This window comes from Drosophila obscura, unplaced genomic scaffold, assembly GCF_018151105.1.
Source record: "Drosophila obscura isolate BZ-5 IFL unplaced genomic scaffold, ASM1815110v1 contig_4, whole genome shotgun sequence".
Taxonomy (NCBI): domain Eukaryota; kingdom Metazoa; phylum Arthropoda; class Insecta; order Diptera; family Drosophilidae; genus Drosophila; species Drosophila obscura.
The window spans coordinates 7451513-7522334 of NW_024542828.1; the positions used below are offsets into that span (position 1 = coordinate 7451513).

General features: G+C 39.4%; 6 protein-coding genes across 6 annotated transcripts; 4 read left to right on the plus strand and 2 right to left on the minus strand.

Annotated features, from left to right (window-relative positions):
- The first annotated feature begins 1547 nt into the window (after positions 1-1547).
- Positions 1548-4605, plus strand: LOC111065489 (sodium-independent sulfate anion transporter). Its single transcript, XM_022353703.2, has 5 exons — positions 1548-2071; positions 2704-2924; positions 2998-3319; positions 3659-3820; positions 3885-4605. The coding sequence occupies exons 1-5, from the start codon at positions 1603-1605 to the stop codon at positions 4586-4588; spliced, it is 1878 nt and encodes a 625-aa protein (XP_022209395.2). The 5' UTR covers positions 1548-1602; the 3' UTR covers positions 4589-4605.
- Positions 4606-16126: 11521 nt separating this feature from the next.
- Positions 16127-17156, minus strand: LOC111065496 (tetratricopeptide repeat protein 12). The gene is made up of 4 exons (XM_022353715.2): positions 16988-17156; positions 16682-16921; positions 16493-16615; positions 16127-16434 (listed from the first exon to the last, which is right to left on the minus strand). The coding sequence occupies exons 1-4, from the start codon at positions 17080-17082 to the stop codon at positions 16215-16217; spliced, it is 678 nt and encodes a 225-aa protein (XP_022209407.1). The 5' UTR covers positions 17083-17156; the 3' UTR covers positions 16127-16214.
- A 23997-nt stretch (positions 17157-41153) lies between these two features.
- LOC111065583 (stress-induced-phosphoprotein 1) lies at positions 41154-42188 on the plus strand. Its single transcript, XM_022353822.2, has 3 exons — positions 41154-41415; positions 41477-41830; positions 41889-42188. Exons 1-3 carry the CDS (start codon positions 41249-41251, stop codon positions 42103-42105), a joined length of 738 nt encoding a protein of 245 aa, XP_022209514.1. The 5' UTR covers positions 41154-41248; the 3' UTR covers positions 42106-42188.
- A 1213-nt stretch (positions 42189-43401) lies between these two features.
- Positions 43402-43990, minus strand: LOC111065594. The gene is made up of 2 exons (XM_022353834.2): positions 43629-43990; positions 43402-43563 (listed from the first exon to the last, which is right to left on the minus strand). Exons 1-2 carry the CDS (start codon positions 43946-43948, stop codon positions 43443-43445), a joined length of 441 nt encoding a protein of 146 aa, XP_022209526.2. The 5' UTR covers positions 43949-43990; the 3' UTR covers positions 43402-43442.
- A 9264-nt stretch (positions 43991-53254) lies between these two features.
- LOC111065573 (allergen Tab y 5.0101-like) lies at positions 53255-54584 on the plus strand. The gene is made up of 3 exons (XM_022353811.2): positions 53255-53431; positions 53522-53922; positions 54001-54584. The coding sequence occupies exons 1-3, from the start codon at positions 53288-53290 to the stop codon at positions 54281-54283; spliced, it is 828 nt and encodes a 275-aa protein (XP_022209503.2). The 5' UTR covers positions 53255-53287; the 3' UTR covers positions 54284-54584.
- Positions 54585-55363: 779 nt separating this feature from the next.
- On the plus strand, positions 55364-56759 carry LOC111065556 (mitochondrial import receptor subunit TOM40 homolog 2). Its single transcript, XM_022353787.2, has 4 exons — positions 55364-55777; positions 55855-56180; positions 56240-56464; positions 56534-56759. The coding sequence occupies exons 1-4, from the start codon at positions 55481-55483 to the stop codon at positions 56652-56654; spliced, it is 969 nt and encodes a 322-aa protein (XP_022209479.1). The 5' UTR covers positions 55364-55480; the 3' UTR covers positions 56655-56759.
- Positions 56760-70822: the final 14063 nt, after the last annotated feature.

Sequence of the window (70822 nt, forward strand, 5' to 3'; positions counted from 1 at the left end):
ACGGACAGACAGACATGGCTATATCGACTCGGCTATTGATGCTGATCAAGAATATATATACTTTATGGGGTCGGAAACGTTTCCTTCTCTGCGTTACACACATCCACTTTTACCACAAATCTAATATACCCCTTAACTCTTTTTTGAGTACGGGTATAAAAACCACATTTGATTTTGTTATTGCAATGCCAGGTACCTGCCAGCCTGCCTGCCTGCCTGCCTGCCTGCCTACCTACCCAAGCAATGCCATGCAATGCACCAGCAATGAACCTTTTTTTCGCCTCCTTCTTGTTCTCCCTTTCGTAGACCACTTGGTCGATCGCAGCTTGCCGAAAACCTTGCTTATGCTCGAGAGATAAGCTCGTTCTCTATCTTTCTCTTTCTCTCACACACTGCCATTTTATGTTGTTATTGTAAGGCAAATATGTATATTATTTGAATGCAAGACACACACCACTAACATAGCAGAGGAGAATTCCTCTCTGATGCTCTTCTTTGCCTCTCCCTCCACCAGCACGCCTCCACAATTGTTTTTTGTGCGTACAAAATGTGGAAAGTCAATCGAAACTTTTTAATTTTAATTTACATTAAAATTTTGTTGACATTTTATTAGCTTTTGCCATTTGTTGGGTGTCGCCCTCGCGCTTTTTATAAAATATACATATAAAATTTGCATACAAAATTTCCACACATTTCAGGACACGCTTGCTGCAGTCAAAGTTTGTTTTTTAATTTGAATTTTTTTTTATATATTTGCATAACTCAAAATCTAGACAAACAGCAGCAACGGAGCGGCGGATGGGTGGGTAGGAAGAGAACATTAAAAGGAAAAGGCACGAAAAGCAAATATGAATCATACGCCACGCCACATGTGTGGCGAATGTTCGTGCGAATGGAAAAAATAATCTAGAAATATAATTACATTAAATGGAACCAGCGAGAGACAGGGAAAGATAAAGTTTAATGACTTTTATTTTTGCTGTGAAAGATGGTGAAATAAGGGGAAATTTTATGAACATCTTGGGTAGCGAAAAGAAAAAGTTATCGTTGCAATATTTAACTGAATCTTTCTGGAATAAATATTTCATTAAACATTATCGCATGCCAAGAAGATGATGATATATATCATTTCTCATAGGAAATATTTTGTTGATACAACCGTATTTCTAAAGTCATATTTTACACATGTTTTCAATCATCTACCAGGATATAAATCAATTAACAAAACAAATTAATAAACCAACGATAATTTAGATAGCGTCGCGGATGTGGTTTAGATATAATATATGTATGATTATTGCCAGAGATCCGTCAAACCACAAAGAGAACTCGTAAAGAGAACCCAAAAACGAAACGAAACAAAACGTAGCGAAAGAGAGATAGAGAGAGAGAGAGAGAGAGACAATGCCAATTGAGGCTCTGATATGTAAGGTAAATAAACACAAGAGCAAACATCTCTCCACAAAGATGATCTACAATACAAGCTACGTTTACGATTTATACGGATCATTATCATCTAGTAGATGCGCATGGCCCGCACACACCAGTATCATTCGCCAGTCGCGTTTCGTGGCTGATAGACGTGTGTTGTGATCCAGTGATATGTATCCGCAATTGGAGACGGATGCTCAGGCCCAGGAAAAGGCAACGGCTCAGAGTCTCTTGGCCACGAGACATACACAAACGGAGGACGAGAAACCCGCACCAATATCCAAATGGAAACGTCGCCTGCATCGTCATGTGCCAGCAACCCAATGGCTACCTTTGTACTCTACAGAATGGGGCATCGATGATTTTATAGCGGGCATTACATTGGGCCTAACCATCATACCCGAGAGCATGGCCTGTGCCCTGCTTGCGGGTCTGCCGGCACGCTATGGCCTGTGTTCGGCCTTCATTGGACCGTTGATCTATATGGTGTTTGGTTCCATTGATAAGGTTATCATTGGACCCACCAGTCTGGTGGCGTTGGTCAGTGTACAATTTACGGTGGGGCGACCGATAGAGTTTGCATTTTTGCTTACATTTTTCAGCGGCATTGTACAGATAATTATGGGTGCTCTAAGACTAGGTGAGTGTATCTATCTATTTATCTATCTATTTATCTATTTATCTGTATGTTTTTGTGTGATCTCATTGCTAAATTGATTCAAGTGTTACTGCGGTGTCTGATGTTCGCCTCCCTGAACTTGAGACATAACCGAAACGAAACCAATTGAGTTGTATGTACGTCAATTTATTAAGTTATATGATAATTCATATGCACCTATTTAGCATCAATTAGCACCTTCCTTAGGTGATGATTGCACTGTTTATTCTCATTGAAATCACAATAAATTGGGGTCTACAGACTCTCATATGATATGATTCATTTAAGATTAAGTTCCATTGTGATTATTTTCTATATATTTAATAGATTTGATGATAAATTTGTTTATTTATTTGGTCTTTTTTTTATCTTGATTTTTAATTAATTTGATTTTAAGCTTTAAGACTAAATTTTATCTTTAAAATTAATAGTTTTGTAACATAAATTCTATTTTATTATTCATTTATTTGTTGCTGGTTTAATTTGTAATACCCCAAAGCGTGAATGATTTATTCGTTATTTTAGTATATGAATAATTTTTTTGTTTTTCTTCTTTGTACATTTAGTTAATTTTTTTTGTCACCTAACTTCATATTTTAATTTTATTTTTACAGGTTTCATCTTTGAGTTCATCTCAATGCCTGTGATCAAGGCCTTTTCCTCAGCCACTGCCATTTTGGTGATCGAATCACAGCTGAAAGTGTTGCTGGGCATTAAGTACTTAGTGGCGGGTCTTTTAAGCTCTGTCTCTACCCTAAGTTCTCGGATCGATGAATCGAATATGGCTGATCTCACTATGGGCATTTGTGCTATAGCTTTTCTGCTTTTACTTGAGGTTTGTGTCCATAAACTAGCCCATCCCACATATACCCTAAGCATTTCTCTCTCTCTCTCTCTCTATTTTGTAGCTACTCGAACGCGTGGCTAGCAATGAAAATTATGGAAAAGTTACACGGATCTGCTGTCGCTATTTATCCACCTCTAGGAATACTCTCATCGTTCTTATCGGGGGCATTGTCACCTACGTTTGGCTGCAACAAGCGGGCCACGTACCTTATGCTCTTAGCCAGAACGCCTTGGCCACTTTGCCCAACTTTACGATTCCGAGTCTGCAGATTGAAACGCCCCAGCGGAACTACAGTTTCTGGGATATCTTAAAGGAGCTCAATATGGGGATTATTGTCATACCAATTGTGGGCATACTCACGAATATATCGATTGGAAAGTTGAGTGAGTAATTCGCATGTCTAGACGTAGCGGGTAGCACTCGATTCTTAAGGTCTTAAAGTGTATTTGTGGTGACATATTGTCAATGTAAACAAAGATTGTGTCGAAAGAAACCTTTGAGTAATTGGGAGATACATAAAAAAAGTATGATACATATATACAAAATCAATAGTAGTACCCCAGAAATCTATTGAACTTGCTTCTAATACTATTCAGCCTTTCCCCATAAACTTATTACACTGAAGAAACCCTGAAGAACAATTTGAATCTATAAAATTATCCATCCATTACAACTTTTAACTAATATCTCTCTCTCTCTCTCTCTAAAATCCCTTTTGTCAGCTCCCAAGGGGCTGGTGGACACAAATCAAGAGCTCCTCACCGTGGGACTGTGCAATATGTTTGGCTCTTGTGTCCAGGCCATGCCCTCGTCGGGTGCCTTTACCCGCTATGCCATAAGCACGGCCTGTGGCCTCAAGACACCCATGGCAAATCTTTATTTGGGTAAGCCATAAAAAAAGTGACATAATTGCAGAAGAAACAATAATATTTAACTGTCTACGCTTAGGTATCATTGTGTTGCTGGCTTTGAGCTATCTCAGTCCGTACTTCAATTTCATACCGGAAGCCACACTGGCGGCCATTCTGATATGCTCGATAATCACGCTGCTGGACTTTAAGCTGCCGCTGCGTTTGTGGCGTGACTCCAAGCGTGACTTTGCCACCTGGCTGCTGTGCTTCTGTGTGTGCGTGCTGTTCGGTGTGGAAGTGGGTCTGTTTGTTAGCATTGTGGTGACGGCTTTGCATCTGCTATTCCTGTGGGCACGTCCCGAGGTTCGTGTGAAGATTGAGGAGCTGGATGAGATGCAGTATATCCGCGTGACGCCCGGCAATGGCATCTACTTTCCGGCCATCAATTACCTGCGGGAACGTGTCCTCAAGGCCTGCACACAGGCGAATTTCAGCATAACCGTTGTCATCGATGGCCAGAGCATTACGGGTCTCGATTACACCGCCGCCCAGGGTATATCGAAGCTATCGAGCGATCTGTGCCGTCAAGCGGATGCTGCCAGTTCCACTCTGTTAATTCTGTATAGATTCCAGGAGCCGCTCAAGCGTTTGATCGATCACACGGAAAATCTAGTCTTTTGTGAGACTGAGGACAGGGTCAGGGAGTTCTTGACCCAGGAATCACTGCGTAATGGTTATATCAATCTCAAGGAGCACATACGGGCATCCATAGATTTGGGCTATAAAATAGACATCGATTAGGGCATGGCAACGCCACCCCCCCCTGCTGTGATGCTGCTCTCCTCTTTAGCTGGTCGTTTGTATTATTTATTTAAGTTTAGTTTGAGTCGGAGAAATTGTCGCCGGGCAAATGGAAATAAAAAGTGAAAAGAAAAGTGGAACAAATGCCTTGATGGGGCAGCAATTTATAAAATCCTATCCCCCCCTTGCAGCTAGCTCTGCGCGACCTCTGCCACTCATTTGCACTCAAAGAGAGAGAGAGAGAGAGAGAGAGTGAGAGCGAGAGCGAGAGAAGTGTGAAAGAGATGGAGGAGTGTATGTAAGAGAGAGAGAGAGAGGGAGAGAGAGAGACAGTTAGATAGATGCGGTGCCGCTGGCGACGCCGTCAATGATTGCCCAGCTAATGGATTTCTGTTTACTTTTTCACTTAGTTCCGGACGCCAAAAGAGGAAAGAGAAAAAGAGGGGGCATAAGGAGAGGAAAAAACGCTGTGAAAAATAACGCATAAGAAATTAGAGAGAAAAAAGCGAAAGCTTCAGAGCCAACTATTCAGCTTCCCTTGCCTTGCCCATTCCCTCAACCCAACCATCGCATCCAAAAGGTAGAGAAAACAAAACTATAGAAAACTGCAAGAAATTAAACTAAAATCCTAGCCGTAAAGTGGATCAAACGCAGTGAAAACAAAGTGAAGGAATAATTGAAATTTCCTTAGGCGAAAATCGAATAATAAATACTCTTTATGGCAAAAGAAAACGTGTAACTAATTTTGTACAGAATTAAACATAATTTTGTAAAGTAGTTTTTGAAATTCGACGATTTGTTTCTAATTTAATGTATTTTTTGGTAAAAAAAAAAAATTTGTACTAATTAATTTTTTAATTTTATTTGTTTTATTTTTTATCTCATTTTAACCTTATTTTAGAATTACTTTATTGATTTTAGCCCAAAGTTGTAATACAAAATATAATTTCTATATAAGCACTAAAATTTAATTGATTGAAATTAAATAAATAAGTCGAATATGAACATAAAAGGTAAATATTTCTTGCCATAGGCATCCCCATGTCCTCTCGATAGCACTATATTCCCATACACACAAAAAGAATTTTTTTTATAAGCTGTAACTGTACAATACCTAGAAGAACGTTTCCTTTAGCTTATTTACCCTTTTTTAAGGAAGAGTATTTAAAAGAAATCAAGAAAAACCAGACCCAAAGCGAGTTAATTACGTAAGGTTAAGAAGAGAGTGGGAAAGAAAGGGGGAGAGTGAAAGAATAGTTAGAGATGGGGCAAAGGGAGAACCTACTGCCCGTAGGATCTAAGTAGATTTCAAGCACTTTGAGGCGTTGTAAATGAAATGCGGCGGTAGGTGCTACCCTTAAACTTCTCCTAAACCTCGAAGCGCCTATCCTGCCGCTCCTTTCATTCCACCCCCCCGTTGCCGCGGCCGTGGCTGTTGCTGCTGTTGTTGATTGCATTGGCAAACGAAGTGAGCAGATTTAATGAAATTTAAAACGCTGTCCAGCACTTGTCCAACGGATAAGCGCCACAGACAGCGAGACAGCCAGAGAGAGAGAGAGAGAGGGAGAGAGTGAGTGAGACAGCGAATGAAAGAGATGCCAAAGGATAATGCGGTCAGCCGAATGCAGATTGGACTTCAGATGCAAATTGCCCCCGCCCCCACTGGTAATTATTTCAATGGACTCTATTTGCGTAGCTTTTCAACTGCTCGCCTGTCGATTTTCCGCATTGTTAAGCTAATGAGGATTTTCAGGCTAAAGGAAAATCCTCGCCAAAGAAAAAGGTACAGGAGTAAAATCTATAATTAATATGCTAATATATCGATGAGGGGAAATCACTTTATGTCCACAAAACCACAAAAAAAAAAAAAACCAATATCATTGCCCATATCACATGTCCCGTGGACCACAAAAACCAAATATCATTCAAATTGCGGTTCATGCAATCAAATTTTCACACACAAAATAAAAAAAAATGCCACACACACAGGCACAGACAAAATGATCAAACGTGTACGAGTATGTGGCACATTTATTTTGCGGCCAGACGGATCAAACAAAAACTTGTTGACACACAAAAGCCAATGAAAAGCCCCCACAAACCCCACCCAAAAACATGCCAAAACCGCACTTTACTCGCCCAATATATTCACTTCCTCTCTCTCTCTCTGTTTATTGCTAAATATGCAATAATTTTTGTACTTTTTTTCTATTTCCTGCCATTTTCCGGCATACCGAATAAAATGGTGGCTGGATGTGCCATAGTTAGTGGTATTATTTGTAGTTTATTTTCAACCTAATAGCATTTATTTTCACATGCGGTTAGCGGGCTAACAAAAAACCCTTTGGCTCTTTTGTCCTCCATTGACTATATTTTTTTTCTTCCAACATTTGATTTGAGGCAAAAACTATCTTCTTTGTTAAAATTCCTGAATCGCATACATGTCTGATCTTTGGTCTGGCTAACAAATTGATTCTTTGTTAGATTTTATTACATACGATTAGAGGCAAAATAATAGCAGTAATATAAGCTGCTAATCAATTATATTAGAAATATACTGAAATAATTTTTTTATTTTATTTTTCTTTAAATTCAAGCAAGATAATAGCAGTAAAAATAGCGGCTTATCAGCTATTATTACATACGGTTAGAGGCAAAATAATAGCAGTAATATTAGCTGCTTATCAATTTTATTAGCAATATAAAGAAATAATTTTTTTTTTTTTTTAATTCGTTGAGCGGTTGCTCATAAGTATTTGATCCAGCTTTTAGGCCTGAAAATTTATTATCTTAATTCGAAAAAAAGACAAAATTGTTATAAAAATTCATAAAATATTTTTTCTGTATAGCGAGTCAAAGATCTAGTTTTTAGAACTCTTTAAAATTGTATTAGATTTAGCCTTAAATACTTAAGTTAATTTTGTAAATCAAAAAGATTTATTTTGTTTTTTTTTTTTAGAGTAAAACTGCACTATAATTTTAACCAATTCTGTATATATTTCAATATATATCTTTTTTGTGCTCAATTCCCATGCAGTCGAAGCCAAAGAAAAACAGAAACACATACCACATAGTACAACCTACAGAAAAATAATACAAATTAAATTTTCATATGAATTATATTGCTGGTCACGTAGGCTGAATAAGGAAGGGGAGTGGGGCGGCGAGGAGCGACAGGAGTGGGTTTGGGCAAATGTGAGGGGTGTGTATGGTCTCACAGGAGAGGGAGCTGGTGGCTGGTGTGTGGTGTGTGGGTAGAGTGTCAAAAGGGAATTGACCATTGATAGGTATTATGTGACTGGCTGACCAAAAGGACAGGCTCTGACCAACATTTAATTTCCTTTTGCTGAATGCCACCCACAACTGCCTGGCTCCAACATCTCTTCCTCTGCGCCCCTTAGAGCAGCACTTTTCCTGCTTTTCCCCGCTGCCTTCAAACCAGCAGCAACTTAATTGCTTCGCCCACGTCAATGCGACAAAACGGCAAAAGACATAATTAATAGCAGCCAGAATTGTGGCTGAGCGGGAGGAGCAGGCGAAGGAGGTCTCATTTATCGATTTTCAGCTTCCAAAAAGGAAGACCCCCAGCCGAAAGGCAAGGGGCTCCACAGCTCCTAAATTCCATTTTACCCGGCAATGTCAATTGGCCTTCGGCCATAAAGCGTTTTAATATGCGCTAAAGTAGTCAAAGTACAGCGGCAGACAGACAGACAGACAGAGAGAGCCGCGTGTTTGCTTGTTTAAATTGTTTAAAATGTCAACTTGATTGCCGCCTAATTAAATGCCAGAAATCCTTAAAGACAACAACAGCAACAGCAAGACCTGGGCAGAAAGAGGACTAATGCTGAGGGAGGAGTTCAAAAACTGTGGATAGACCTGGACGAAGAGTTCTCTCTCTCCAAGCGAAATAAACAGAAAACTTTCGCGAAATTAAGCCTAATTTCGGAGGCTGAAGCTAAGAAATACCCTGCAATATCGATGGAGTTTTTAGATTTCAGTGAAAATAATTATTTTGCACTAGTGCAAACCTCTGAGATTTATCATCTACATTATTTATTTATTATTATTATTTATTTATTATTTATCTACATTTTTAAATAAAAGAAATATTATATTTATTATGGAGCCACAAACTAAATCCCAGTTTTCATATTACACTCATCTGGAAGAGTAGTAATTAACAATTGGCTCCTCCAAAAAGCCCAATTGAAAGCAATGTCATTGAGACACAGACACAAACAACAAAGAGAGAGCTAGGGGGGGCAAAGACATTTAGGGGGCACAACAGTTCAGGGGCAAAGCTGTTTATAGTAAATAACACAGGAGTATTCACAGGATTTTGTCCCGTCTGTCTGTCTTTGGTTAGTGCCAAAAAACATGGCTTAAAGGGTTTCGTTGCCGTCTGTGGACAAGCAACCAATCAAGTGTGCCTGTGGCCAGGGACAGGGAAAAACATTTAATTTCAATTACAAATCAATTTATTTGCAAGACAAATCAAGGCATACACTTTTGATTGATTCGAAATGTACGATTGGGGAGGGAAAAGCAAGGGGAATGGTGGCTTTTCAGATGATTGTTTTTATTCTTAAGGGTTGGTGCTGATTGTGCAAGATTGTAGCGACAATTCAGACTTGAAAGAGGTCTACAAGGCGCCACTGAAACATCTGAAAGGTCATTCTAACATACAGCCAGAGAAAAAAATCACTTCAGATACTTATTCTTGTAAAGGTAGACTCTTTCCTTTATTTACTATAGACGGACGCCCAGCCATCAATCCTAACAATAGCCTGCCCCGAAAACAATTCAAAATTCAATTAATCCGATTTACAACTGAAACAACCCCAAACAAATCCCCTCAATTTGTTTGGGTAACAAGCAAAAACACAACATATTTTTGCCCCCTATTGATAAGGCACTTAATTAAATGCAAACACAGTTATTTTCAGCTTTTTTTTTTTGTTGTTTTCTGCCTCTGCTCCGCAAAAGCCAATAAATTTTTGCAATTTTATTTGAGCTTGCACTTCAATTAGAAGTGAGCAGAGGGCGCACACTCCCACCCACACACTCAATCATCAATCAAAGAGAGGGAGAGAGAGAGAGAGAAGGAGAAGCAATCAAAATCTTTGGCACACGGCCTAACAACATCTGGACACATAATGCGGCAAAAGATATGGCAGCAACAAAATGCAAAATGCACCAGCAACAGCTTGAAATGATTGCACTCGAGTTTAAGTTTCTGTTTAGAGAGAATTCACTCGAAACAGGAGTGTGGCAATCAAAATATGGCCTACAAAAAAATAAAAAGTTAAGGCCTGGCCTTTATGTACACATAAAGGGCACACACTTTTGTGTGTATCTTAAAGATACGACGACTGCTGCAAGAGACACTACGTGTGGCATACGCAATGTGTTTGTGTGCGGTTTAATGGTACCCAGCTGTGGCCGAGAGGCTTTACGACTGCTGGCTGCAACATCTGTCATAAATTGTTTTTTTTTTTTTCTTTTCTTTTGTGGGTTTTTGCCAGCTTAAAGCCCGGATAGAGCCAAAAGTTAAACGTACATCAAAAGCCAACTAATTTGGCTGTAAAAATAACATTAAATCACATTCAAGAGCGCACACATTCAGGCAGTAGATACGTATCTGTATCTATAGATAGTTGGAAAATCAAATACCCATACGATGCGATGCGATGCTCGTGCGAGTATTTGGGGTTGCACTGAAGGTAACCTCAGCGCGCTGAGGTGGCAGGGCGACTAGCTCCCCCTCCATCACGATCTGGTCTTTAAGCTTATGTTGCACTTGACTGAGTTTTATGCTTTGATGCTCAATGATTTTATTATTAAAAGCAACTTGTCCCGGGCCAGGGATTCGCCCATGCCCATGCCCACGCCCCCACGTTTCTCACTGAGGATTTTTCTCTCTCGTCCTTTTGGGTTCGTTTTTTGATGCCAGGTATTCCGAAGGGTGTGAGGGTATATTGTGTTCTGGTATTCCTTGGACCACAATGACTCTGGTTACGTTAATTTGAAAGATATAATGATCTAGCAACCTCTCAAAAAAATATTTAAATCAAATAATTTTAAAACTAAAATATAAAAATAATAAAAAAATAAACTAAATGATTTAAAATTAAATATATAAAAGTAATACACAATAGATATTACCAAAATGCATCACGATTGATTTCAAATAAAAAACAAAATAAATAAAAAACTAAAAGTTAAAAATTTAAAATAAGAATAAAAAATAAAAATAAGATTATAAAATTCAAAATACATTTAAAATAAGAATGAAAAATAAAAATAAGGCTAACAAATTAAAAATACATATTCAGCCGTGTACCAATTTTAATAGCATTCCTTTGGTTAGTGCCCTACTACTGGGTATCTTTTATTCTAAACTTTGATTACTTTCCATTGTTACTTATTTCCACTCTCTTTTTTTGGGGGGTGTTGCCCACAGCCACCCTCTCTCGTGTGGAATGAAACTGCTGCCTCTATGGTCTAGAGTCTAGACGCTGCAAAATTGCCAATGGCTTCTGGCTTTGGTCCCCTGACTGCTGCCACTGCTCCTGGTGCTGCTGCTACTTTCAGCTTCACCTTGGGAGTCGCTTAGCTGTCTAAATATGTCACTTGAATTTGATGACGGCCACTTGGAAGGAAAGAAAAGCCCTCCCCCCCCATCTACCCACACACATGCGATTAAGTTTCTCCCCTCTTTTTTGTGTGTCCTGTGTCCTGTGTGTCCTCCCCGTGTTTTCTTAAAATATTAGTTCCCTTTTTCTCCCTTTTCTATTTTTTCTTGTTTTTTTTTGTTTTGTTGTACTATGGGGAAATTGTTTTGCTGCTTTTTATTGTCATCTTTGTTATTTGTTATGGCTCGCCCCCACCACACCATGCCACACACGCCACGTGTGTGCCCCGTTTCCGTATCTGTATCTGTTATTTGCTTTCGACTTCAGCTACAGTGCGAGCAGTACCTTAGGCCAAGAGCAAAAGTTGTCATGAATAATGAAAAAGCAACGTGAATATATTTCCTTAGGTAGTGCAGGGGGTGGCTGGGCTAGCGGAAGCAATAGATTGCAGAATACACAGAGCAAAGATGTTCTCGTACGGAGTGTGTTGTGATACGTATTGGAAGAACTGTAATTAAAAAAAAGAATTCTTAATGCTTAAAAAACGAAAGGGAGTGAAAGAAAGGGTTCTGGAGGAGTACAACAATTATTGATATTACTAAATAAATATTAAATAAATAAAATAAATAATAAATAAATAAACAAATAATTAAAATAAAAAAAATATTTATAAATGGAATATTCCATTCAATAAGTTTGAATTTGTAGCGCTGGGAAATAGCATGAATTAAAAAAAAATATTATTATTATTTATTTATTTTTTATTTTATTTATTTTTTTATTATTTATTTATTATTATATTATTCTTTTTTAAGTAACCAAATCATTTTTTCGAATCGAAACTTCTTTCTCCAAGCTCTTAACTCTCACAGTATTCACATATTTCTGACTTGGGCTACCAGAAATATATCGAGTTCTTCTCTGAAGGAATTCCCCTTCGATTGCTGAAATCCAGCTGACAATTTCTGTCAGTGTTTCAGTCTTCTACCCAGTCTGAGCCTCAGCAGGTTGCCAATTGCTAATTCACTCAACAGAGACTCTCAACACTAGAGGAGCAGTCTCCCCGGCATCCACCCCCTTCCACTCACAGAGACCAAAAGTCTAGTGTCTCCCCCGTGCCTTTGTCTGATGCCAAGTCATCTGCAGCCCATCCCCCACCCCCCCAGAGAGTTTTCTTCTCCTTTGCCTTCCTTTTTTTGTATCATTTTTTTTTTATATCTTATGTAGAGTCACGTCAACACCAAGTCGCTTCTAGGGTTCGACTGTTTGCTTTGGAAATTCCTTTGCCCAGTCGTTGAGAAAATCGAAATCAAGCAAAGCAGCAAATAAACATTCAATAAGGCAGCAACAGCAACAGCAGCAGCAGCTGCAGCAGCAGCAGCAGAAGCCAAAAAAAATAAGTGTCAATCCGGCAGATGGAAACTCGGAATAGATAGAAACTCAAAATGCTAATTAAACGGGGTTGGGTATACCAGGATAAACTTTAAATGAACTGCCAGCCAACAGGGCCAAACAGAATGACAGCCAGTGTCAGCGATGGATGCAAAACAAAAACAAAACAAACAAAAAACAAAAACAAAAAAATATTCAAATATTTTCCGCCGTTTAATGAAAAACTTGGGCGGCAAATGTCAGGCAAAAATGGCAACAAAAACAAAGCGCCGCAAAACTGAAAAGTTTTGGGCCATATCAGTGGCAGGGTGGGTGGGGAAGGCTGGGGTGAAGGAAGGATTGCAATTTACCCTCAAACCAGAAACCAAAGAAAACTCAAACCCAAAATGAGTCCCCGGATGTGGTAGAACAAAGATGCTGCTAAACCAACAAAATATTACCCAACAGCAACAGCAAAAGCAAAAGCAAAACGATGTTGCCGCCTGTTGGCCCTCTCGGCTCGACTCGACTCTGCTCTACTCTGTGTTTAAACCGCAATACAGATAAAGGCCAAATTACTTTCTGGCCAAGAAGCAGCCCATAACCACAAAGACCGCAACTTGAAAACCATCGGACAAACAACAAACTTCAGGCTTCAGCCACCCACTAAAGGGGCGAGAAGACGAAGTTGTAGTTTTTGAATGCCTTCGTCCGAGATCCTTCGGGGAAAACTTCTACAGCAGATGGAAGCCTGCCCCTGGGATCACCCCTGGGAAATAAATGGGGAGGCTGATTGGTGATTGGCTCTCTGGCTGGCTGATGGTGTTGTGTGGTGTGTGATTTATAAAGATCTACTGGACTCCAAAGTGTAAGACAGACAGAGGGTTATACCTGCCACTTAACTACGGACCGGGGCAGCAGGAAAGTACTGTGAAACTGTCTATAACAGATCCCCAAAGGTTTGCAGAGTTTACATGGCTCTCTTTTTCGACAGGTGTCCGAGACATATAAGAGAATATCAGAATGAATAAAGTGAAGGCAATGAAATTTATTCCAACTGCTTTTAAGCTTAAAACAAGGGCTATTTTGGTGTATATAATATGGAAAATATATGTGAAATAGTTACAAACGAAGAAGGAGGTGCAGTAGAGAGTACCTGTGCACATGAAACTACGATTTTAGATCTTTGTTCTACACATAACATGCGAAAAGTGCAGAACAGAATCCCCGAGAATGCAGCTGGTGATCGTTCTCGGGCCCCAGAACCCAAGAAAAAACTACACACAATTATTATTATTATTGGCGTTAGACCAGCGAGAATTAAGACCGAGAATCGGTTCCAAAAACAACATATATTGCCTGTGCGTGACGAGGCAAGTAACCACAAAAAAAAAAAAAACTATTTCCTATTTTCAAAAACACTTAAAGCCCGCCAAAATTGTCATAAATCTTTCACAAATTCCACCAAAAAAAACTGGAAAGCCCTATTTCTAATTACTCGGTGAAGCTGTGGCCAATTCTCGTTGGAAAACTTTTCCCTTTAAGCCGGGCGTAAAAAACATTACCTGTTTTTCCAATAATCATTTGCCTGCTGGGTCCATATAAAGGACAGCATTAAGGGCGCACCTTTTACGAGTCGAAATCCTCTCTGGCCGAATTGTGACCACAAAAACTGTGGCACACACACTCACACACAGGAAAATCCTCTGCAGCAAAAAGCAGTTACCGAGAACGACAGCCAAAAACTTTGCTCTCTCTCTCTCTCTCAGTCTCGTGTATTTTTTGAGGGGGGGTACAAATTGTAGTTTGGATCTGTGTTTGGTGACAACCACAAAAATAAGTGTTTACAGCATTGATTACAAGCAATGGGCGTTGGCTAGAGAGTGCCAGAGTGGCACAGTGGCTGAGGCAGTGTTGATTAGAGCCGCAGCAAGCCGCAAACATTTTTGCATTTCTCAAGGCACAGCACATAGCAGCAGCAGCAGCAGCAGCATCCAGACAGCCAGAGACAGGGAGAGGGCCAGAAAGTTGGCAGTCAGTTAGCGTGTCAGTAGTGCCAAGGGATTGTTTGGCCCAGGCAGAGGGATTGACAGAGGACCGGGGCTTTGGCTTGGGGTTGGGGCTTTGCGGGAATTGGTTTAGGTGTCGACTCTGCGGCCAGCGTCGCCGTTGCTGCTGCTGCACACAAACACACAATTGACAAACAGTGAAACCCTTTTTGTGGCACTTCCGTTGCGTTTTGTTTGCTAGTTTACAACCAACAGCAATGCCCTGACTGGTTGCAAGCCTGTTGTGGCAAAAGTTTATACCCCAAGCATTTGAACTGCATTTCATTATGGGGGGGAAACGACTACGACGACTGCGACGACGACGACTGCTTCTGGACTTGCAGCAAGAGGCTGGGCGGCAGCAGACAGCAGGAGGCAGTCAGTAGCAAGCGCTTGGGTGCAGATTGGCGGCCGAGGGGCAAATGCAAATGGTGTTGGCGCCATATTGAAAGCTCCCACACACAAAATTCTCATTCCCTATAGAACGAACCTCCTCCCTCCCCTCCCCACTCAGTCTTCAGTTCTGCAATTTCCATTTGCCCCGCATTTGCAGCCGCAGTGTCAGTCTTTTGTGGTCGATGAGAGGGGCGGGTGCTGGTGCTGGTGCTGGTGCCGGTGCTGGTGCCGGTGCCGGTTCTGCTGCAGCTCCGCCAACGAAGCGTATAAGTGGCCCTCACGCTTGGAAGTTGGAGTGGAGCGTCGAGTAGATGCTACACTCCAACTTCCTTCGCTGCTGTAGCTCTGGCCTGTATATTGTATTGGCAAATATTCTCATGACAATAGGAATTTTTATTGAATTTATGCAAAACAAGAAAAGGATGCGCGCTCACCACAGGTCAGCAGTCGATGGTTTTGATACACTTTTTCCTGTTTTTGCCACGGCGCGAACTTTTGACTATAGCCCTATGATACATATTTATGTATAAATTATGCAATTTTATTTTATTTAGATTTAAATAATAATAAATAAATAAGAAGATTAATAAGTTAAATCAAAGAATACTTTTTTTTTTTGGAAGAATAGTGCTACGATATACAGGTGCCCCCATACGACTACAAATCGAATAAGTAATTGCATTGAAGCTGAATTTTGCAGCAGGTCATTATATTATTTTTTTATATTTATTTTAATTATATTAATTTTTATTATATTTATTTATTACATTTTAAAGATTTGATAATAATTTCAGGCACTTTTGCCTACACAGAAATTTATGAATAAAGCAATAGATGATCCACAAACCTCTCATGGTAGCCCCATTTAACCTACTCGTAGTGTATAAAAAAATGGAAAATTTCATCAACAAGAGGCAAAAAGCGAGCGGAAAAAAAGCCAAAACATTTTTCATATATTTTTTTTGCATATTTTTAATGATTTTTTTTTATCGAACTAAATTTGTATGTTTATGAAACTTTGCAGCAGCAGAGTTTTTGTGTGGACTGCAACTGACACCACGAGTAAATGAAACGATTTCGATTGGCATTTGATTGAATTTCTGTTTTTATAACAGAGAATTTCTCCTAATAAAATACAAATTAAAAGAAAAAAAACTAAACAAAGAAATAAATTGTTTAAAATTCGCGCATTTTTTCCACAAACATTTGAATGTAGCGCTGATCCTTGGGATTTCTGTTGAAGATAAACGCATTGCGTATGGCCACCTGAGACTCGGGCTCATTGTTGATGCGCGCTAGGGCACCAGCCCTATAAAGCCAGCCCCGCATATTACCAGGATCCAGTTTAAATACCACCATATCCAGATCTATGAGGGCTAATTTGAATTCCCTTTTCCTACAAAGTAAATGCATAAATTTTTGCCTTGATTTTTTGGGTTTCAAAATAAACCTACTTAATCCTTGCCAAGGCCCGATTGCAATATAGTACAGGCGTATCGGTCACATATTGCAGACCCTTGGTGTAAAAGTATATGGCCTTGTCGTAGATGCCGTTACGGAACTCTTCGTTGCCCAATCTGGTGGGATAAGGTATCACTTAGTATCACTCTGATGATCTCTTAGGGGAGTGCCATGCCGCATACCTGCGAAAATTCTCAGCTGCCACATGGCGTTCCCTACGCGCTTTGAGGCGCGCCTCGTGTGTCACATCGATCTGTTGCATGAATGGCATTAAATTGACTCTTCCCGACTTTATAAACTTTTTGGGTGTGTAACGAGCACTGGACTTTTGTGTGCGCTCCACGCGAGAAATCACCAAGTAGTTGCCCTCTGTCACACCCGCTGTAATATCCACTTCCTGCGTCTTAGTATCTTTGCCTCTTCTGGTGGGGAAGTTATTTAGAGCTTAGTTCAAAACATATTTAGTGCATTTTTTGTCTTGGATTTACTCTGCTGCTTTATGGGCATTGGCCATGTCATCCAAGTGCTTTAACGTTTCGACAACAAGATTTCGTTGAGTTAGAAATGCTTCCTCGGGATCCATTTTTTTTTTAAATTTATTTTATATATTTTTTGTATTTTTGATCTGTTGCTGGGAGTTTCCTTTTTGGAAATCAACTTTTCCTGTCTTTTTTTTCTGTTTTTTTTTTGTGTGCAGCCAACTTTGGTTAATCTTTTTAACTCAAAGCAATTATCATTAGGTACAGTCTAATGCCTTTTGACTGCACTGCCCCACCGTGCAACATGTGTGTCCCACTTGCAGAGCAGCCCCACAGCTGACATCTCTGGCTCGTTAGCCAGGCAAAAAGAGTTGCAGCAGCAGCATGTGGTTTTTAGGATTAGCTCAATTAAAAATTTTGTGGCATTAAAAGTGTCTTCCCAGACAGCAGTCGCATGAATCCTTGCCACAAGTAGTATGTATAAAATTGTTGGCATAAAAATAGACATAAGCCACAAGACAAGACCCAAAAAAAAACTCTGTTCGTTTTCATTTAATTTTTTTTTTTTTTAGCCCAGAAAATTATTTAATTGAGTTTGTTTGGAAAATTTCTTTTAAATTAAGAAAGTTTTTGTGCACGTGACGTTAAGGTTTTACTCTCTTTTTTTTTTTTTTTGCGTGTTGGTGATTCATTCACAACTTTATTTGTCGCCTTTGGCAGGGTGGCAGGGAAGGGAAAAGAGCAAGGCATCGCTTTGGGGCAGGCGGCAGGCACAGCACGTGCTGCACACACAGTTGCCAAAGTTTTGCTTGGTTTGGTTTTTACTGGGTTTTTTTTTTTGTTTTTTTACATTTCTAGGGGTAATCCAAACGACAATAATCATATTAAATCACGCATATGATTAGGGGAAGAGAAGGACAGAGAGGCAGGGCAACTCTAGATAGATAATTATAATTACTTAAGACTATTTTTTTTTTTTAGACCCACCTTTCAGTTGAAACATTTTGGCAAAACCTAAAAGTTTGCAGCTACAAAAGTTTAAAAAAGGGAAAAAACTTTTTTATACAGCATAAGCTTTAACGTAAATATTTCTAAAAGAGCAAAAACTGGGTCAAGTGGCAGCCATCCACTGGACTTTAATTAATGGATGTGCCACCTTTTTAAGCAAGTTCCGTGATGGCCTCTGAGATGGGCATTTAAAGGCATTCTCTCAGCATTAAATGTGGGATTTCCAAAGGGCTTTCGAAAGGTATTTTCGAAGTGTATTTAATAAAGTTCCATGCCTTTAGCAAACCGAGAAATATCAATTATAAAATAGTTAAAATATTCTGTGCACTACCCAAGACTGCTAGCAATAATAGTTGCCCCTGTTGCACCTCCCACTTGGCATCTTTTTGGGGTCATAAGGTTGCAAGATTGTTTCATCATTTTTTATGGAACGCATATTATTTTCAATTTGCCGATGAACACAGAAAATGCTCATTAATATTGGTTAGGAGTCGCTCTCTCTTGCCCTCGTCCATCGTCCTTCTGTACCATTTATGATGGTCACTGGCACAGTGACCTACACACACACACACACACACACACACACACTGTGTGTGTGGCATGCAACACGTCTGGGGGGGGGGGGTGGCAACTAAATGTGCGAACATTGCAAAAGCTTGGCATAGTTACAGGCGCTGCGATGCCTGTGATGCTGTCACGGCCGACATTGATGACTGCGTTGACAAGTAGCTTGCTCCTCCGGTGGCAGCTGGACTACTCGCAACAGGAGGCACGTGCGGGCGGTACGGGATGGGGCATTCGGTCGTCTCTCTGGAGAAATGTGTCAAGCGTGGCGACTTGAGTTGCATAAGCAAGCAGGGGCGGCAGCACAGGAACATGACACAGAGAGCAAAGGGGAAAAGGAGTGAAGGGTGGGGTGGGGGGATGGCATGCCATTCTTGGGCTTTAAACTTTTGCTCACAGCGCCCAACAGTATCTGCCGATTCTGGAAACTATGCTAAAGTTCAGGTTAAAAAATAGTTGACAGGCTAAAGCGAAGGTTAACAAATGGTTGAGGGGGCCTTGCCTAAACTTATTTTGTTCCAAAAGAAGCGGAACTCTGCCTTAAAGTCTTGTGTAAGTCTCTGATGCTGATGCGAAACGCTGACCTCCCCGCCTCAAGCTGTGTGACTTTTCAGCTCGCCTTTTCCACCTTTCAACCGACAAAAGAATGTTGTATACACCAGCAGTAAAATTGCCAGTGGCAAAAAAGAGTAGACAATTTTCAGTGGGAAATATATATGTATGTATTTTGTGTATACTCTACCCAAAGTATTGGTATACGGAGTATGAGAGCCAAAATAATTTCTAAAGGTTTCTGTGTGCGCTAGATAATTTTTGCTAGACTAGATAATTTTTTACCAATTTTACCAACAATTCCAACCACTTTAGCAGTCTTTTATTGGATTAAAAATAATATTCCTATAGTTCCGATAATTTCTATTGCCTTTCCAGCACATTTTGGCACTACTTTCCTGTCCTGTTCTTTATGCTACGCGATCTCTTCAACCAGGACCTTCTCTCTGGTTCCCAGGCCCTGTTACCTCTTTTTTTTTTGTTGTTGTGTGGCGAAGGGCATGGCTGACTGTCAAGAGTTCAACTTCAGCGGCAGCCTCGCTGCGTCTCTTCCTCTCTCAAAAGACAAGCAAAAGATTATACATTGCCCAGCCGCGGGGCATGCTTTGTAACCGAGCAGCAGAACACAGAACACAACACACGAAAAAAGGCGCAACATAAGAAAGGAGCAACAAGAGACAGAAAAATCTGGAGAGAGAGAGAGAGAGAGAGAGAGGTAGGGAGTGAGAGAGAGAGAGGTAGAGAGTGAGAGATACAGTGGCGCGAAGAAGAACATGGAAGAAATAAATTGCATAAACGTTGAGGCGCGAGTGGGGCACAAAAAACCAAAAGGCAAACATGTTTAAAATGTTGTTATTCACACACAGAAAACACACACAGAACGTAGTACACCCCGCCGAAAAACCCGTGGCTAAAATCCCCACTGTAGCCCCTCTTTTACTCCCTCCTGTAGCCTCTTCTGTAGCCTTTCCTGTTTGTGGCACCCCCATTTTATGCAAAGATTTGCATGCGCCCCTCTACCTTTTGCCACATTGTTTGTGGGCCTTATTTCTTGATTTTTACATGCTTTCTTTTTGTATCCTTTGGTATCCTTTGTTAACTTCTGTTACCTCCTCACTCTCTCTCTCTCTCTTTTTGCTACCTTTTTGGCCGTGTTTTATTTACCTTGTTAACCTTTTCATGTTGACAAACTGCGCGAAAATGTCTGTGTAAAAGCGATATGGAAAAACGGGAAAATCTGTGGAAATTACTTACAAGGAAAGGGCTGAGGCTGAGGTTTTCACTGAGGCCTGGAACTTCTGAAAAGATAAATATAACAAAATAGGGGAAAATATTAATAAACGAACGAACATTTGCGATAGAAAATAATAAATATAAAATTTTATAATTAGAGGATTTAAAAACGGTATTTCAAATGCAATTAAAAACGGTATTCCAAAAATTTGCACAGCTAACAATTTTACTATATATCTCTTAAACCACAGAAATTTCTTTAATTTTATTTTCCGAATAAACTTAATTTCATTCAATTTCCCCACAGAAAATGTGAAACGCACAAAAGCGCCGCAAAAGCCGCGAAAAAATGAAATAAAATTTGAATATATAGGAATGTACCTCAAAATTTAATATGCAAAAAACAATAACCAAAAAAAATAACCAAAGAAAATTGGCATACATTTTGTTCACATATAAATTTATATTTTAATAAGTTTAACTGAGAAAATTTGGGGGGGGAGGAGGGATGCTGCACGCGAGCGAGTCAGTCTGCGTATTAATATCAAGTATACGCCATGTGTTGCCCCGCAGAAAAGGCAGCAGGCAGGGCAGGCTCGGCTGCTCCTTTTGCAAGAAAACCAAATTAAATCCTAAATTAAAAAATAAGATCAAAAGGATTTGTTTTTTTTTTTTTGAATGCGTAGTCGGCACAGCAGAATTGACTGGAACAGGGAGCGAGGTGGGTGGGGAGAGGGCTATAGCATTTTTCATTTCGGTTTCGGTTTCTGTTTCTCTTCTGTAAATTTTAATATTGCGCCATACTAGAATTTGCATTTCATATTTGCATGTCGAGTGTGTGCAGAAGGAGAGAGGAAAGTCCCTTTGCCAGGACAGAATAAGCGTATTAATATGCAAGGCATATTAAGGATAACTGCTGCAGCATGGGCACAGGATCACAATGGGACCATCCAAAAGCCAGGACAAAACCAATAATGCGCATATTAGACTTGATGATGATGCTGCTGCTGCTGCGGCAACGCTCCTCAAACGATTTCTACTCTAAAGGTACATCGAAGATACCTTTTACCCACGCAGCAGGCTGTTTTAATACCCTTCCAAAGGGCAAATCATAGCACAAAGAAATATCTAGATGTAGTTGTAGATCGTTGCGTTACTCTGCCACGATTGGATGGCTAAAACCTACATATTTCTGACTGCCATAGTCTGATCTGTCGCAAGGGTATCATCCTGTAAGGGCATCCAAAAGCTACATTCCCTAAAGATTACCCTTCTTTTATTGTTACCTTTGGAACTTTTCTTTTGGTTCCCTCTCAGTGCGGGCTGTTTGAGGGGTGGGTGCTATTGTTTCTTTCGAATTGACCGCAGTGAGCTCTCCGTCGGTTGCATTCTGTTTGTATCTCTGTGTGCCTGAGCTGCATTCTGATGTCCCACACACACACACACAGAGAGAGAGGGAGAGAGGAGTTGCAGGAAGAGTATGCAATTTCAGGATGGGGCAGCACTTGCTGGATTGGTGCAACAGTTATAGGATTGGGAATAGGAGGCAGCACTTGCTGGACAGCGACTGGATGGAAATACGTTGCAGGCGGCCGGCCGGCCGTATGGCCCTTTCGTCTAAGCCAAAAACGTGCACAGTCTCTGGCAATCAACTTTAATAACATCACAGAATGTCAATAAATCCACAAAATGGTTCAGAACCATCTCCTGCAGCATCAGCAGCAGCAGCTCACCGCTTCCCTCTTATAATGTTTATTTGGGGGAGCACATCCTTTGCTGGTTGATGATGATGATGGGGATGATGGGGATGATGGGAATGATGCTCCTGTTGGGACATTTGCTGATGTCCAACAAGAGTATCATTAACAAAAGGAACTGCGTGCTGCAGCCTGACCTAAAAGTGAGGCCACAATGCCTGGTCCAGCCCTGGGTCCTTCCCATTCTACAGCTCCTATCCAGCCTTCAGCCTCCATCCGGCACATCCGTTTGCTCTTCCCTGAGCTGCTTATTGGATAGACCTCGCCGCCGCCGCCTCTGTGCTCTTCACTCTGGTCTTCTCTTTGCTCCCCACCCTGCTCTCTTCTTTCTGCTCTCTTATGACCAAGCAATTCGTGTGCATCAAACTTTAAAACGTTCTTACACCCGAATTATGGCTAACAACAGAAGCTGAAACCATTTTTGGGGCTTAAAATTGTGTGTTGAGTTTTGTTCTTTACGGATTATGGTTCAAGGGAATGCAGAATTTGATGGATTATCGACTTCTGTCGATTTCTAGCCATTCAGTGATAAGTAGTACTACTAAAATGTAGAATACCACATTACTTAAAACTTAAATATAAGCCACGTAATTCCCTAAAAATTTCCTTCTTTTTCGCATTGATTTGACAAAGTTAAATTTACAATTAAATAATTTAATTGTAAACTCAACCCATACCAACCTCCCTCGTATGTGTACCTTACGTAAATGTTTGTGTGTGTGTGCACACGCTTCTGACCATAATATATGGTTTAATCTGTGTTTTATTTATCCGCAAACACACAATTGACACTCGGCGTGAACCCTAAGCACATTTATCATCACACAATAATCCCCCCCAATAGGGTCACCACCATCCACCCACCCATCGACATAAAGCGACAAAATTGTTTATGATTATCATTTACCAAGAATTTATGGACAACAAAAACAACAACAAAAGTATACAAAAAAAAAAAAGACTGCTCGAATAAATGAATAAATATCATTGATTATTTACTTTAACTGCTGTTCATTCGATAACAGCACACAACAGAAGAAGAATGGGAAACATCATTCAAGGCCCATGGAACAGTAGTGTTGGCAAACGACAACCCCTGTGCAAAATTTTGTGAAAAGAAAAGTGTTATTAAAGGTCCCAATATTTCCGTATACATATGGGCAGTTCCTATCTGGCGTTACGTTACATTCGTACGACAAAATGTTGAAAAAGATGGTAAAAAAACTGAAATTTGGAAAAAAGATTATCCTCGGTGAATAAAATTTGGTTAGACCTATATTCACCAGAAAAATGGCAATAATCGAGCGTACGGTTTTAAAGATATAAGCCAAAGTATGAACTAAAAGTGCGTTACATAAAACAGAAGTGGTTTTCGAGGTTGGGGTACAAAATGGCAAAACTCTGCGAATTGGATAGGGCTATCTGTATAACATTTTTTGTGCTAATAAATGAAGTATTGAGAGTTCATTTTCAAACTTATTACATGTAAAAACTTTTCCTGTTTTTTTGTTAAAAATCCGCGTAGGCATCTGGCGAACGTTACTGGCGTTACGTTACCAAATTCCGCGATTATAAAAGCCTAAAAATATACTGTTAGCCAAGGTTCGACCAACGTTCTGATAATGGTTTTAGGTAGTTTAATATATTAGAAAGACTTTAAGGAGAAACTTTTATCAAGAATCATCTTCTTCCTAGGAGATAATAGTAAAAGAAAACATGTCTATAAAAATACCAGAAAATACCAAAAACGTGAACTTTTGCTTATTTTCATAGGTTTTAGGATGAAAGTTAATGAAATTATATGTGAATAAAGTAAATTAGTTACCTTTCAATAAATTTAGAAAAAAATATCCGGAAAAAATTATATAGAAATCGGTTTTTATTGACTTTTTATGATTTGTGGTCTGGTGGACCTTTTGTCGGAACTGCCCATATGTACATGAAAAAGCAGGCTATGCTTTCTTTCAACATATGAAAAGAATTTTCATTAATTCAATTCAGATTTTGTTCGTTCATTGTCAGATGTCGTGTGTGTCGGAGCAGTGGAAAATTTTGGGAAATTGTGGTCAGTAAATTTCAATATAAATCAGAATCTTTTTAACATTTGAAACGCAGTTAATGATGGTTTAATTTGTGGCTAAAATTATGGAGATCTATTTTCTGAATAGTAATTAAAAAACTAATGCAAAAAAATCCACAATTTACGTTTGTAAATGTGTGAGCGAGTGCAGGTGTTTTTTTTTTTTTAAGGAATTCAAGGGGAATTGCGTGGGTGCTCAGGCTAATGCTGTCTTCTGCTCTACGGTTTACGTTCTTTCTCTTTTCTCTCTCTCTCTCTCTCTCTCTTTAAATTGTTGTTGTTGCATGTTTGTTCACGTCTGTTCAGAGATAACAAAGCGAAGATATGATTGGGCAATATATTTTTTTTTTTGCGAATATTTTGCGAGTGATTTTTGTTTTGCTCAGTTTATGATCGTATTCAGAGTCTGATCTTTAGACAAAGCATCGCGCCTGCTGTAAATAATACTATACTAAAATATCTACATCTCTAATTTGGTCCCCACTTTATTCATGTATCTTTTATTTTATTTTTTATATATTTTATTTTATATACTTTATATGTTTTATTTTAAATACATATTTTATTTTATAATATATTATATATTTAATTTTATTTATTATATTTTATTTTAGTTTGTGACCAACAAATTCAATTGCCCTATTTACTTTTATGTGGAACTGATTAGCGAACGCTCCAGACGCACAGATAACCAATTACCGACTGTGTACTCGTTTATCAGCTTTTTCGTCAACCGATTTTTGCAGTCTGGCTATAAGGGTGTTCGTCGTTACACAAAGAAAGTTGATTTATTTAGTTATGACTATATTCTAATACCGGTAAATGGGCACAATGTGCATTGGGGCACAGCAATGATCAATTTAAAAGATAAAACATACGCTACTACGACTCTTTGGGCAGCAGGCACAATCACCCGCTGCGTGCCCACACAAAGTACGTTGAAGTGGAGTCAATGGACAAGCGCCAAGTGCCATACGACACATCGGAATTTTAGATCGAAAATGCAAAGAATATGCCACGGCAGGTAAACGGTTCTGATTGCGGTGTATGATTGATTGCGGTGCATGGCGGCAGAATTCGTGACACGCTGCCAGCCTTTGACCTTCTCGCAAAAGGACATGCCGTATATGCGTTCCAAAATGATTCTGGAGATCTTCAAGGGAACACTTTTGCAGGAAACAGAATAAAAATGTGTCCCTCATTTATTGTAACATGCATCAATAAAACGTTACATACATATATCGCATTTGTATTTATATATTTATGATTCTTAGGCTCCTAGAGGCTCTCCCTTACCCCACTCGAAAATCTCCTTGCAATCACAGAGCATACCCATAAATTCCTCTCAGATATTGGCTTTTGTTTTGAATAAACCTCAGCCCCTCCCCGATGGCCAAAGAAAATGCCTGAAATGTCTGGGAAATATTTGCGCAATGCATGAATGCAACAAATTGCTGAATAGACCTCTGACCCCTAAACCAGTGACCGCACCTTGATTCTCACCTGATTGTCCAGTCCTGGAGCAAGGTGTGTAATTTATCATTCGACCAGAGCCATTTTACATTGCAGATTGCCATTTTGGGGGCGGCTGGGAAAGGAGCGACAGACTACCAGATTTTGGAGCACTGAGGGAAGCAGTATAGCTAAGGGTAGGAGGTGAGCATAGCTACCGAATTATATGGTAAGCTTAGGGAAGGGTAAACCATACGTAAGTGTAACGAGATGCAGCTAATGGAAGAGTTATATTTAAGGGCAGATGATCAGCTAATCAGGGAATATAGCTGGGCGTACACACACTCATATATTCGATAGATGAATTTGTAAATTATATACTAGTAAAAATATCCAAGCAGAGAATATACCTAAAGGAAGAGTATACCTAACAGTAAAAGTATATCCAATGGAAAAGAATACCTGAAAAGTATAGTAAAAAGTACAGAATATATCTATGGAGAGACAATTATCTTTGGGCTGAAAAGTCACTCAAAAATCAGAAAGGGTCAGGAGCAGGCAAAGCTTTCTCTCTCTGGCACTAAATAAAATTTTAATCTTGCTGCAATTACAATTGAAAATTTGCAAAATTTATCATACGCACGCACCGTATGCCCAAACATTTATTTACTGCTCTTAACGCAATATTTAAACTGTAAAATGCAAAATGCAGCCACCTCTCGATTTTTGTTCAATGAATGTACTGAGAGAACTCTCTCTCTCTCTCTCTCTGTCTCCCCCCAGAAATGTGGCGATAATAAATTTATGGAAATGGCACTAAATATTTTATTATTGCTAAATATGCAACAATGCAAATATCGGCTGCTGCTGCTGCTGTGTGCGTGATTGCGTCTGCATCTGTAGCTGTAGCTGTAGCTGTGTTTTGCCTCCTGTGTCCTGTGTCCTGCGTCCTGTGTGCAAACGCATAAAACAATCGCCTGAATGCCTGTGTAAGGGGCAGGAGAACAGCATGAGAGATGGCCAATGGCCAACCTGCGCGCTCGCTGACAATGCATATAAATTATAAATACACAGATACACCTCACAGATACGCAATATACACGCCAATGCCAACAAATGCATTGCAGTGTGAGTCATTCGATAAAATGGAATGAAGTCCCAGTGGCAGGAGAGAAGTAGCAGCAGCGGGTGGGGGGAAAAACGTGGCTGGGCACAAATTTAATTTCTGTTGAAATAAACATGGAATGCGCGGGTTAACTCAATATGGAAATGATTGGTTGGTTTATATTCGTATGAAATTATGGCTTGCATGGGTTTGAGTTCGCTTTATAAACCGATATTTTGAATGGGGATTTTTTTAATTTGAACGTCTTTACTCCGAATATACGCGAAGAGAGCGGCGCACCTATCTCCATTTACCATTTCTTCGTTTCATTAGAATACATATTTATTTTCTCTCCCAGTGTGGCTTAGCGAATTTCTTCAGCCATTCTCTTCCATTCTCTCTGCCTATATATTTTTCACATTTCCTCTAATATTTTCCATCAATTAATTATGTTTTTAGATTGCCTAAGCGCTCAATCATCTTTGCGTTTTATTCAAACAAAAGCCAAATGTTATTTGTCAGTGCATTAAATGAGAAATAAATGTTCTCGTTTATGGAAAATTGAGCCAAAAACAATATTTATTAAACATGGATCATATACAGCGTAGGGATCCCTCAATCTCCTCCTCAGTTGTGGCAGGCAGGGTGGGCATGGGAGACGGGCCATTAATTTGGCCAAAGCCGCGTAAATATTGATACACAAATTGCATATGTCTGGGGCTGTGGGACTGAAACTGGGAGTGGGCTTCGTGCGTTTGCTCATTTGTGGAAGTCAACAAGAGATTTCCATAATGCCCGGGAGGCGCAACGGAACGGGACTGCAGGGGAATGGAAACACCTTCTGCACAAGAGGCACCAGCTGAGGCAGGCATTTCTCTGGGGATTGGGCTTGGGCATGGGCTACGGATTGGATTGGATTGGATTGGGGCGGGCATGTGGTCATAGTCTCCGGGAGTCGCCAATTTGCCCGTCAGGGTATTTGTATGTTTGTTGATTTATGCAGCAAAACGGCTTCTTCTTAGAGCGGGCCCGCCGACTTCCACCTGCAGTGACAGTGGACCCCGTAGCGAGAGAGAGAGAGAGGTAGTGGGAGAGTTATGCCTCCGGCGTTGCAGTTGCATTATTCAAAATTGGAAAATCTCCTCATGCTGCATGGTCGCATTCCCCTGCTGCTTCTTTGTCCACACTGTCTCTCTCTCTCTCTCTCTCTCACTCTCTGAGTGATTTAGCGTGTGCCTTGCCCGTTAACCGCAATGCAATTGTAATTACCACGAATGGCTTCCGCACCCCAAATTTCCACCCACTGTTCATCCTCGTTCCACTTCCAACGGCATTTTTATACCCGGTATTCGTGGAGTCCGAAGGGTATATTCGGTTTGTGCGGAAGATGAAATCTCTGAGATACGCTGTCAGGTTCTTCGGATTAGTATACCCTAATCTGCGCCTAAGTACTGTGTTTAATTTTTTGTTGAATTCTTGGTACCAAATGTGCTCTCTTTGGCTCTCTTCCTGAGTGTATTTTTTCTCGATAGAAGGAATCTTTTAGTCGTGATATCGACAGTACGTGAATTCTTGCCACTTCTACTGCCCCTCTGCTTTACGCTTCTGCGCTGTGCTTATTGGTCGGTCCACGCTGCAATTAGTTCCAAATCATAAACGCCACTTCCGCTTGGACAATCGATCCTCTAGCCGCTCCCCCACTTTTATCTGCCAACCATTCATTTTCCTACTGCATTTTCACTGCTGAATTGCGTGTAAATTTTAAATTTTAATCGCTTTTCTATGCACACGCACACAAAACGCAAGCCGCAGCCAAAACACTGGCGGCCCTGCAACAATAGCAATGAAAATTGTATGCAATTTCAGAGCGGTGTAGATATCCATACAGAGAGGATTCCCCACACTTGAATTTAAAGGGACTTATCTATGTACAGGGTGACACCGTTAAAGCTGCTTTCTTTAAGGGGGGAAGAGATAAAATGGGATTTATCTTTATAGCATTTTCGATGGGGAACAAATACAACAAAGTCCTGAGCTCGAAGTTCTTAGTAAATTTGTTTATGGAAGACTTACTCATACAAAATTTGGTGCAAAGGTGCCAAAAATGTTTCACCATGTTCACTTTCATGATAGGATTTCCTTAGAGAAAATATGGAAATATTTTCTGTATAAAAAAAAATATGTATTTCTGGAAGAGAATAATCTCAAATTACCTTGCTTGACGGGCCAGCAATTGCCGGATTATTCGTCGGAATTAGACAGATAACACTACTCGACAAAATCGAACTTTTTTTTCCTCAAGGATCCAAACCGACTTTTTCTGATAGATATGGGGATTTAAAATTTTTTAAAGAATTATGGTTTTTTTTCTATGGCAGAACTTTTTTTTGTAGATTTTTTGAAGTCTGGTATTTTTTTTTTAAGCTTTTTTTAGAGGTAGCGCTTGTTTTTTTCACATAGCTCTAGTATCTTACGTCTGGTTGTAAAGAACTTTGCTATTTTGAAAAGATAATTAAAACAGCTAGAAGTTAAGCCCAAACACTTTGTGATTACAGCTTACCGTCTGGGAAATATAAAGCATTGAAATGCAAAAATGATGATTTTTGTGCGGTATTTTTTACGAAATTTTGACTTTAAAAACTCAGGAAAAGTCGAAAAAAAATTATATTTTGTGTCCTCTATTTTTTTGTGTATAGGTGCGTTAATTTGGCGTCGTTTAAGGTATCGCTAATTAAAATCTATGGAGAGACTTTGGAGCTAAAATTCGTTAACCAAACCTAAAATATGGAAAAAAAAATGAACAAAAAATACCTTTTGGAAATTTGCGAGCCCAACTGGGAACAAAGGAACGCGATCAGGTGAAGTTGCTGCAAATAGAGCAATGGGTATATTTTACTAGTAAGTATCCCCCAATAGTATTTTGCTGGCTGATTGTCTATCGAAAATCGATCTTTTAATTTCAGTTGCCAACAGCCAGCTTTTTTTGCGGAATGTGAAACTACTGGAGTGGACACGACCATAGATTTTCCTCAATGTTGCTGGGTATGCGTCAAAGAGAAGGAATGTGATAAGGTCTAAAATTAACTCTAAGGGCGAAAAAAAATATATATTTTAATTGTAACGTATTTTTGATGAAATTTCATATCGAAGACTTTCTCTCCCTCTCTCTCTCTCTGTCGCGCTACTACACTCAAATAAGCGTTACTCAGTAATGACAACTACTTCGAGTGTCGAATTTCGAATTTCAATCAGATCGGGAATTTAAATGCCAGGGAGTTTGTGTACCCAGGAACCGAAACACATGTGTATAATTTACACAGAAGAACTCAGAGAGACTCAAAAGTCATTATCAGCAGATTACTGTCCGAAGAGAGGTAGGAGCAGTCGGAGGTGGCTGCCACACACACAAGAGAGCACTCTTGCCATGTGCTTGCAACTGCATCTCGGAGAGTCATTAGCAATGTGACCCAGAAATAGGATGAACCTCCTAACCACATAAAATTGTATGCTGTTTGCCATAATAAATTTAATTAAAAAATCAAATGGACTGAGAGAAGGAGAGAGAGAGATCAGGAAAAGAGGCAGCAAAAGTGGGGAAAAGCACTGGAGTCAACAGAACATTAGCCACAGTCGCAGTCCTAGTCCTTGTCCAACTTTTGTTGCCTACGAAATGTGCAGCTGCCGCTCCAGTAATATTTGGGTCAACTTCTGACCGACATTTGATCCACTTAATGGCCAGTAGAATGTAGAATGGCAGAAGGCACAGGCACAAGTCAAATGGAATTATCAGACTTTATAAAATTGCCTTCCTTAGATTTTTAAGAGCAGTTTTTGGACAGAAAAATATCCACCTCAGAGTCAAGTTAAAACATTTGTTCAATGGCCTTCCTTCTCTTCACATCCTTTTTTATCAATTTGTTAAGGATTTTTCTTAGTTTGGCAGCTGGCAGATAATTACGTGCGAAGAAAATGAGTGAAAGAAAATGCCCGGCTAATCAACTGGAAAGTTGTTGAAACGTTATCGCCCCGAAAGGTGTTGGCTTTCCCCAATACAAAATCGGAAATGAGCAAAATTCAGAGAAAAAACTGAGTTTTTTCCACTGATTGGCACCATAATGAAAGATGAGATGAAAAAAAAAATAGAGTCCCAAAGGAGTAACAGGCACTTTTAGCACTTTTTACTGCTAAGCCACACTGAAATGGGGAGAGGGAATTAACGAAAATCTTCCTGTACTAGGCAAATTTGAATAAAATTCCTATAAAAAGATTCTGTAACAACGTAAAAAAAATAGATAAATAAAAAAGGGGAAAAAAATTAAATTAAAAAAAATCAAAATGCAACGCAACAAATTTTTACACCTCAAAGCCGATTCTCTTCAATTTTACGCATATTTTGTCGACAATTATTTTTGGTCTGATTATAAAATAATTAACTCTAAACAAATGTTTCATTCAGCTTAAAAAAATAACAACAGACGCCACCATGTAATATATTTACAAATCAACAAAAAAGGGATAGAAATAATAGCAAGTAGCTAGGGAAAACTACATACTAACGATTTAGTATAAATAATTGAATGCACACACAATGCATTTTTATATTAAATTATGCAGGAAAATATAATTAATAAAACATGCGAATTGGAGGCATTTCACATCACTTCACCTCACGGCACTCGTTGAACAAATTAAATAATTAAATGAGATAAAAACTTTGTGCCTGCTTAAACAAATGGTTAAAAAGGGACTAGCGATAGAGAAACGAAAATCGAATTAACAAATTGCGCACTCAATCAAAGCGAGTTTGCGGCCTTGCATCTTATCCCCACTCCCCGCCGTGTCTGCCGCGGGAAATTCAATCAAAACTCTACAAACTGCATTTTGCGGATATACGAAAAAAACAAAAACAAAATATAACTTAATGAAAAGTGTCTGTCTGATGCTTTATTAAATGAATTTAAAATACACGACGAAATTCCCCGAGGGGTTGGAGGTGCGTCCAGTACTTTGGGCGATGCTTCAGGTAATGATTTCACTAGGAAAAGGCCCTGGTTAAGCTTTCAAAAATTATTTATTCTATTTTCAAAAACTGCTTTAACTTTCATCTAAATTCCCAATTTGACTCCATTCTTTGTGATTATCTTTGCTGTTGAAAGCGATTTTGCTGCTCCATTGAAATGGTATTGAATGGTATTTTCCTGCGGGTCCTGCGTATTCCAAAACAGACACAATACAACAAAAAGATTTCACAGATTTGTTGTTTCAACAGATTTTCCAGCTTTACCTCTGCCCCGTCTCTCGCTATATCTCTGATCTCATATGCATATATGTATACTCGTAGATTTTTCTTTAATTTTATTGTTTTGTCGCTGCTGCCCAGACGGTCAAATCCAAACACAGACAGCCACAGACAGACGGGGGGACAGACCCATTCGCATAGACAAATAAACAAATCTCGTCAAGTGCTGCACCACACACGCACACACAGATACAGATACTTGTCGTATCTGGCGGATGGTATGGCAAATGTGTTTGCGTTTGTCACTTTTGTGGGTCTCTGCGGTTCTTTTGGGGGTGGCGGGGTTCTATGGCTTAGCAAAGCGTCAACATTTTGGTAACACACTCTCCCTGTTTCCCTGTCTCTCTAACTCTTTTTTTGGCCACTCGATCCACGCAATTAATTTCTGTATCAGAGAGCAGTTGAAGTGCTTTAGCGATGTGGCATAGGGGCCTCTGTTTCTGGTTCTGGTTCTGGTTTTGGCTGTTTCAGGTGTGAGTTAAAAATTCCACACAAGGGTTGCCGGCACGCGGCATCAGGGAGTAGTACGAGTATTAAAAATGAAACCAGAACAAACACCAAACATCAAAAGCTGCCGTCCAGAGTGGCCGTCGCGACAAAAGGCAGCTGCTGGGCAATATCCGGAGGACCATGCTCCGCTCCGGTCCGCTCTCCACCCACCCAGTCAGCACATGTGTGCGGGAGGCCATGGTCTGTCTGATTTTTAAGCTGTTCTCTCGGTTTCCGGTTAAGTATATGACAGTTGCAAGGTCCGTTTCATGGTGGGTTGCTGCACTCCGCTTCGTAGTCCTAGTCTATGAGTGGAAAAAGAGCTTAAAAGGTCTGCTAAAGAGAGAGAAAGTGAAGAAAACGAGCTTAAAGGACTACTGCGGAAGGAGAGAAAGTGGGGAATAAGCTTAACAACAACAACAAAAACAGCAACAAAAATTGAGAAAAGTGAGGGAAAGAAGAGTAAAAAGTAGCCAAAATTGGATTGCGGCAAGTGTTAAAACTTCAAAAGAGATTTGTTCAAGTATCCCATGAATAGAAAAATGATACTGTGTTACAGGAGCAACAGAAGAAGAAGAAGAAGCATTGGAAACATAAGTAGTACACCCATAGAACAAAAAGACGTGATTTAAAAATGTATAGGTACAAAATGTAAAGGTAAACTGTAAAAATACAATTTTAAACTAATGTATGTATAATTTGACATTTATTATGAAAATATTTAGTTTAAATATATTTTGTATTTAAAATTAATAGATATATTTTACATATTAAAATTAAAGATTTTAAATATTTAAGTTTATTATATTTCCTACAAATTTAATATATTATATTTATTTTTTTTTATTTGTTATATTAATTTTAACGTGTTTTACATTTGGGTTAAATATGGTTCGTATCAAAAAGTGAAGTTTACTGTGAATGTCTCTTTAAGCCACCTAAAAGTATTTTAATTTTAAATCAGAAATGTTCTCTAGGGAGTATCGCCATGGGTTTTATGAATACCATAATCCTACTTTAATCCTTTGAATATATACTTTCTTACTTTCTTTCAAATCAAAAATAAAATTTTGCCATAGCCTAATCAACTCTGGTGCCCCCAATGCCATACCCTAGAACGAAGTATTCTGTTAATTCTACTTAGTCCGAGTGTGCTCCGTCTGTGACTAGGATTTGCAGCTGCAAGGCTTTAAAGGCTGCATTAATATATGTGTGTGTGTGTGTGTTGCATGAGCTGTATGTTGGAGAACCACCAAGGCAGACACGCGACCGCGAAACGCAGACCGCCAACCGCTGCCATAAGCCCAAGGGGCCCCCACTCTCCTACATAGTACCCCTCTAGCTCTACCAGTTAGCGCTACTCTTTTTCAGCCCTCCAGCTACCCCCTTTCAGACTTCGGGGCAACAACGAAAACTGATGTTTTTCACGCGCGAGATTTACGAGCGTCGTGCATTTTGGGGCTACAACGTAAACGCACTTGATGCGCTCACTCTTCCCTCTATAGCCCTCTTTCTGTCTCTCTCTCTCTCTTTCACACCCTCTGTGTCTGTGTGTGTGTGTGTGTGTGTGTGTGTGTGTGTGGTTATGTGTTCTCTCTGTTTGAGTATGTTTATCTTGGACTGTGGGTCTGTGTACGGCGGGCGGCGACGGGCTCTTGTGACGCGGATAGGCCTTTTCTGCCCTAAGAGGAAACAACAAAAATGCGGGCTGCCGCTTGTACAAAACTTTTTTCACAAAAAAAAGTGAACAAATGGGAAAGTCTAACGGTAAAGAGATATCCTGTAATAAAAATGGTGAGCGTAAATATTTTAAAAAGTAGCCAAAAAGCGAAAAAAAAAACGAATCATTCAATCCTTGCAATACTTGTAAGACAATAACCATACATACATAATAACCATGTACATTGTACATGCATAAATATATGCATGTATATTTAGCAGTGGCAGCCAGCCATAGAAGTATCTTTGCAAAATTGAATAGAAACTAAAAATATTCCTCTTATGTGTAAAAAATATTAAATTACAATTAATTTGGATTAATATGTAGACAATATCCTTTATACATAAATATACATATAATCCTGCTGAAAGCAACAAATCTCAACATTATGGCTATTTTCCATTTCCCTTCCCCTCATTAAAGCCTGCTGTTTCCCAGAGACAACATACCCACTGTAACCCCGTCGAATACCTCGCATAAACATCGAAATGCGCTTTTGTGTGCTACATTCTGTGGAAGGAGTTGCGTTTTTAAAGCATTGAAATTCTCATTCTCATTCGTTTATTCGTTCAAGTATTTTGCGCAGTTTTTGCAGCTTGAAAGCATTTAATTTTAAGCGAAAACAATGCCCAAAAGAGAGAGAGAAAGAGAGCTCTGCTCACGAACTTTCGGCCAATGGGCAACATTAAAAACTTCCGTTTCCGTTGGCAAACCGAAAACCCAGACGCACACACAAAGAAATGCAACGGAAATGCCACAAAGTTCAAACAAGCAAAAGAGGAAAACCAAGACACAGACCAAGACAACACAGACACAAACAGGAAAACCGCCAGGGCAAACACTAACAACATTAAGGTCCCTGGCCCAGGTCCTGCTGCCGCTTGCAACACTCATTATCAAAATTGCAATAAATTTTTGGTGCACTGCAAATTATTTGAAGTGCCCCCCGCCGCCATACACACATAAAAACGTCCATTTTGAAATTTACGAGAGTGTCCAAGAAGAATGCGCTAAACTTTTATACGTTCAAAGAAGCGGAGACACGGACACAGAACGCTCAAGGACAGACAGAGAGAGAGAGAGAGAGAGAGCTAGATACAGGGAAACGTTACTTGTAGTGTCAAGTGTTGTGTGGGCCCCCCCCACCCCCTACCCACCAAGAAAATCCCGAAAAAAGGAAAACGTTTTAATTGCTTTTTGTTTGGTGGGGCAGCGCGCAGAAGCTTCTTTTCTATACACAGAACCGAACAGCCAAAGCCAAAGCCAAAGCCAACTGTCGTGATCGATGAGTTATGGGGGCGTGGCAGCGGCCACGCTCACCGAAAATTGAATTTTTTGCCACTGAAAATTGTTTGAAGAGTGCTCTCTGTATGTCTGTCTGTAGGTTTGGTTTTAAGCAACTTTTAGAGATATAAGAAGAAATAAATATTAAAATAACGAAAAGGGTTATTTGATACATTCAAAGATTTAATTCCAGGTACTAAACATAAGGAACTGTGCGAAGAGCTGGCCTTAAAGTTATATTTAGAATTCGGATTTTACAACAAAAGAAGTCTCTCGTCAACACTCGTCACTGAAAAAGTTCAATAACTTATCGATACTTGCTCTGTAGCTGTTTGGATTACATTTTCTATGAATAATAAATATTTATTATTTATTATTATTATCTTTATATATTGATTATAATCAATCGATTATTCTCGATATAATGTTAACATTAACTTACACTTTTCAATGGCAACTATGCCCTCTCCTCTCCACTCCCATGATCTTCCTATTACCAAACAACTGTTTCAACTGGCTCTCTCATAAATATTTCCTTAATCAAAAGAGACAAAAATCAAAAGTCAATTGTTTGAGCCGGCATTTATCTGTGCACAAAAGTGGCACCGTATTTCCATCATTTGTCTGCTGCTAAAAAGCTTTCATTCCATTCTGTCATTCTTGGCGCAAAAGTTTTTAAATAATACTGAGAGCAGAGAAAATGTTAATTGCACTACTCAGTGGGGGGAATACAAAAAGGATTGCAATGCCCGACACATAGCACACCAACCGTCAATGGTTTTCAATGAGCAGAGGGAGAAGCACAAAACCCCAAACCATATTGCTACACTTTGAGCCGAATGAATGCCCATGGCATTCAATTTATTCATACATTTCACATACACTTTTTGTTGGTGTTGGTGTTTTTGTGTCGCTGTTGTTGTTGTTGTTGTTGCATTCGCAATGATTTATTAATGATGCTTATTATTATTGCTTAATTGCGGATATTTGCATTTACACACTGATGCACCGCCCCACCGCCCCACTGTCCACTGACAGAACCCACCCCTCCAACCCTTTACGTTTTCGTGTATCCTTTGTATCTGTGTCCGTGTGTTACATCTGTGAATTTAATTGGTGCAAAGTGAAAACATTAAACGCGTTTTGCGCTGGTTGCGATTACCGTAACCGATTTCCATAGCTGAACTCTGATTATTTTCTATAATGAAATTTAAATAAATTTGCATTTAATGATGCATACAGATGTACAGATGTACATTGTACACACCGACATACACGTACACACCGTTGAATTCCTTTACCTAGATGCATTTTTGATATGCGGTTGGCTTTTGTGCGCGCTCAACTTGAAATTGTTGCAGTCTTTTTGCGTGGACTTTTCCACGATTTTGGCATTTCCTCTGCTCTGCTTGTTGTTATGAAAATTTAATTAATTCGATTAAGTAGCCGATTTTCCACTAACAAAATGCATACGTAATGCAACAATGGTTTAATCAGCGGCCAAATGCCAATGGTAGTGGGGGAATATGAGTGAAAGAAAGTCGCGCAGTGCGTGCTGATGTGTGGGGGCCAGTAATCGTATAATTTATATTTAATTGCCATTTGTGTGGCACAAAACTATATATTCATTCACATGGGAACGGTGTTTTTTATTCGTTATCGATTGTTTTTAGATAAAGTGATAAAGGCAAAACATATCGTTATATAATAATTATTTTGAGATGAAGTATTCCATCAAATATTAATGCAAGGAACCAAATTTTGTATCTTAATGATCGATTAAATGTCGATAAATGTTTGATAACTAATCCATACAATTTCTATATCTTTTCAATACATGTTTGGTAACTTAATTATTAAATATCGATTAATATTTTAAAACTAATCAATACTAATCTATATATTTTCGATAAATCATTAATAAATTTCCATTGCGTCTCGATAACTGTTTAATAATTAACCAACTTTTTTTTAAATGAATCAAATATTAAGATTATAAATTTAAAATATATTAAAATATTCTTTATTTTTTCCCCATTTTTCTTTTTACCATTATATTGTGAATGACTTGGTCTGAAAAGGCTTGCATATTTCCCCACACTCTCCCAATCACTCTCTCTGTTTCTCTCTGCGACTCTTCTGTTGTCATCATGAAACGCACATAAAATTGCAAGCGATTTTTAAACGATTTTCGCGTTAAAGAACATTTAATTAGTGCATTCAAATGAGGCAAGGCTTAAAAATATAACCAAAATATATATATAAAAAAAAAAAGAAAAGTGCATAAATGCAACGAACAGAGAAACATTTTCATGCACTCATTTGCATAGGCTGATAAATACCATAATCAGTTGGGCGGCAGATCAAAAGCGTGGCGAGTGGGCGGATTGGGAATGGTGGAGCACGGGACTGGACACTCGTTAATCAACAGAATCGAGAGCCGACTTTATGGGCATTGTCTCTGTCGCTTGATTATGCTGCTCCCCATACGATTCATGCCCCAGCAGAACGCATCTGATTCTTATGCAGGTTTTTTACGCGTGCTGCATGCCGCGACATGCAGACACATAAATTTAACAGGGAAAACCCAAACTCCAGCCTCAGCCAGCCCCAGCATCAACAACTGAAGCCAAAAAAAAACCCCCCACCAACACCTCTGGCCATTCTTTTGGCGAGTGACTGGCAGGCACTGCGAGGGAACAATGACTGGGAGATTGTTGCTGTGGCAAAAAAAAAAAAAATCAAAATAGGTGGAATGTTAAAGACTAAAAAATACCCTAACTAAATAATCGTTCTTCTTAAAGTTGACAGTAGCACATTACAGAATAATTTTAAAATGCTAACTAGAAGTTTATTTTCTTAATTCTGACAATTATATTCAACAGATCGCAAAACCAACAAACAAACAAAACACAAAAACCAAACTAATACTCTTCCATACTCTTTTACTACCAACAAGTATCCCCCCGTTTGACTCACATATTCTATCAATATTTGTATGGTAATTTGCGTCTGGAGAGGCAAAGACCTTTAAGGTTATGCCACACAAAAAATAAGAACAAATAACAGAGCATAAAACGTAAATGCGAAACTGAAACTGAAACCAAAAACGAAGTGTGTTAACCAACCCCAATAATTTAAGCAGAATTTATGGCATTAAGCGGCGGCGGCGTCGGGCACATCCCAACAAAAGATACGCATAATGGGTCCTTGGTCAATGGTCCAGGCAAATGTTGGTCTCTTATGGGGCAGCCGCTGTTATTCTTTTTTCTGTCTCTCATCTCTAATCCTTAAAGGACACACCACACGCACCATAGGGTGGGGCAGGGCAGGGCAGGGCTGGACGATGAGGGACATAAATCAAATGGCAATGTTTTCTGTCTGTTGTGTGTGTGTGTATGTGTGTGTGTGTGTGTGTGGTTGGGTGTTAATTAGTATTTAATCTATGAACCATAAATAAATCCCTTCTGCAAGGACACTCAATTTCCGTTTGCTTGAGTTCTGAAGTGCTGGGGTAAGGAAATTGTATGGACTGTGGGGTGTGCAGGGGAATGAAAAAGAAAAAAAAAAATGCTGCCTTTGTGTGCTGCCCAATAAATTGCCAATTGTGTGTCATAGAAGTTAAGTCAACTAATTGCACAGTTTACTTTCTTTTCTTCAACATAGCTGCTACTCAAGCCATTATATAGGGTATGTCAATAAGGCATATGGATTTCAGGGCAATATACGGTGCGGTATTTAACCAAATTAAACATATCAGGGGTGACATTTTTTTTGAGCTGAATTTCTTTGATTTGCAAAGGAATCTAATGATAAACAAAATTAAGCATACTTTTTGGGGCTTACCTAAAATTGCATGTTGTCGGGAGAAAAGTTATAGGCGGAAATCTGAAATATAAATGTATTAAGAATATCTTAAAATATGAATGTAAAATAAACATCCATATTTATGTTTATTTATTCTGTTTATAAATAAAAATTAAATTAAATTTAAATTATTAAATTTTCTGAGCTTGACTTTTTCCCATTAAAATTCTTTTGTCCGAGTCGCCTAACCTTTGGCTGATTGCCTTTTCTTTCAGTGTAACCAAATGTCGTTATCTTTCTCATGGGTTAGATAATTTCTACTGGTTTTACCCACCCCATTTTCCGCTTCCGTTTGCTTTTCTTTAGCTTCTTTATGTACTTCATATATCCAATGTCTGTCTGTGCCTCAAGTGTGCCTGTGTGTGTGTGTATCAATGCCTTAAGTGTGTGTCTGGCGTTGTATGTATCTGTGTGTCAAGAAAAAGTGTCAATAAAACAGTTTAATTGATTGTGCGCTAAGCTGTTGCCAAACATTGCCAATCTTTACCATCCACCCCCACCCAGGAGGGGTTCTATAAAAGTATTTTCATTTAACGCGGTGGCGTCACCATCTGTTGACAGTCTCTGGTGGTCTTGGTAGTGGTTGTGGTGGTGGGGACGGGTGTGAAGTGGTGTTTTGTTACTAAATTAATGCCTCGACATTTGCATTGAAAAAGCGCGACTATTACAGCTCACACGCACAGGGTGTACTCCCCTGCCAACTCCCCTGCCCCTCCCCTGACAACTCCTCAAGCCACAATCTCCTTTCAATCTACCTAAATCCGACAATTTTCCATTCGAAAAATCTCTGTTTTTCCCCATACTTTCGTATGTACAGACTATGACCTGTGTGTTTTTTCTGATCAAAGGGTACATACATACATACATTACATACGCCCTAGCGTTAGGAAATTTTTCTGCTGTGCGTATGTTGTCAATCCGAGCACATTCTCGTAAACTGACATTAGTTTGATTTGCATTCAGTTGATTTAATTCTCAATGCTTTTCGCTATACTCTCAAGCTAATTCTTTTGCTTTTCGCAGCACCCTCTCTCGGCAGCTTTTTTTTGCGCAATTTACATTCACAATTGCTCATTGATTTTTGCATTTGAATTCGGGATTTTCCACCATGGATTTTTTAAATGCATTTTCGCCTGGCAATTTCCTGGACTTGCCGTTTGCTGCTTTTAATTGTGTGTGCATTAAAATCGCAAAAGCAATGATGCATTTTTAATTGAAATTAAAAATCGCCAGTGGCGCATGCAAATTTTATGCAAAAATCAGGCACCAAATCATAAAGAAATTTTCCATTGGTTTAGAGTCAAAAGAGGAATGTGATGAGGGGTAGTGGGGTGGGGGGGGTTCGGGTTTCCGGGTTTCTGTGGTGAAGCGTAAAAGATTTTTGGGATTGCGACAATTTCATTTGCTGATGCAAAAAGTCGATTAATTTAAGAAGAATATTTAATTACGAGATGGTAGGCAAAGGTTGAAACAGAGAAAAGGGAGGAGAAAGGCAGCGAGGTGGGGAGACAGAGTGGTAAATCTGGAAAGGCAGCGAGTGAAAGGAAAATATGCAAAATAAGGAAGAGATAAAGATTGGAAAAAGTCGAATATAAAGGCCCACCACTTTAACTAAACATAAATATTTCACAATAATAAAAGTAAATATATATATACATATATAAAATAAAATATTAAATAAAAAAATATATATTAAAAATAACTATGCTCTTTCTTTTGTCTGTTTAAAACCGAATATAATATTAAATCATGACTGCCATTGGTTTTTCAGTCAATTTCAAAATATTGTACACATTTACCAGCTGCTCACACGGTTAGAACAAAATAGAGATCGTAGATTATAACCGCCAAACATCAAAAATGACACACACAAAGAGAAGTTCAGATAAAAAACCCGATCCAGAGAATAAAACAGTATATATCATATATCAGCAACCCCAAACGGATGAAGAATTCATACACGGCCAATCAACGGTCGATGATGTGCTACAATTTATGGAAGCCATTGGCGATGCCAACAAAGCAGAGTAGGTATCCTTATTCAACTTTCGTATTCCCCATAAAATATATAAACCGGATTTCCTTAAGTGCCGGCGCCGCTTCCAAGGAAAAGAAAAACTACAGTGAAAAACTAACAGAAGACAACTATATGGTCACCAGTCGATCGGTTTATGGCAGCAGCTATAAGCGTAGCAGGTCAAAGACCAAGGTCACGGCCAACACAAATCAGTTTACATTCATGCGTCAGATCGATCAGGATCTGAAGAGCCGCCAACTGGTGCGAATTGAGCGGGAGCGCGTGGCCGAAAACTTTCGCCGTTTGGGCAATCATGAGTATCGCAAGGAGAACTACGAAGTGGCCGCACAGCAGTACACCAAAGGTCTGGCCACCATCAATGATACCCCTGTACTCTATGTAAATCGTGCGCTATGCTATCTCAAGTAGGTTTTATCGTTGATTTCTATAGAGATGTGTATCTGTAAGTACGTTCTTTTGTAGACGACGTGAATTCAAGCGTGCCATCATGGATTGTGATTATATTTTAACCTATTTGGATCCGAAATATCTACGTGCCTGGCTGTACAAGGCAGCCGCCCATAAACGTTTGAATGATGAGACTCATTACCAGTTGAGTGTCTATATGGCCAGGCGTTCGAATCACACAGAAGATGAATTTATTGACAACTTTTTGGATAAGATGCGATCGCACCTTTGAGCGAGAATCATAAAAATATTCAGTAAATTATAAAAAAAAAATTAAGTTTAGCTTTAGTAAATTCATTAAATAACAACAAAAATTAAAGTTTAGGTTTAGTGTCGATTTCAGAAATTTTTATTGAGAAAAATCAAAGTAATTTATACAGAAAGCGGTAACTCCAGGACAACTCTTAAAAAATATCTTTCGTTTTTTATACTCATAGGTCAGAGTAATTCTTCTCTTAATAAATCGCCACGTAAGTATTCATCCCACACCTTTTCATTTCTTGCTCTTTTTCTTCATCTCATCTTTCATTATGGTGCCAATCAGTGGAAAAAACTCAGTTTTTTCTCTGAATTTTGCTCATTTCCGATTTTGTATTGGGGAAAGCCAACACCTTTCGGGGCGATAACGTTTCAACAACTTTCCAGTTGATTAGCCGGGCATTTTCTTTCACTCATTTTCTTCGCACGTAATTATCTGCCAGCTGCCAAACTAAGAAAAATCCTTAACAAATTGATAAAAAAGGATGTGAAGAGAAGGAAGGCCATTGAACAAATGTTTTAACTTGACTCTGAGGTGGATATTTTTCTGTCCAAAAACTGCTCTTAAAAATCTAAGGAAGGCAATTTTATAAAGTCTGATAATTCCATTTGACTTGTGCCTGTGCCTTCTGCCATTCTACATTCTACTGGCCATTAAGTGGATCAAATGTCGGTCAGAAGTTGACCCAAATATTACTGGAGCGGCAGCTGCACATTTCGTAGGCAACAAAAGTTGGACAAGGACTAGGACTGCGACTGTGGCTAATGTTCTGTTGACTCCAGTGCTTTTCCCCACTTTTGCTGCCTCTTTTCCTGATCTCTCTCTCTCTCCTTCTCTCAGTCCATTTGATTTTTTAATTAAATTTATTATGGCAAACAGCATACAATTTTATGTGGTTAGGAGGTTCATCCTATTTCTGGGTCACATTGCTAATGACTCTCCGAGATGCAGTTGCAAGCACATGGCAAGAGTGCTCTCTTGTGTGTGTGGCAGCCACCTCCGACTGCTCCTCCCTCTCTTCGGACAGTAATCTGCTGATAATGACTTTTGAGTCTCTCTGAGTTCTTCTGTGTAAATTATACACATGTGTTTCGGTTCCTGGGTACACAAACTCCCTGGCCTTTAAATTCCCGATCTGATTGAAATTCGAAATTCGAAATTCGACACTCGAAGTAGTTGTCATTACTGAGTAACGCTTATTTGAGTGTAGTAGCGCGACAGAGAGAGAGAGAGGGAGAGAAAGTCTTCGATATGAAATTTCATCAAAAATACGTTACAATTAAAATGCATATTTTATTTCGCCCTTAGAGTTAATTTTCGACCTTATCACATTCCTTCTCTTTGACGCATACCCAGCAACATTGAGGAAAATCTATGGTCGTGTCCACTCCAGTAGTTTCACATTCCGCAAAAAAAGCTGGCTGTTGGCAACTGAAATTAAAAGATCGATTTTCGATAGACAATCAGCCAGCAAAATACTATTGGGGGATACTTACTAGTAAAATATACCAAATGCTTTAGGCCCAACAGTTTCACAGCCATACAGTCCACAACTCATTGTGCTCTGCGCAATATACCCGTCTGGTACAGTTTTGTTATCTTTTTCCACAATAAGAGTGCATTCCGTTTTGCTATCTTTCCAGTATCCAGGCTCCGTATATGTTCTAGTTTCATTGCGATAATATCCCTGATTGTATCTTGTTTTTACTTCGGGAGGCACCCAAATTCTTCTTGATTCATTTATCACATATATAGCAAAAGAATACACGCTGGAGACGACCACCATCAAAATGAAGATGTACTTCAGGATAATCATGATTACAGACAGGCAATAGACAGGACAGATCAAACCTCTCTAACTCAATGAACGAGCCTAGAGCTGCGACTCCCTTATATACCGTACATACTGAAAAAAATGTAGTCTGTAATTGGGAGAGCACTTGCGATTCCTATGAATACTATCGCTTAGACGAGTTCCACCCAAGCGGATGCCGTTCTTATGGCAGTTACACATATTATATGTCTAATTTCGACGAATACTCCGGCAATTGCTGGCCCGCCAAGCAAGGTAATTTGAGATTATTCTCTTCCAGAAATACATATTTTTTTTTATACAGAAAATATTTCCATATTTTCTCTAAGGAAATCCTATCATGAAAGTGAACATGGTGAAACATTTTTTTGGTTTTGTGGTTCTTGAAATTCAATTTGGAAATGATCCATAATGCTGATAGCACTGATACCCGACAAAATTGAACTTTTTATAACAACCAGATGTAACATACTGAGGCTATGTAAAAAAAAATAAGTGCTGCCTCTGAAAAACGCATTAAAACAAAAAAAAATTTTAAATGTGTTAAGACCTTAAAGCAAAAGCCTAGACATTTGCGAGTTGAGTTGTAAATTCAATCCTAAATTTTATTCTCAAAATCAGAGCCTTATATGAGTTTTTCAAAACCATTTATGTGGTAAATTGATCTGCTATTTTTATCGCTAGACAAATGGAACGGCTACATTTACCATTAATGTTTAGCTCTACATTCGATAAGTGGGATCTCCACTTATGTGTTGCCACACATCTTTGTCCTTTCTTTCAAACGGTCGTAAATTATCTAATTTATGTACTACTTCATTTAAATTTAGAAATACATAGATTTGTGTACAGAATCTTTTCTTAACCTACTCGTACATCGACATGTTCATGCTTGAACAAAATGTGTTTTGATGTTTCTTATATTTTCTATATTTTATTAAGGATTTTTTGGCTGAAACTAGTCTTGGTTTTATTCTTTTATTTCCTTTCCTGTATGTTCTTTAATCGAAATTACGCCCCCCAATTTGCGGCAGCACACACCTGAGCCGAAAGTAGTTTCTCCCTTTGGATGGACATAAAATAAAAACGAAATTTAATTGAGGGCCAGAGTCGACTCTTCCATTCTCTGTAGAAGACTGTAGGCACCAGACCCCTCGTGATCCTATCTGGCATGGACCAGGCCTAAATCCTAAATGTTTATGTTCTGGTCGTATCTTTAAAAAAGAAATATGGGTATTGCCGAAGAGCCACGCGCACCATTTACGAGTTTGTGGCTAAGAGAGCACACACAGTGCGTATACAAAACATTTGCAGCAGTTGCTTATAGGCCTCGTGCACGAAACAAAGCGAAGACAGTACGTATACGTATACGCAACATTCAGGCAACATAAACATTCCAATAATAAAATTGTGTTTAATTGCAGTAAGGAATAAAGTGAGGAATAAATAAAAGTAAATGAGAGAGATAAAAATACAAGCTAAAACAAGAAAAGAAAGCCACTTGCGGTGGACGAAACATGAGATACCCTTGAGCATACAGAGTTCTCATGAAAGCTGGCAATTTAGAATCGAAAAAATCCCTCCGTTTTGTTGTAGCTTCAGCATTTGAGTCGATTAGCATCTGTAGTCTCACTTCAAAGAATATATATATATATGTACATATATTCAATAAGGCTTTTACTGCTGCTCTGTAATCTGTTGAATGTACTCGTAATACCCTCTTCAAAAAACAAAAAAAAAAACAAAAAAAAAAAACTTAACTAAAGCTGGTAGACGACAAAAGCTGACAGCTGGAAAGACACTCCATGCAGCAGTGAAAGTTTTCACAGTCCAACATTGTTAGTTCAATCGCATGGAATAATTTATTAATTAACTACAATTGGAATGAATGAATGAACGATTACGAATGGCACAAGGAGCAGCAGAAGGATGCCTGCCGAACCGAACCCTATAATGGGGAGTTGGGGAGTTCCAATTCGCCATCGCACGTAACAGGGGCAAAATCAATTAAAAGCGCTTTATGTGCGCGACAGTCTACGACTTGGAACGTCGCCTTCGATTCGATTCGCTTCGGTTTTGGTTCGGCTGGGTCCTGGAGACCTTACGGGAAACTTCTCCTTGTACAAGTTTAGTGCCTGGCACGTGGAACTTTGTTAGTTAGTAATTAATTGTTACAGTTCCAGAGACGAAAACTGAAAGACGAAAATCGACTGCAGCAGCAGCTGCCAGACCTTTAGCATTTCCTGCTGCTCCCTTTCGGGTTTTACTCCTGCTCGTGCTCCAGCTCTCTTCCCTTTCCTGCCAATTTTAGCATCCTTCGGTTATTTATGTCAAATGCTCAACATTATTTATGTTGCATATTTTCGCGGCATTGTAGTAAATTAACCACCATAACGCCAATTCCCAAAGGATTCGGAGTCGGAGTCTGAGTCTGAGACACAGCTGGCATTTTGCCCCCGCGTTTATTGGAAATGTCACAATAACTTTTCAGTTATGACAATTTTATGACCAGAAAGATGTTTGCCTGAACGCTGATTCCATAGCCGATTTCGCTTGGATAATTGAAATTCCTTTGGCGGATAATGATTTTGTAGCAGGGTGAGAGCTAATCAATGTTTTTTGAAGAGAACTTCTTTATTAATTTTAAATTTATGTGATTTATGTTTCTTCAATATTTGGTGGCCCCGAACTTGCCCTAACGGTACATTCTGTATCAACCCTATTACTATTACCCTTAATTCAATTCCTTTTTCGATATAATCTTTCCATAATTTCAATCTTTTTCACATCTCTCTCCGCCTATTTTTAATCTTTCATTCGCTTTTCTGCCATTCACTTATACCCCCTAGAGTACATTTTCGATAATTACCCGTAAAATGTCGTGCTAAACATTCAGTATCCATCCGACAACCATAACCATGAAGCTGCCGCTGGCTTCTCCATATCCTGTGCCGCTGTCAATGGTATCTCAATACTAACAATACTAGGCGCCAAAGTGAAGTCGTGAAATAGAAAAGAAATCTCTGTGTGGAGCAACAAAAGAAAATAAGAAAATAAACGCCAACGGAAACGGCTTAACAGCTGCGCTCAACCGGACACTGCGAGATGATGATGAGGAAGGGACAAAGAGAGTGGAACGGCGGGCAGTGTCCTGCTGGACACTCTCTCTCTCTCACTCTTTCTTTCTCTTCCTCTCTCTCTCTCTCTGTCTCTGGTAACCCGTAAGCGCATAATCATGAAAATTGTCAGTACATAATGGCTCAAAAAAAAAAAAGGCCGATGGCAAAAGCCGAAAAGACGGAAAAGGTTTTTACTCGCAACTTTACTTTTACTTACTTTTACACGCTTGACTTTGAGGACGGGTTCAACCACCGATTGGTCCCGTTGAACGCTGCTGCCACACACACACACACACACACACACAGTGGTATCAGCAGGGAAAATTTAAGAAATTAAAATACAAAAATTAAAGTGGTTCGCAATGAAAAAAAAAAAACACTCAACGAATGTACAAGAAAATATTAATACAAGGAAACAGTTGGAATGTTCCATTCAAAAAATATATTAAAATATTCGTAGGAATATCATAAGATATATTTTGTATTTTGTAATTTTAATTTTGTCTGTTCTCGCCCCACTGTGGTCGCCCTTTGCAGAACATTTTTTAGAGCGGAAAGTAATTTTCTTGCGCTTTTTATTTGCTCTCGTTTTTTTATGGGTCGATTTTCCCCAACTCTGAATTCTGCCCACTCCACTCTCCACACTCTTTCCTGGATGGTCGTCCTGTACGTTGTCCTCGTATTAGCTTCCCATACCAGGAAAACTTTACTTTCACATGCTCCGGCCAGGTCGCACTTTGATTTTTTGTTGTCTGTTTTTATACCCGTACTCAAAAAAGAGTTAAGGGGTATATTAGATTTGTGGTAAAAGTGGATGTGTGTAACGCAGAGAAGGAAACGTTTCCGACCCCATAAAGTATATATATTCTTGATCAGCATCAATAGCCGAGTCGATATAGCCATGTCTGTCTGTCCGTCTGTCCGTCTGTCCGTCTGTCCGTCTGTCCGTCTGTCTGTCTTGTTGAGCGCCTAGATCTCAGAGACTATAAAAGCTAGGGGAACCAAATTTTGTTTCCAGACTCATGTGATATCACACTGCTACAAGTGTATTTCAAAATTTCGCCCCGCCCCCTTCCGCCTCCACAAAGGACGAAAATCTGTGGCAGGCACATTTTTAAAGATACGATAAAACTAAAAACGCAGTGTCGTAGAGAATGCCCATATCTACCAGACTGCCGAATCTGAATCAGATCGGATCATAATTAAAGCCAGAATGAAGAAATTAATTTTCAGTTGCTTCCCCTTCCCCCTCCTGACGCATTCAAGCAAGTCATTTTCCTTCTCGCTCGCACATTCTGCCGCGTTCAGTGCGCGAGCAACCCCTAGCGGAGGAGATGTAGAATATGAATGAAACATGTACAATCTACATATTAGATGTATAATAGACATTTTATATGTAGATGTAGATAGCATATGTAGCAAAAAAATGTAAAATGTAAAATTTTTTTTTTTTTTTCTAAAATTCTAAAAAATCATAAGCTCAAAAGTGTATGTATATACTGACTGAGTACGGGTATAAGTAGAGTCGTGTCCCCAGAAACGACTCACACGTTCCTTCTCGTTTTTTTTTTATTTGTTATTTTTATTTTTATTTTCCCTTCGATTCCATTTGTTGAGCAGTACAGCAGGATGAGGACGAGAGAACTCTCGCCTCTGAGTAGACGTGGGGGATTCTTTGGCTTTTGCTGCTGGCGTTGGCAAAAATCAACTTTTGCACGTTTCGATTGTGTAAAGTTTTTATGGCTTTTTGATTTTTTGCACTTATTGCCATCGCTAGAGGGGGGGGGGGTTTTTTGAAGGATGTGTTGATGCTGGCGATGGCGATGGCGATGGCGATGGGCGGTGTTTCTGGACACAGGTCTTTGGCTCCCTGTCATCATCAATAAGGTGCCTCATTGAAGGCACTTAAATAATTACAAGATAATGGGCATGCCAATGGCCAAAGTCGACACTTTTTAGCCACTTCGATGGTAGAACATTCTGTGCAGGCAAAAGACTTAATGCAAATAATGAGCAAGTTCCACCCCCCCCCCCCCCCACAACTCTTTCACGTCAAGTCAAAGGGAAATAGTCTCTCCAGAGACACAGTGGGGGCAGTGGAATGGTATGCAAATATTTGGTAAAGCGAAAATCAGTAAAAGTAAAAGCCTCTCTTATTCTCTCTCTCTCTCTGTTTGTTGTCACTTTGATTTATTTGCCTCATTGTAAATATTTAATGGACCAGAAATAAGTGCAAAAGAGTTGTCATTGAAAGAAGAACGTTTCCCAGACAGAGGAAGAAGAGCTGGCTGCCAAGAAGCAGTCGTTTGTGTCGAGGAACACATGACTTGACACTAAGATACCCCAATAACCAAAACTTCAATAATTCCTTGACTATTGCAAGTGATATTTATAGTAGGCCCTGGACGCCACGTTCATTAGTTTAACCTTTAATCACATATGTGCATACATTTTAGTTCCGTTCACATCGAAACAACTTTTAAATTCTCAAGTGTAATTTTAAAATAAAATTATTTTTTTTAAGCCGATAGACTGCACAGCCAGATGTTCTGCAAAGACAAGTCGTCGCCGTACATCTATAGCATGTACAGCAACTACAGCAAGCGGAGTGACAAGCTGCAGCGTCTCCGTGAGCAATACGCGCGCATGCAGAGGATGAGTGACCGCCTCATGGATATGAAGGTGCGACAAGTGAGGCTAAATCGACTCTTTCGCGAGATTGAGGACATCAGGGAGGAGATGCCCACCAATGGCGTTGTTGGAGGGCCAGCGCCCGTTGTGATACGTCGCCGACTGCTGCCGCCGTTGGAGACGCCAATAGAATCAGAATCAGAATCAGTGACCGATTATTTGCCGGTGCGCCTGGACGAGCCTCTAAACAAGCTGCCACCCAAGCCCACCAAGAAACAAGGCAAGGAGCTATCGCATCGCAAGAGTACAGATAGCTCGCCCACCGTCTACAATTTGTGCTACTTTTAAGTTCTATGGGACCCACTTTAAAGATATTGGCTCATCCGTGAATGCTACTTTACAAAAAAAAAAAAATAAAATATTTTTAATAAGCTTTTGAATAAGTTCCTTGTTTTGTATTTGAAAAGTAAATCGTTTTATTATTTATTTTGGTTTGCTTTTTTGCTATATACATAAGTCTTCTAAAACATTTCACCTGATCCTCGGCAATGCGCAGCACAAGTAAGCGCGCGCTGGTATCAGCATCTCGGCATGAACCGTGGACAAGCTTTTAAAAGCATCTATAATGGGCCTCTGCCGTGGCGCGCAGCAGCAGAGCGGACCCACAGCACAAAGCGTAAATGAGAAGAATGCGCGCGGTACCTGAATTAAGGCAAGCGTCAAAAACTTACACTCACACACTCAGACTGGAAACTCAGCCGACTACGCTGTGAGAGTTTAAAATAATTAAGATAAGAAGGAATTGCGTGGGAGTGTGCATAGAAAAAATAACAACCAAATACAACCAAAAACCAACCCGTCTTCTCTCATACCCAGCACAATTTTCAACTAATAAATGCACAAAATTCCCTGACAAAAACAAATATTTGCTTTGCATTTGCTCCCCCATCAAATACTTTTTAGTAAAAACAAAGCGATAATTGAATTTATTAAATATTAGTGAATCCATACTCTATTAAATTTAGTGATTTTTGTGCATTGCGTATATGTACCCACATATGTAAATATTTGTTTATGAAAAGAGTAGGTACGCCATTTATTGCATAGTACATATATTTTTTTCTTCGTATGAAAATTGAATTTTCATTTTGGCCGGAAGCTGATCAACGCCCTCTCAAACACACACACTCAATTCTATAGAAAACACAAATAACTTTTATTGATAACGAATTTGCAAGAGTGCCCCCCACATATCCTTCAAACAACACACAAAAATAAAAAAAACAACAACAACAAAAAGAAATAGTTGAAATATTTAAAATTTATTGCGAGCTTCAACTCCTCCTTTTTGTTGTTCGTGTGGGTTCTTTTTTTTTTTGTCGTAAGGCCGTAATAAATAAAATTAAATTATATGCAAAGGCACACACAAAAACTGGTGAGCAATTAAAAAAATAAACACGTTTGTAAGCATTTTTATACACAAGGAAAAAACTTTATAAAAGAGGAGATAAATAAATACATTTTTGTGGATGGAAATGCGATTGAATCTTTTTGATATACCCTGTGAGGGGTACGAGTATATGGGGTTTAAAGATACATATACGATTATGTACGGAATAATGGAAACTCTTTTCGACTGTGAAAGCAAGTAGCAGCTTTAGCTTCATATGTATGTCAATGTATAAGCATTTAATGGGTATGCAAAGCATCGTTTCATTAATGTAAGCCAATCTTTCATTTTTTGTTTGTTTCTCTTCGATGTTTTACAATTTCCACAATGGCCAGAAACAGGACAGTAAATATTTTAAATGTTGGCAAGTTTTTTTCTCTCTGAATTTTATGTTGCCTTTTATTTTCCTTGCCTTGTTTTCCATTTGTATCGTATCATTTATATTTCAATTTTAATTTATATTCATTTGAATATTTTCATTGCGGCGGTGGGGACTTTTTCGGTTGGCAAAAAAGCTCATAAGTTAATGGAGAGGAGAGGTCTGCAATTGGCTTTAACATTGAAATGCACTTCAAAACTCAGTTTTTGTGTGTGTGTGTTATTTATTACATACTTTGTAATGTTGATCCGATTTAAAACCATTTTTAGAACTGGGTCAAAATTGTTTACCTTTTGATGGACATCCATCCCGTGCAACAGTTTGTTGTGGGATTTCCGCATAAATATTGATTGGTTTTTACAGTGATTGATTGGTCGGTCTCTATTTTCAATTGGGATATTATGTTAGTGGGAAATCTGCTGTACGAGCTTCTCTTTCATCCCACCTATTAGCCTTCAACAAGTTCTTTTCGTATTAGTTTTCTTTGTTTACTTATGATTAGCATGTTAAATCTTCCATTTCCACCAACCATTGTAAATCCCCCCCCCCCCCCTCCCCACCCCATTTGTTTTCCCTTTGAGCTTTATGCGGTTTTTCGGCAAAAGTTTTGTGGTCGCATCGCGAAGCTTTGATTTGCGAATACGAATGCGGGTGGGTGTTCGTTGGTTCGTGTTCCCTTTCCCACCCCCACCCCTTGTATTTTAGCATATTAAATTAAAGCAAATGCTGCTGCTGCTGCTGTTGCTGCTGCTGGTTGGGTGATAACTCTAAGTGCTGCCGTCTAAATAAGTGATGTTTGAGGCTGGCAATGCGAAAGAGAATGCTGATTTCTGTGTGGCTCGGAACAAGAGAGATAGAAAGAGACTACGGTGGACTTAGAATTTTCGAAGAGTACTCGCACCAACACAAAAGACCAAAGCCTGCGGACTGAGCTGCTGAATAAACAAATTTTTGCATTTGCTTTCTCCTGAAAACTCCACAACGGCGGAAATCGGCTTAGACATCTGGCAAAACGTCATTGCCATTTGTCATTTATGCTCTTTCCCAAAACAGAGTATATACGTTTTTTCAATCATTGCTTAAAAACAACAACAAAAAATATATGAATCTTTATCGAGGAATACAAATTTAAGTAGAAAATTATTGGTGGAGTTGTAGTTACCCTTTGCAATAGGCTTAAATTATAATTATATACATTAATAAAATAAAAAATAATTCATAAAAATGCATTTTCGTTTAATTTCATTCCAAAACAATTTGCAGAGTTTTCCAATTATTTTTAAAACAAATTTCCCAAAAATATCATATCATATGATCGTAAATAGCGCTTGAAAATTAATAGAATCACTATTACGAAATCATATCGATATTCTACTCTTTCGACAGGCTTGCTGGTTTTTATGGGGGTTCAACAGAACAGCTTTCCAACCAGCTGTAAATTTTAAATGAAATTCTAAAGCAAATCAACATACAAATTTAATTTTAAACTACCAAACTTTATCGTGAAACAAAGAATGAGCATTCATTCCCCTAAGCGATCCACACATACATATGCACATACATATGCACATACATACATACATACATGTACATATGTATGTTGAAGTACCTGCCATTAGATATCAAGTCCCAACAGCTGTTTTTGCGGTGCACTAATACACAAGTGTTAGAAAGCTGTTCCAGTTTTTAGTTCAGAAAATGTCTATAAATTGCTTCTACATCGAGTGTACGCTTCATAGTCATTGAGTTTCGTTCGAGCTAGAATGAGGATCAGTCTGCCGATACTAATAATTTGGCTGGCAGCCACTGCCACGATGGTTGAGTGTAAAAAACATCGACCCAAGGATAATCGATATTGCACCTCAAAGTTTTGTAAAGCCGACAACATAGCCTGCCATAAGAACGCAGTGAGTTATTCTCCACCCTACCCCACACACACGCACACACACACACAAAGGTGTATACGATAACTGAAAAAATGTTTATCTTTTCGATAGACCCTCAGTCACGATTGCCATCACAGTACGAAATTTGTAGATATGCAAAAGTATAAAGATACGCTCGATGGCCTGTTCAATACGGTGCGAAATAAGGTGGCCAGAGGGGGCTATAGAAATCTACCAGTGGCCGGTCGCATGGCCCGTATGATGTGGTCGGAAGAGTTGGCCTGGTTCGCCAAACTCAAATTAAGCCATTGTCGTATACGCAACCAGCAATGCATGAACTCTCCATTATTTTATTATATTGGCAGCATTGGCGACGAGGCGATAAGACCCACTGCCCAAATGGCAATCACCGATTTGTCCCACATGAAGACCATGGTCGAGGGATGGTTCAGTCAGGTGACTGGCATACCACGATCCGACACACTCCGATTGCCCAGCTTCTATGCGAAAGAGTAAGTAAATGAGATGATTTCCAGCCCCTGCCTATCGAAAGATCTAATCATGTTCTATACTCTATGCCCTACGAATAGAAGTGTATACCGCAGCGCTCTGCTCATCAATGAGAAGAATTCGCACTTTGGTTGTGCCGCTTTAACGTACACGTACACGGGCTTTAAGTATTTTCTATTCACCTGCACCTTTGCCACCATGAATATACCTGAGCAACCCATTTACAAGTGGAGCTCAAGGCCCGGTCAGGAATGCTATAAAATGGACAAACAATACAAGAATCTGTGTGCTAAGGGAGAGCGTTATGGCAATGATATGCCCATTGCCAATCTACCATTACATGTCGAACCCATTGATACATGATGGAAATTGTTCTTGAAATTAAAGACCTAGATAAATAATAAATAAATAAATAAAATAATAAATAAATAAATAAAATAAATAATAAATATATAAGATAAAATGGGATAAGATCATCCTAATAGAGAAATATTTAAGAACAAAAATTCGTTCATTTTATATCAAGAATACAACGGGCTTGCTTGCGTTTCATATTCATAATAATATTTCTGCGTTTTCTATTAGATTAACTTTGTTTTTTAGTTCACCTTCTTTAGATCATAATTTTAGACCGGCTTTATTGATTAGATCGTCGTACTTTTTCAGATCATTTTTATATATAATTTTTTATATTTAAATGTAGCTTTTCTTTAAGCTGTGTTGAAAATAAATCGAAGTTCTTACGAGCTTCATAACTTATAGAAACAAAATTTCTTTCCATAGCTCAATCAGATAAGATAGCCAGCCAATCCATCTTTAGATATTTGAGCATCTCTTTAAATGTTGAATCTTTCATTTTTTGCTGCTTCAATTTGTATTCAAATTAAATTCAGAAACTAACGCTTGCGACTCACTGATTTGTCGTCTGGGATCAGCTGCAACTATAATTCTCCTCAAGCCATAAAAGAACCTCAATAGACACGCCTATACCCGTCTCCATGCATCATCATCATCTTTATCGTCGTTGTCGTCGTTGTAGTCGTTGCTGTTGTCCTTTATCCTTTAAAAGCCAGGACTCTTGGACTTAATGTTTAAATATTTCATGAAACGGAGGAGAAGCAGAAACAGGAGCAACAGTGGCGGCGACAGACAGATGGAATAAAAACCAAAAAAGGACCATGGAGCATATAAATAATGTAAAAAGTGTGAAATGCGCCTAATGGTGTGCCAAGAGACAGAAGAAAAGGAAAAATAAAACCATACCATACCGTACCATGAAGGAGGAGCCATATGAAATGGCGCATAAAATGACAATTGACAGCTGATGATATTTTCACTTGAGTGGGTTCCTTAACCATATACATATATACATATGTATATCATAAATATTTGATAAAAACTCCACACGAAATCTATGTAGCATTTGCTTGGGCTGACATTCATTCAGACATTTCCCCCTTTGCTACCCAGCACATAGAACAAAACAGATCAAAACACCCCAAATTTTTACCAACGTTACAGTTTTTGCTTGATTTCTGATATATTTTTGATTCTATTGCAATGTCTTGCAGAGGTTGCCCCCCATATAATGAGCAGGACAAATCCGGCATATATTTTCCCCGCTGCTTTCAGTGGATCCGCGGTGCCTGCACCAGAAAGAATCCCGGCAATGTGGCAAATCTTCACAGTTTGGCTCAGCAAGTGATGCCCAAGTTCTTTGATGGCCTCGAACTCGATTATATGCATCGTCTGGCACCGCACAAATATATCACAGCCTCTTGGGTGTTGAGTCACGTGAAGGCAGCGGGCTTTCGCTTTGGCGGTCTCTATACATTTCGACTCGCAAATGATGTTTTGGTAAGTGGCAGATAGACACAATCTTTCCTATATAGAAAATTCTCTCCTGCTCGCTCTATCTCTCTCTTTTGTGTTAGCTTACACCCACAATTATTGGCGATATACATCCGTCGACGCAAGCTGCCAATCTGAATATACTTTACTATCCGTTTGAATGCCTGCGCCTGGAGGCCACCCTGCAGAAGGGCAACGAGAAGACGCCCGTCGATAGCCAATATACCATTGAATTGACACGCCCCTGTGACACTTGGTCCGCTAATTTCTATAATGTTAGCAAGGATAGTGGCCGCTGTACATTATCAATGATGCGGGCATTTACCACACATGTGGCACTGGGCGGAGAGCTGCTGTTGGAGTGGAATACTCCACAGAAACTATCGACGGACTATGCTTTGGCAGCGCGGTAACATATATATGCCATTACTGGTTCAGTCATCTGGTTAATATCGTCTTACCCACTAGTTATTCGCATCACAATTATGCTGTCGGGGCCTCAGCCTCGCGTAACGGCATCGATATTAGCTACTGGCAGCGCATCTATCCACAGATACAGATGGCCAATCTGTTGGCCTACAATTATAGCACAAACAAGACAATTGCCACAATTGGCTATCAATGGAACTTTTGGGACGCAGCGGTACATGGCATGCTCGATTCGGATGCTTCTGTGGGCATTATGTGGACCAAGTGGGTTTCCCTGAATCCAACGAATTTTCATTTCTCTCTGTGTAATGTTTCTGCTTGTTTCATTTATAGATATCTCAGCAGTTTTCCGCTGGAAATGGGCTTGAGTGTGGTCATGAGCATACCGACAGATCGTTTTGCCTTTGGCATGCGTTTTGTTGTGGATCCGAGTGGCTATCGTCGCGGCGCTTAATTTCTTTTTATATTTTATATTTGTTTTAAATTTTACCCACCAAATTACCAATCGATTTTGTAGTTTAAAAGACATTAAGCGATTTTAACTTTCGCAAAAATCAAAGTTTTGTTTCAGTTTTTCTCGTTTCTTTATTTTTTTTGTTTGTGGTTTCCTTGCAGCAGACACTTTTCCACACGTTGCACACACACACACAAGCACACACACACACGCACGAAGTTTTTCCCCCTCTCGAATGCATTTGATTTATGCTCCGCAAAGTCTAGACACTGTAAATATTTTTTAATGCCAACAGAAATCTCAGCTCTCAAGTAGCACACACAACACACACACATTTCTATATGCAATCTATAAATCTTAAATAAATAAAATTTACACAATAAATTTTCACTCCATTTGGAGCAGAGAGTTTTGCAAAAATATAATGGCTGTTAATCCAGCATTGAGTAGGAAAATCTCCCTCCAGATGGCCGTCCACTGTCATGACCCATAAAGCAGTCGAAAGTCTTTGTCTTTTACAGTAATATTTTTACAAGATTATTTTTTCACCGATATTTCATATATCATTTATGTACATATATACATATATATTACCTACAAATTTAATTACTACTTCTATCTGTAATTATTTTATATTTATATTTATCATAGCCGTATTAAAAAGAATTTAAAATTTTTAAATACGATTGAATTCTTGAGGGTGAAAAATGTTCTTATTTAAAACCCAAATATTTAATTAAATTAATTTACTTTTGCCATTCCATTTTGTGTCTGATGCAATTATAGATTTATATATTTACAGGATGGGGATTCTCCCTTCACTACAATACAAATATTCCCTCTCTGCATTGAACGACAGCCACTAAAAGCTGTAGCCACAAAAGCCCAAGAGCCATAACATTCAATTGATTTTTGGTCAAAAAACGGGTCTCCGTCTCAGAATGGCTCCTTTTTTTGGCACGTGAAATTTTCTTCGACAAACATTTGGTCTGCCTTTAAATTTACTTGAGTGTGTGTGTGTGTGTGTGTGTATTTGGTATGACCCTCCCAAAAAGTTTGCAACACACGAGTAGAGCAAATATTAATATTTCAATAAATGCTGTAAATCCTTTTTCGCCCCCCTACCCTACCCCCTACACATCATCAAGGGGGTAAAAGTTTTCTCAACAAGGCCCTAGGGCACCAGTACCCCTTACTTCCCTTCCCGCTCTACGCTTATCGACGCCTTTACAAATCATTAGATTTTCATATCCGATGAATTTTACAACAATTTTTGGAAGCAACAAAAACAGAAACTCGACCGCCGACATGTCAATTTGTTTGGTTTTTTTTTTTCTTTGCGTTCTTTCAATGTGAGGAATGGGGACGTCCTGGTAAAGGGGGGGAAGTCATGCATATGCAAAGGATACGAGTATATACCATGAACGTGTCGTCGCCCATTTTATGTTTATTTAAACCTCACTTCGTAGGCGGAAAAAAAATCGTGGAGAAACCGAATAACCATCGACGAACAATGGAAGGAGGCAAAAGAACAAAGGAAAACCATAATAAAAAAAAGAAGAAAGGAAAAACGAAACAGGGAAATAAATAAACGAAAGAAATTTCATATTAAATAAATTATATGGAAAGGCGTTTCGTTTCGGGTTGAAGTTTTCATTCGTTTTTTTTTTTTGTTGGTGAAAATGCAATATTAACTTTATAATGGAATTAATAAATGGAAAGAGCTCTGAATGGTAGAATGTTGGGGGAGAAAATCAGGGGGGCACAGTTGTGCGTGTCTATCATATGAAGAATAAAACCAGTTTATAATTTGTAGCCTTTAACTTCAACGATTTCAGCTGCAACAATTAAAAAAAAAATGAATAAAATCTGAAACTGCCATAAATTCCTATCTTAAGGACATTACCCATATTTAAGGTCAAATATTTAAAAAAAAAAAAAACAAAACACAATGAAAATGTATGCCAAAAACAAGAAAAGTAAGTCAACAGAAAAATTAGAACCTACTAAAATAAAACAAGTGGCGTAAGCAAGCAGCACAAAATATACATACATACATATACATATATACAAATTATCCTTCAGGCAAGAAGTTTTTCTGCTTAAAAAGCAAAAGCAGAAAAAACGCAAGCGGAAAAGATGAAAATAAATAGGAGAAAAAAAAAATAAGGGAAAAAACTTGTTTGCTTGCCCACATCGACCAACATTTATGTTTATGTTTTGAGTACAGGAAAAAATGCGGAAAACCTCTAAAAGAAAAAACACACACACACAAACACATACAAAATGTTTGGCTGTTGTTTTTCTTTTGTTTTTCTTTTGCGTTTTTGAGTTCGCCGAGTGGAAAACATATTTAATTAAAGCTATCCGCATATTAAAAACTTTTCCCTCCCACTAGCCAGTCACCACTCTCCACTCGAGTGGCTGTGGAGGGGCAGGGAGTTTTCTCTCGTTGTTGCAGCATACTTTTCGGCTAGCAAACTCTTAAGCTTTGCCACATTACGAGGCATAAACATGAATAGAGGCCAGACATTCATTTTTCAGGTACCTAAACTTTAGATACCCTCTCTTAAAGATCCACACTTCTTAGGGGTAGGAGCAGGCATAGTAATATTCTGTATTTGAGCTCTGCATGAACACACAGCCGAATAATTTCTAGAATTGTGCTGATGCTTCTTAGCAGTGCTCGCAATTATTATTATTAATTATTTTTTGTACTTTCCATGCGTTACAAACATCTCCTAAAAATTTGGATACCCATCACTGTTAATAAAAATCGAAATTTTGTTGGACCCCCTGAACTGGTTGCGAGAGCTTTAAACAACAAAAAGTGCCCCAAGGCGCCAACAAGCAGGGGGTGGTGTGGGAGGGTTGGTCACTCTTAAGTTTTATAAATATGCAAAATTTTAATGAATTTTTGTTTGTTGCCCTGCCCGCAAATTGCCCTCCGCATTTACCCCGCACTTTTGACGATCCAAACCCCCGCAAGACAAAATATTCATTCATTTCAATGCGGGGTCGTCTTTCCCAGCAGCCATTTAAGCAGCTTTAAAATGCGGGTCAACTCGGGCTTTTCATTTACTCCTGATAAGAAGGCCAAAAGTGGAAATTAAAGCAAACAAAAGGAAAGGTAAAGTAAAATTAAGGACCTGCCTGCTGGTGGAAACAAGAGAAGAAAAGGAAGACCAAAGGTCTGTTATACTGTGTACGAATTTGGGATGCTCTCTGTAGCAGCCCCACTCTTTACTGCTAGGTCACAGTGGGAGAGAGGAGACACTCGAGTTAGAAGGCAGCAATGATTTTTAATGGATTTTTGCTTTAGCATGCGATGTCAAATAAAATCATTCAGCAGCAGCTCGAACATCGTTTTCATACTCTCTCGGTCTATTCCAGTGTGTCTTAGCCGTAAAGGGTGAATTTCAATAAAACAAACTAAATCTTTCGGTAATCCTTTTGATTTGACCAGACTTTTTGTGAGACAAAACCCTTTGACAATTTTCATTATCCCTCTTTCCTTGAACTTCATTAAGACCGAACGGAAAACCTTAAAAGAAAATGCCACGTAATGAGCACAGACATACGCACACACATACAGATGAAGCTGGAGGATACCTCTGACCTGTTGGTAATTTCACTGAAGTTTTTTTTCGGTTTTTTTTGTTTAAGTGAATGTCATAAAATCGTAATAAAATTGACCAACTTTTAATTTAATTGCGAGAGCGAGATAACTTTTAACACTGGTAGTTCCCCGCCCCCCTTCACTTTTAATCTTACATTTTCCCTTTCTGTTTGTTGTTGTTTTCTCTTATTCTTCTTTTTTTTTAATTCAATTTTGCTGCCACCACAAAATGCCATTCGACTTGGCATCGCATTAAACGGGTCCACGCATTAACATAATCAGCTCTCACATGTGGGGGTGGTAGCAAGGGCAAAGTGCGGGTGCGGGTGCGGGTGACTCTGAAGGCGAGAGAAAGTCAGGCAACAAGTGGGGCTGGGTGGGAAAAGTGAGAGAGTGGCACAGAAAGAGTGTGGCTGTGTCTGTGCTATGGCACAATTTTCCAACTTGAATTCCAAGTAAGCAAGTCGCTATCTCTTTCTCAATTTCTCTTTCTCTCCCTTTAGGCCAAGTAAATGCGCTTAAACGCATTAAAAGGCAGGCAAAACGTTTGACCATGTGTGGGATAAAGTGGCTCATATGATGGGTTTTTGACCAGGTTGTGTAGTAGATACTAAGTGCCTGACTAATGCTGCTGCTTAGCTTTGGCTTTTCCATGATGATATGAGGGATAATGTGTGCAGGGGCCAGGGGCTAAGATTGCTAACAGTCTGAGAGGGTTTCAATCAGTTGATGGTGAAATCTTTGCATATTACACAGAGGCTTATCGTTTTTATCGTTTTAATTTCTTAAATTTCTTTAAAAGCTGCTAGAACATCTACTCTCATTCTCTAACTATCTTTCAGTGTGTCTAAGCAGCGTAAACACTTTACCTCTTCCATTTAAGGATGCTCTGAAGGGTCACCCATATTCACCGCAATTGCTGGACATTTTTATTGGCTCTATTACCTTTTGGCGCCATTCCCAAAGAACAGCAGAAGCAACAGAAAGTGGAGGCGACAGCTGGTAGAGGCATCCCCACCCACTGAAAGGAGAGAGAGAGAGAGAGAGAAAGAAAGCCCGCAGGCAAGCAGCAGCTGTTCATCTTACAACAGGAAACGGAAATTGTCTATGGGTTCCGTGCCGTTTTTCTGCTTTCGGTTTCTTACGGCCTACGTGTAACGTGTGTGTGTGTGTGTGTGTGTGTATGCGTGTGCAAAAGTTTTCTCTTTTGTTAGGTGCCTTTTTTTGTTGTCGTTTTATTTTCCGATATTGATGTTGGATGGGAAATGGTACGAACAGTTGGACAGTTTAAGTGGCATGTCCAGATAGATTGTTGGCACTTGTGACGATGTCGAAGGAAATGATAAAGGAACTAACCATCATTCGCCCCATTCTATTCCTTGGTAAATGTTCTTTGAGGTATTTGCTATGCGGCAAGTGTATCTTTTGGAACTCTATAAAATCCAGAATATGTTCAAATTGGTCTTTTTGCGACAATTGCAGTGCGAACATTAATAAAAGAACAAGCTTGGTATTGTGTTTAACCGCAGCATACAAAAAATAATTAAACTGTCATGAGGTCCCGCCCCATCCCGTCAATTACCGGCAGACTTTTCCTCCTCTCCAATTTCCAGAGGCAAAAAATAACCAAAAAAAAAACAGGCAATGGCAATGCCAAATGCAGTTGATATGCTGCATACAATTTTTTTTTACCATATTTAAATTGAAAATCAAACAGCTTTTGATGCGGAGTGTGCGGCCTACAGGCTCTCTCTCTATCTCTATCTCTCTCTCTCTATCTCTATCTCTCTCTCTCTCTATCTCTATCTCTCTCTCTCTATCTCTATCTCTCTCTCGCTGTCTTTTCAGTCTGTTGTGCAATTGAAGTGCAAACTACATAGAGCGAGAGTCCTGTTCGATGCAGATCTCCAAATAGAGTTTCAATTAAATTCAATCAACTTTTACGATGGCCTGCCAAATGCAAATCCCACAAAAAAAAAACGGTTCAGAGAAAACCAAAACCTGTTTCATACATGATGTTGCATGATGGCTATAATCAAGCGTACTCTTAAACCGTGTTTAATTTGTAAGAAAACTTCTGGATCCATCGAATTCTTTCATATATAATAAATCTAATATATTTGTAATAATTTATATACTCAAAGAAAAATGGCATGGTAGAAAAAACGATTTCCAATACCTTTTCTGATCTCTTAAGTGTTTGGAAAAACCCCAGAAATTCCATTTGTAATCAAAAGCCAATTTTCGATGATGCAACCAACTTGCAAATGAAGTTTCAGCTTAAAGTTCTTCTCTCTAAAAGCGAAAACTTTTGAAATGCTCTTAAAAAATAAAAAAGTCCAATGGTAAAAGATGCAAAAAGAATGAGGTAGGGAGGCAAGACAGAGATAGAGAGAGAGAGAGAATCCTCGCCATGGGTGTGTGTCTGGGATACGCTGCGTTTAACACAAATGAATATGAATGTGGGCACGACCACGGGAGACACAAGCTCCGAGTAACGGGAGACGGGCATCAGCGAGAGACGTTAGATGTGCCATCAGGCTGAGCGGAGACGGGAGACGGGAGGGGAAAGTGCTAAATAAAATTTAATGTAGTGCGAAACGTTTATGAGCTGCAACCGCAGCTGAGCTGAGCTGAGAGCAGAGCAGAGCAAAGCAGAGCAGTGTAGAGAGAGCGGGGGCATACCAGGGAGTACTGAGGGTACCCTATGGGTGCTCCTATTGCAAGGGGGTTGGGTAGAGCCAACCAGGCGGAGCGTTAAATAAACAAGTGGCAAAGTGCGCAAAAAGTTGACTGGGCGTATCAGGCCAGCTCCCCCCACCCCTATCCCACCATTCTATTCTGCAGCCCCCTAAACAAAATACTTCTACTTCGTTTTTCCCCATCAGCATTTTCATTTGGCAATTGAAAAAGTTGCAACAAAAAAGAGTACTGTACTTTATGAGGGGCATTCTAGGGGCTAAATCTTATTGTATGCGTCTTTTTGCCATTCACACTGATGGACACACGGTGCCAATTTTATTTTTCTTTAAAAAAAAATGAACTAAAAAAAAATACTAAAAACTTTTTTATATATATTTTTGTTCCTCCCCTTTTCTACAATTCTTTTAGCCTATACATGAAATAAACATCATATATATAAGATCATTTCTATGATTCAACGGGGGTGCTACCTCGTGTAATAAAACTACAAATGTGAATGAATAATCTATCTATCTAAGCTCAAACACACATTTGGTAAGTACAATAAACGGCTTGCCTCATCAGTTGGGTGCCTACATGCACAGCACACGCACATCAAATGAACATTACGCATACGCCCTGTTTGGGCCCCGCATGTCACGGCTGTGGACAACAAAGGCCTGGCCTGGCCTGTCCCTGCTGCCTGTCATTTAAGTCAATTGCCAGAAGTCAACAAACCCCCCAAACACAGGACGCACAAACACAGTCAGTGCACATCCCCCCCACCCCACATAAAATGTACATATGTATAGAGAGGTGTGTGTGTGTATGATCTTCCTGCTCCTGGCCCCTGCCCCCTGCCACAAATCCACTCTTCCTATAGATATGGTCAACAACAACTCATGCAATTGCGTGCAAATTACCGAATTAGCCCCAGCCAGCGTTCACCTGAACGCGTTTACCCTCTGTCGATGTTTTCCTTTCAATTAAAGAGAGAACCAAATGGCATGGGAGGTGCCACCAATAAAAGCGCTGAATGACAACAACGTGCTATAGAAAATTAACTTGACCAGCAGCGGGAGTGGTAGCAGCAGCAGCAGCAGCAGGAGTAGCAGGCAGACCAGCAGTTCCATGATCCTGCTGCTATTCAGGCCCTCATCATTTTTATTCCTTTTTTCTTTTTTTTTTTTTTTGCGTCACGTAGTTTGATGCCAACTGTTTTATCGCCAAATAACACACAGGAAAACATTACGAGATGTTCCAGCAATTTGGTAGGTGGAAAATATTGGTCTTCAAATCGAAATTCAATTGCCATTAAAGTTAATTTATAAAAAATAAGTTAAAATAAATTAAATTAAATACTAAAATTAAATTAAATATTAAAATAAAATTAAATATTAAAATTAAATTAAATAAAATGATTATATATAAATAAATATAATTTATAAGAAAAATGGCAAATACTTCTATTTGAAAATAAAATAATTGCAGTAAGAAATCAAAGTAAATTGAATTGAAAATTCATAATTTGTTCTAAGTTAACCACACAATTTAGTTTTTAAACGTAAACGGAAGTCATCACCCACATCTTGCTTCAAACAAAAAAAAACTCCCTTCTCGAGTCATCCCCAACATCAACAGAGTAGAAAAGAGCAACACGCGTGCATGACACTCACGTAGAGGCGAAGCTGGCAGCCACCAGGAAACAGCAGAATTGTTGATGCTTCTATTAAAATTGTCTGGCACGTTTCGAAGTCAAAATGTCATTAAGAGGATTTCTTTGCTCCTTTCTTTCTTTATTTTCTTTACTTTTTTTTTGGCATTAAGTTGTCCAGTTTTTGGGAAAAATCAATTTTCATAAATATTAGATCCAGCGGGCAGGCAGCAGGCAGCAGTTGCATCTGACTGCCCTGCGCTGTTGCTCTTTTCACCTTTCGTCACGAACTTCCTTTCCTCTTTCCTCTTGCCGCCTCCCAAATTTTTGGTGGCAAAGTTCGAGGCATTGCCAAAAAGTTTTTCTCGCTCGCTTTTTCAGCGGGTTTTGCGCTGGCGCATTTTTAAATGGTCACGTTTTTCAGTTTAAGCGCCACACGGCGAGGCATGGCACCCGAAAAATACATCAAAGCCAGGGCGCGAAAAGTGTAAACAGGCGCGTGTTACAAGGGGGCTGTGGGGGCTGTGCCACAAAGTTGCAAGGCGGCATACAAAAAAAAAATAAGAAATGCTGTGCAGCAGCAGTCGCTTGACGAGAGAGAAAAACTTGGCAAAAGTTTTGTAAACTTTTTAAACGCGCATTACACGGAGCTGGAGCGACTTAGGGAATGCGGTAAGATTGGATCCAACGATTTGGGGGGGCATGGGTCATGTCTGAGGGGCAACCGTTGAGAAATTGCTGCTTGAAACGTAAACGAAACGAAATGCGACGATGCTTTGGTATGTTTGATGCATGAGACAGGCAGAGAGGACAGGCGGAGGAGGAGCAGCACCCTTTTTCGATTAAGCCAACAATAAACATTCGATTTTGATTGGATCTCATGGAACGTAGAACGCATCTCCCTGTGAGAGGTCCCTTTGCCACCAACAAACGAGATTTCTGGTAATTGAAGTTGACAGAGAAATGCGTTAAATCTCTCTCTCTCACTCTTCCTTTCTGTGGGGGGAGGGGGTGCAACATTTTGTTGTCAGTAAAAAGTAAAAATGTAGGAAATTTTATATAGAAAACAGGACAAAAAAAAAACGGAGATATTTTGAAGGCCCGTTCTTGCTAAATGCTCGCTAGATGCTTGCTACCAGCTGCTCCCATTTCTCTGAGATAAGAAATCAAAAACAAAATAAATGTAGCTTATTTTATAGTTTTATTTTTAATAATATACATACATATATATAGATTTATTTTTGTAATATTTTTTTATTTATACTCTTTTTTTTTTGTTATATTTAACTATTACATTTTTTTAACTGTTGCTTTTTTTATAAAATTGTTTTTTTACTGGTTTTTTTTTTTGCTGATTTATTTTCTTATTTCTACTGGACAGAAAATGCTGAAAAAATAATATAGCTAATTCATAATCACAAATAAGGACTGGTGGAAATGAAGGCAATCGAAAGATTATTATAGCCAGGAAACCATTTACCGTCGCTTTACATCTCTCAGTGTGGCTTAGCTTCGAATCTGTACGCTCTAAGCCATTTATAAACACTCAAACTTCTACCGCTTTGGTTCTTCCCGCGCCATCAAAGCCTTCAAACAGTTTGAAGCAGATATAATAACGTGTCATCTCTTTAATCTAACAAGCAGTATCTCCCTACGCCTTCCCGCAGCATCGCCACGCTTCTCGTAAAGTTGTGGCCAACCTGTCACCTCGTCTAACAATTTCCGCACCTAACACCCACACCACTGCCCCCATAGGCGCCACACACAGCCCAGCAAAAAGGGTGGCTTACAGAGAAGAAAAAAAAAATGGGCCGTCATTTTGTTGCAACCACTTAAATGGCAACTGTAATTAGCATCATGGCCGCCTCATGGCAGCTGCTATTAAATAGTCCCAACTCAAAGGAGTGGGGGGAGAGCGCTGGCTGCGACCGATGTGGCGTATACGCAATGCCAGCACCAGGGACCAGAAAGCAGCGCGAAGGCAAGCGCCTCTTCGCTCTATGTTGTCGTAAACTCTGCTAAACTGTTTGCCACTTTGTCGCGCAAAATGCTAAACTTTCTCGACGTCGACAGGCGCCCGACAGACCCACGCCCCAGCGATGACGATGAACCCCAGGAACAAGCAGCCAGAAATATGATGGAGGCAGGGGTAACACTGGTGCTAGAAAGAGAGAGGGAGACAGTTGGGTTTTCGAGGCGTAGACCGAAAACCAAGAGAGGAGAGTAGAGCCATCATCAAAAGGCTTAAGCAGCATCTCAGTCGCAGTCGTGACCAAAAAAAAAAAAACTTTACGAAATAATTTTGCATAAATTTTGGGTTGGAAATTTGCTTTTGGCTTTGCTGGTTTTTTGGATTTACTCTTTGCCAGCGTATGTATTACGATTTTTCAGTAGATTTTGGGTATGCAAAAATTCTACAGGCGCATCAACAGTTGTCAGTTTATATGGCAAAATAATCCTTAAATTGTAACCACTGATTTTTCTGTGAGATAATATCCTGTGGATTGAGTCCGTCAAGGAGCAACCGTTCAAGGAATTAGTTTTTTCTTTAAAAATCATAATTTAAAAACAATTTTCATAAAAAATAACATTATGTAAGACCTGAGGGATATTTCCTTTAGTTTTCATAACAAAAAATTCCCGAAATTATTCAATACTACTCTGTTGAGTTTCTTAAACAAAAATCTCTCATAAAAAGGTATCAAATGCTTCGCTACACTAAGCTAAGATTCACTTCTTGTTCGCTGCTGCTGCTGCTGCTGCTAGACCATGGCCGCGTTCTGACCTGCCCAGGCTTTGGCTGTGTGTTCTGTGTGTCCCTGCCTTGTATGCCATTCAGGAACCCTGGTTTTTGGGGACGCAGCGTTGTCGGCAGCTGCGGCTTATTTACAAGTTGCCATCATATTTTGCATGCCCCGAGACAAAGTTCGACCCTCGGTACTCTCTTTACTGCTGCCGCCACCCCCCCTTTTGGAACCCTTTCCTTACCCTTCTTTGCGATGCCCCCTTGCAACGCCCAATTTCTGTCTGTTGTCGACAGCCATTTTCACGCTTCAACAAATCACAAGCTGCTTAGTTTTATAATTAGAAGCGTCACATTTTCGGAGGGGGGACAACATTTAAACTCGTTGTGCATTATGTGCCCCAAAAGGCACAGACAGAACCTGGCCAACACGCACAGCAACAGCATCAGTTAAAGTTGAAAGTTTTTCTCCTGCTGCTGCTGCTGCTGCTACAATGCATCATCAGAATCAGAACAGAGGCGTAGTCTTTAAGGTCAGGGCATTCAAGGTAGGGAAATATGATTCTAGCTTAAGGAACACTGCCAAAAAGTTTATCAATAATTTAAATGCACTTCCTGTAAATTTTTTGAACCTATTTTTAGTTCCAAATGATAATTGGCTGTGCTGAGATCTTTTTAATTGAAGAATTAATTCAGAAAAAAAACTCACTTAACCTCAGGACAAACCAGCACAATCTCTCTCTAACAAAGCGGTTTCGCCCCCTTAAACCACACATACGCCCCTGGCCCCTGCCCACATAACAGTAACAGTCAACGTCACACACAGATCACCTCTAACCGCAAGCCAACAACAACAAAACCCTGCCCAAAAAGCAGCAAACACAAAAAAAAAAAGAAACAACTCCCAACCATTTTTCCTGCCACAAGCAACAGACTGGCACTGGCACTGGCAACGGCTGCTGCTGGCTCTGCTGGCTCCATCGCTGGCTTGTCATTATTTTAATAAAGTTATTTACCTGCAAGTTAGGTTGTGGTGGATGGGGGAATGGTGGCAACAACATTTGTTTGCCAGCCCTAAAGTAAAGTATGAAATTAGGCGCAATTGTAAGAGAGTTGCCAACACAGTTGCCCCATAAACACAACGAACGGCAATGCCACAGAACGGTACGGAAAGGAGAGAGCAAACACAGTGACAAGCGGGAGCAGAGCATTTTTTCGGGTGTCGTAGCTAAAGATACCCTAATTCGTATATAGCTTGTTTCTAGGAGATTTATAAAGGGAACCATCAAGTTTCAGTGGAAAATCATTTAAAACTTGTAGTGCTGGGAAGAAATAATAAAAAATAAAATTAAAAAATGTGTAAAAAATTATTTCTGATCGGTTTTATTGCTGATTAATGCTTTACAAATTTATTCTGAATGAGTTCTGAATAAATAAAGTTTTTTTATTTGATATCCTGTTAATTGCTTTCGGGCTCACAAACCTCAGAAAGGAGCTAAGCAGCAGCTGACATCGATTGGTTTTCTGCTACTTTCCTCTCCACTTTGCCATAATCTGTTGTAAAATCAGAACACCACTTTTGTCCAGGGTATCCAAAAACAAACTTGGTCCTTGCTAAGGGAGTTTTGGGGATGGGGGTGAGGGTGGGTCCTACAAGGGATCGGTAGTACTCTACCTAGTGCATAAAGAGGTTGTAGCCTGAACAACTTTTGCCTTATTTATGTTGATTTTCTAGCCAGAGACTTCTCTGCTTGGACTTGGACTTTCGGTTCGGGAAATGGCAAAACATAAATTAAAAGAGTTTTTCTTGACAAAAACCCCCTTGGAAAATTATGATACTTATTATTTTGGAGGCAAAAGTTTTCATTACTTCAGCAACGTCTCGAGAGGAGAGCAGGTGCCTGCTCGAGCCAGCCAGCAGCGACAAAAGGCGACAAAAGTTGGGCAAACATTTTCTATTTTTTTTTTTCTTTGTTGGCAATTGGATAAAACGTAAAATTTGGTCGGTCGGTGCATATAAATTGCAAGAGGACTTGGCCCACATTTTGGGGTAGGGTTTATGGTCTACTGATAGCCAGGCTCCAGGACTTTATCCCCCAAAACCTACATTTGCATGTCAGGACACACATCTAATCACAAACGGATAATGTCCCGAAATGCATTCTTCCTTGTCCTCCTTTTTGGACGTGGAAATCTTAAAGGAAAATTAGCTTTTGGCTTTAAAAGGCTTAGGGCGTTTTTTTTTTTGGCAACGCCAAGCGAAAATCCTTTTTGGCTGTCAGCACGCCACTTGGCAAACAAGGAGCCAGAACTAGAGAAGATCCAGAGAGCCAAGCAGCTGGAGGACCTTCTAGCAGGAGGACAAGACCAGTCAGTAGTAAGTAAAAGTGGATCTAGGGGCTGGGCTGGGCTGTGCTGAGCTGGGCTCAGAGGAATGGCTGGGCTGGTGTGAATCCCAGCATCCTAAGTCAGCATAATGCGCTAACAAACACTTTACTGGCGAAGCGTCGTTGAGGACACGACACTGGGGCGTAAAGATGGTTGGGAAAAATGGTTGGGGGCTCTGTCACCGAGTTGAAGGCGAATGAGGGGCGACTTTGTGGATGCTGTTGTTCTCTCGCTCTCTTAACCCCTCACGCTGAGTGAGTTATCAAGTTAAATGACCATAAAAGACACAAGAAAGTATGCCATGAATTAGATAATTTTCAAAATGCTTTGCGGTAATCTTAAAAGTCAGTTGGAAATTTGTGAATTATTATGGAAAATCAAATAAATAAGTTGGAAGTCCATTGCTGAAGCTGGTTTTATGAGCTTCAATTGATAAAAGACGACTCACAGTAAGCAAGAAAAGCCCATTTAATATAAGACTTACATTTGAGTCCTAAAAATCTATAGTCTTAAAAAGTCTCTGCTGCAGAAAAGTTTACACAACAACAAAAAAAAAACAAAAAACATTTCTTTACGAATTTTTTAGCACATTTTTCCTTCTCAGTGCAGTACAGAAATTTCGAATTCTTCTTTTCTTGGCCTTCTGCCAAAGGTGGTCGCGGCTTTTAGTGTATCTATGGCTCTGTGTCTTCGTCTGTGTGTGTGTGTGTGTGTGTGTGTGTGTGCTAGTTGATTTGTGAAATTGCCATCCGTTTAGCCTTCTGTAATTGGGTCAATTCTATTTTCGAAATTTATTTAAACATTTGCCAAAATGTAGCAAAACCGCAAGGCGTACACAATTATTTTGCCAAGAATTTCCATCACTGTGGCAAGTGATTTTAATAAGGCATTAGAGAGAAACAGACAGACAGACAGACAGTTCTTTGAAACATTGATGCTGCCTGGCGGCTATTGATATTCCAAAATAAATGTGAACCTGCAACCAGACACTGTCTGTGGATGCTAAACATAAGTACTTCGACTGTCTGTCTGGCTTGTTTCCAGTTACAATTTCGCACAGAAATTGATTGGAAATAAATCAG

Excerpts from the sequence above, each read along its gene's own strand:
- LOC111065556 (XM_022353787.2), top strand. The coding sequence starts at position 55,481 with ATGTCTTGCAGAGGTTGCCCCCCATATAATGAGCAGGACAAATCCGGC. Across the intron at positions 56,181-56,239 it reads GACTATGCTTTGGCAGCGCG|TTATTCGCATCACAATTATG; the intron begins GTAACATATATA and ends CTTACCCACTAG. Across the intron at positions 56,465-56,533 it reads GTGGGCATTATGTGGACCAA|ATATCTCAGCAGTTTTCCGC; the intron begins GTGGGTTTCCCT and ends TTTCATTTATAG.
- LOC111065594 (XM_022353834.2), bottom strand. The coding sequence starts at position 43,948 with ATGATTATCCTGAAGTACATCTTCATTTTGATGGTGGTCGTCTCCAGC. Across the intron at positions 43,564-43,628 it reads GCATTTGGTATATTTTACTA|TTGCCAACAGCCAGCTTTTT; the intron begins GTAAGTATCCCC and ends TTTTAATTTCAG.
- LOC111065573 (XM_022353811.2), top strand. The coding sequence starts at position 53,288 with ATGAGGATCAGTCTGCCGATACTAATAATTTGGCTGGCAGCCACTGCC. Across the intron at positions 53,432-53,521 it reads TAGCCTGCCATAAGAACGCA|ACCCTCAGTCACGATTGCCA; the intron begins GTGAGTTATTCT and ends TCTTTTCGATAG. Across the intron at positions 53,923-54,000 it reads CCCAGCTTCTATGCGAAAGA|AAGTGTATACCGCAGCGCTC; the intron begins GTAAGTAAATGA and ends CCCTACGAATAG.
- LOC111065489 (XM_022353703.2), top strand. The coding sequence starts at position 1,603 with ATGTATCCGCAATTGGAGACGGATGCTCAGGCCCAGGAAAAGGCAACG. Across the intron at positions 2,072-2,703 it reads TATGGGTGCTCTAAGACTAG|GTTTCATCTTTGAGTTCATC; the intron begins GTGAGTGTATCT and ends TTATTTTTACAG. Across the intron at positions 3,320-3,658 it reads TATATCGATTGGAAAGTTGA|CTCCCAAGGGGCTGGTGGAC; the intron begins GTGAGTAATTCG and ends CCCTTTTGTCAG.
- LOC111065583 (XM_022353822.2), top strand. The coding sequence starts at position 41,249 with ATGACACACACAAAGAGAAGTTCAGATAAAAAACCCGATCCAGAGAAT. Across the intron at positions 41,416-41,476 it reads GGCGATGCCAACAAAGCAGA|TGCCGGCGCCGCTTCCAAGG; the intron begins GTAGGTATCCTT and ends GATTTCCTTAAG. Across the intron at positions 41,831-41,888 it reads CGTGCGCTATGCTATCTCAA|ACGACGTGAATTCAAGCGTG; the intron begins GTAGGTTTTATC and ends GTTCTTTTGTAG.
- LOC111065496 (XM_022353715.2), bottom strand. The coding sequence starts at position 17,082 with ATGGATCCCGAGGAAGCATTTCTAACTCAACGAAATCTTGTTGTCGAA. Across the intron at positions 16,922-16,987 it reads AATGCCCATAAAGCAGCAGA|AAGAGGCAAAGATACTAAGA; the intron begins GTAAATCCAAGA and ends CTTCCCCACCAG. Across the intron at positions 16,435-16,492 it reads CGGGCCTTGGCAAGGATTAA|GAAAAGGGAATTCAAATTAG; the intron begins GTAGGTTTATTT and ends TTTACTTTGTAG.